The sequence below is a fragment of the Sciurus carolinensis genome, chromosome 13, assembly GCF_902686445.1.
Source record: "Sciurus carolinensis chromosome 13, mSciCar1.2, whole genome shotgun sequence".
Lineage (NCBI taxonomy): Eukaryota > Metazoa > Chordata > Mammalia > Rodentia > Sciuridae > Sciurus > Sciurus carolinensis.
The window spans coordinates 62728643-62800731 of record NC_062225.1 but is presented as its reverse complement, the minus strand read 5'-3'; the positions used below and the strand labels follow the sequence as shown (position 1 = coordinate 62800731).

Here is a 72089-nt window from a genome sequence, read left to right as displayed (position 1 = left end):
GGCTGTATCTCTGTAACATGCTGATTTTAAGTCCTTTGGGTATAGGCCAAGGAGTGGGATAGCTGGGTCAAATGGTGGTTTCATTCCAAGTTTTCTAAGGAGTCTCCACACTGCTTTCCAGAGTGGCTGCACTAATTTGCAGCCCCACCAGCAATGTATGAGTGTACCTTTCTCCCCACATCCTCACCAACACCTGTTGTTGCTTGTATTCTTGATAATCGCCATTCTAATTGGGGTGAGATGGAATCTTAGGGTGGTTTTGATTTGCATTTCTCTTATTACTAGAGATGTTGAACATTTTTCCATATGTTTGTTGATTGCTTGTAGATCTTCTTCTGTGAAGTGTCTATTCATTTCCTTAGCCCATTTGTCGATTGGATTATTTGCATTCTTGGTGTAGAGTTTTTTGAGTTCTTTATAGATTCTGGAGATTAGTGCTCTATCTGAAGTATAATTGGCAAAGATTTTCTCCCACTCTGTAGGCTCTTTCTTTGCATTGCTGATAGTTTCCTTTGCTGAGAGAAAGCTTTTTAGTTTGAATCTATCCCAGTTATTGATTCTTGCTTTTATTTCTTGTGCTATGGGAGTCCTGTTGAGGAAGTCTGGTCCTAAGCTGACATGTTGAAGCTCTGGACCTACTTTTTCTTCTATAAGATGCAAGGTCTCTGGTCTGATTCCGAGGTCCTTAATCCATTTTGAGTTTAGTTTCGTGCATGGTGAGAGATATGGGTTTAGTTTCATTCTGTTGCATATGGATTTCCAATTCTCCCAGCACCATTTGTTGAAGAGACTATCTTTTCTCCATTGCATATTTTTGGAACCTTTGTCTAGTATGAGAAAATTGTATTTATTTGGGTTTGTGTCCGTGTCCTCTATTCTGTACCATTGATCTACCTTTCTATTTTGGTACCAATACCATGCCGTTTTTGTTACTATTGCTTTGTAGTAGAGTTGAAGATCTGGTATTGCGATACCCCCTGCTTCACTCTTGCTACTGAGGATTGCTTTAGCTATTCTGGGTTTTTAATTCTTCCAGATGAATTTCATAATTTCTTGCTCTATTTCTGTAAGGTACATCATTGGGATTTTAATTGGAATTGCACTGAATCTGTATAGCACATTTGGTAGTATGGCCATTTTGACAATATTAATTCTTCCTATCCAAGAACATGGGAGATCTTTCCATCTTCTGAGGTTTTCTTTAATTTCTTTCTTTAGTGTTCTGTAGTTCTCACTGTAGAAGTCTTTCACCTCTTTTGTGAGATTGATTCCCAAGTATTTTATTTTTTTTGAGGCTATTGTGAATGGGGTAGTTTTCCTAATTTCTCTTTCTGAAGATTCATCACTTATGTATAAAAATGCCTTAGATTTATGTGCATTGATCTTATATCCCGCTACTTTACTGAATTCACTTATGAGATCTAAAAGTTTTCTGGTGGAATTTCCTGGTTCCTCTAAGTATATAATCATATCATCAGCAAACAGGGGTAGTTTGAGTTCTTCTTTTCCTATTTGTATCCCTTTAATTTCTTTGGTTTGTCTAATTGCTCTGGCTAGAGTTTCAAGGACGATATTGAAAAGAAGTGGTGAAAGAGGGCATCCCTGCCTTGTTCCAGTTTTAAGGGGGAATGCTTTCAGCTTTTCACCATTTAGAATGATATTAGCCATGGGCTTAGCATAGATGGCCTTTACAATGTTAAGGAATGTTCCCACTATCCCTATTTTTTCTAGTGTTTTGAGCATGAAGGGGTGCTGTATTTTATCAAATGTTTTTTTCTGCATCTATCGAAATAATCATGTGATTCTTGACTTTAAGTCTATTGATATGGTGAATTACATTTATTGATTTCCTGATGTTGAACCAACCTTGCATCCCTGGAATGAAACCCACTTGATCATGGTGCACTATCTTTTTAATATGCTTTTGTATGCGATTTGCTAAAATTTTGTTGAGAATTTTTGCGTTGATGTTCATTAAGGATATTGGTCTGAAATTTTCTTTCCTCGATGTGTCTCTGTCTGGTTTAGGTATCAGGGTGATATTGGCTTCATAGAATGAGTTTGGGAGAGTTCCCTCCTCTTCTATTTTATGGAACACTTTGAGAAGTATTGGAATGAGCTCTTCTTTAAAGGTTTTGTAGAACTCGGCTGAAAACCCATCTGGTCCTGGACTTTTCTTTGTTGGTAGGCTTTTGATAACTTCTTCTATTTCATTACTTGAAATTGGTCTATTTAAATTGTGTATGTCCTCCTTGTTCAATTTAGGCAATTCATATGTCTCTAGAAACCTGTTGATATCTTCGAAATTTTCTATTTTGTTGGAGTATAGATTTTCAAAATAGCTTCTAATTATGTTTTGTATTTCAGTCATGTATGTTGTGATATTTCCTTGTTCATTCCGAATTTTAGTGATTTGGGTTTTCTCTTATCTTCTCTGTTAGTGTGGTTAAAGGTTTATCAATTTTGTTTATTTTTTCGAAGAACCAACTATTTATTTTGTCAATTTTTTGTATTGTTTCTTTTGTTTCAATTTCATTGATTTCAGCTCTGAGTTTAACTATTTCCTGTCTTCTACTACTTTTGGTGTTGGTCTGTTCTTCTTTTTCTAGGGCTTTGAGCTGTAGTGTTAGGTCATTTATTTTTTGAGTTTTACTTCTTTTATTAAATGCACTCCATGAAATGAATTTTCCTCTAAGTACTGCTTTCATAGTGTCCAGAGATTTTGATATGATGTTTCTTTGTTCTCATTTACCTCTAAGAATTTTTTAATTTCCTTCCTAATATCTTCTGTTATCCATTCATCATATAATAGCATATTGTTTAATCTCCAGGTGTTGGAGTAGTTTCCGTTTTTTACTCTTTCATTTATTTCTAACTTCAATCCATTATGATCTGATAGAATACAAGGTAGTGTCTCTATCTTCTTGTATTTGCTAACATTAGCTTTATGGCATAATATATGGTCTATTTTAGAGAAGGATCCATATGCTGCTGAGAAGAAAGTGTATTCACTCTTGGTTGGATGGTATATTCTATAAATGTCTGTTAAGTCTAAATTATTGATTGTGTTATTCTTTGTTCAATTTTTGTTTGGAAGATCTGTCCAGTGGTGAGAGAGGCATGTTAAAATCACTTAGTACTATTGTGTTATGGTCTATTTGGTTTCTAAAATTGAGAAGGATTTGTTTGACATACATGGATGAGCCACTGTTTGGGGCATAGATGTTTATGATTGTTATATCTTGCTGATTTATGCTTCCCTTAAGCAGTATAAAATGTCCTTCTTTATCCCTTCTGACTAACTTTGGCTTGAAGTCCACATTATCTGAAATGAGGATGGATACTCCAGCTTTTTTGCTGAGTCCATGTGCATGATATGTTTTTCCCCATCCTTTCACCTTTAGTCTATGGGTATCTCTTTCTATGAGGTGAGTCTCTTGCAGGCAACATATTGTTGGATCTTTCTTTATAATCCAATCTGCCAGTCTATGTCTTTTGATTGATGAATTCAGGCCATTAACATTCAGGGTTATTATTGAGATATGATTTGTATTCCTGGTCATTTTTAAAATTTTATTTATTTATTTATTTTTTTGACACAACTTGGTTCCTCCTTTATTTGACAGTTCCTTTAGGATAATTCCTCCCTTTGCTGATTTGCTTCTTTGTGTTTTATCTCTTCCTCATGGAATATTTTGCTGAGAATGTTCTGTAATGCTGGCTTTTTTTTTGTAAATTCTTTTAGCTTTTGTTTATCATGGAATGATTTTATTTCATCATCAAATTTGAAGGTAAGTTTTGCTGGGTATAAGATTCTTGGTTGGCATCCATTTTCTTTCAGAGCTTGAAAAATGTTGTTCCAGGCCCTTTAGCTTTTAGGGTCTGGATTGAAAAATTTGCTGATATCCGTATTGGTTTCCCCCTGAATGTAATTTGGTTCTTTTCTCTCAAAGCCTTTAAAATTCTGTCTTTATTTTGTATGTTCAGTATTTTCATTATAATGTGCCTTGGTGTGGGTCTGTTGTAATTTTGTGTATTTGGAGTCCTATAAGCCTCTTGAACTTGATTTTCCATTTCATTCTTCAGATTTGGGAAATTTTCTGATATTATTTCATTGAATAGATTGTTCATTCCTTTGGTTTGTTTCTCTAAGCCTTCCTCAATCCCAATAATTCTCAAATTTGGCCTTTTCATGATATCCTATAGTTCTTGGAGATTCTGTTCATGATTTCTTACCATCTTCTCTGTTTGTTCAACTTTGTTTTCAAGGTTAAATATTTTGTCTTCAATATCTGAGGTTCTGTCTTCCAGGTGTTCTATCCTATTGGTTATGCTTTCTATGGAGTTCTTAATTTGGTTTATTGTTTCCTTCATTTCAAGGATTTGTTTGGTTTTTTTTCAATATCTCTAACTCTTTATTGAAATGATCTTTTGCTTCCTGTATTTGCTCTTTTAACTGTCGATTGGTGCTATCATTCAATGCCTGCATTTGCTCTTTCATCTCATCATTCAATGCCTGCATTTGCTCTTTCATCTCATCGTTTGCTTCCCTGATCATTTTAATTATGTACATTCTGAACTCCCTTTCTGTCATTTCTTCTGCCATGCTGTCGTTGGATTTTATTGATGTAACATCTAGATTTGTTTGGGGCATTTTCTTCCCTTGTTTTCTCATATTGTTCAGGAATCAGTGGGTCATTAAGATATTGCAGATTTCCTCTATTGACTTATAATGTCCCTGAAGATTGCTAGTATATCCCCTCTTATCCTTCAGTAGCCTGCAGTCTTGGAGGAAGTTGATAATGTGGTGCTCCACAAGGAAGCTGCCTCTCTAGGGATGGTGACCCTCAGGTGGGGTATATTCCCTGCTAGTGGGCAGAGGTGCCTCTACTTGTTGACCAATGGTCATCCAAAGGGGAACTAGGCTGCGGGCTGAGGCATGGCCTGTTTGTTCCTGTGTCTCTGGTTTTACCATCCTTGTGGGAAAACCTCACCCAGCGGGGAAGACTCACCCAGAGGGGAGGTCTCGCTGGTCAGTTCCCCTCCTAGAGGTTCCCCTCAATCTACAACTACTGCCTGGGCTGGGCTGTCTTCCTCTGCAACGTTCCCAGGGGCCTGGACCTACCTCCTGGGCCTGGGAGCCTCACCCTTTGCAGGCGAGTCTCCTTAGGCTGCCCCTCCTCAGAGAAGCTGCCCGCAGTCCTGGAAACTTCGCTCTGCCCCTAGGCATGTCTCTGTGCGGCTCTTCCACCAAGATGCCGGTCCTGGGACCCTGCTCTGCACCTAATCGCCTGGCTATGCGGCCCCTCCTCTGAGCCGCCACCTGGAGCCCCGTACAATAGCTCTGAGACCCAGAGACCCGCCACACACCTCCTCCTCCGGATAGCGGCCGGGTTTCTGACGCAGTCACTAGGAGTTCAAGCAACTCATTTCGTGTCTCCTCCTCCCGCCAACCGCCCGTAGCCCTAGGCAGTCACTCTGAGTCCAAGTGACCCGCCCTGTTCCTCCTCCTCGGGGTAGCACCCGGGGTGTTCAGGAGTGGTCGCTTTGAGTCCAAACAACTCACCACTCGCCTCCTCCTCTGGCAACCGCCTGTGGCTCTGATGCAGTCACTCCTAGACCAAGCGACCCACCACACTTCTCCTCCTCCTCCGGGCAGCCCCCCAGTGTTCAGAAGCGGTCGTTCTGAGTCCAAACAGCTTGCCACGCGGCTCCTCCTCAGGCAGCCAGCCGCCCGGAGCCCCAGTGGTTGCTCCGAGTCCAAGCGCTGTGCTGAGCCGCCTCCTCTACGATGATCCCAGTTTTCCGTGTTTACCGCTCCAATGGGGGGAGGGGCGTCTCGTCGAGCAACTCTACTTCACAAATTCCCTGTGTTCCGGGGCTACCGCCCCATCCGGGACGCCTCCCCAACGGGAGAGACTCACCTGGCGGCTTTGAGTTGGTCCCAAGTCTCTCACTATCTCCTCTTTTGAATCCTGCGTCCTGGAGCAACGTGAAATGCAGCCGCCCTCTAGTCTGCCATCTTGAAACCTCTCTCTAGAGCCTTTAGGCCAGGTTCCCTGGCAGACCTGGTGCAGCCAGCCACACATGGAGTCTCTGGCTAGGACTCGCCTGTCCTCAGTCCGTTCCAGAGGAACTAGTGTCGCTGGGAATTATCCCAGTCTCAATATCTAGCCTCTGAGGCACCCCTCCCACAGCCGCCCTCGGCCTAGCTCTGCCTTCTCCCCAGCCATTTTAAAAAATATTTTGCTTAGAAATAGAGTCGTGCTAAGTTGCTCAGGACCTTACTAATTTGCTGAGGCTGGCTTTGAACTCGTGATCCTCCTGCCTCAGCCTCCTGAGCATGGGCCACTGCTCCCAGCTGTACTTGGTGATCTTAACATGTTTTTCTTTTTCATGCTGAGGTCAACCCAGGGATGCCTGCTAATAATGAGAAGCATATCAGAAGCTGACTAATATCAGAATCTCAGCTATGTCACATATCAGCTATTTTACTGAGGGCCAATATTGAAGGATTTTTAGTCCAGAAACCATAGAACCAACCTGGTAGAAAAACTAGTTGTGAGTCCCAGAATCCGGCCCTTGAGATCATTCTGCTTTGTCCCATCTGAGCTCTGCCTTTTTGCATTGTTGGCTGGACATTGGGAAGTGAGGACCAGGAGAGGGACGACTAGTTCAGGCCCTGATACTCTGAAAAGCCTACCACAGCTGGGACCTATCTCTGCCATGCACAAGTTCATGTTGAAACAATCATCTTTAAAAAAAAAAATTAGCATTTGCCAGGCAAGGTGGCACATGCCTGTAGTCCCAGCAGCTTGGGAGGTTGAAGCAGGAGGATCAAGAGTTCAAAGCCAGTGTCAGCAACTTAGTGAGACCCTAAGCAACTTGGGGAGACCCTGTCTCAAATAAAAAAATAAAATGGGCTGGAGATGTGGCTCAATGGTTAAGTGCTCCTGGGTTCAATCCCTGGTACCTTAAAAAAAAAAAAAAAGGTATTTTATTTTGGAATAATTAGGTAGGTATAACTATAAATTTACAGAAAAGTTGCAGGGAGGGGCTGGAGTTGTGGCTCAGTGGTAGAGCGCTTGCCTGGCATGTGTGAGGCCCTGGGCTCAATACTCAGTACTACATATACATAAAATAAAAGATCCATTGACAATTAAAAAAGTATTTTAAAATAGTTGCAGAGATAATAGTGATAATTCCTGTATATCCCTCAAGTAGCTTTGCCTAATGGTAATATGTTATGTTACCACAGCACTGAAATGAACATTGTATATTACTGTCAACTCCAGATTTTATTTAGATTTCACCAATCTTTCCACAAATGTGCTATTTCTGTTCTAGTGTCCAGTCTGAGGTCCCACATTTCAATTCCCCATCATGTCAACTTAGCCCCCTTCTTATCTGGGATAGTTTCTTGCTCTTTCTTTTCATAACCTGACAGTTTTGAAGAGTATTGCTCTAGTATTTTGTAGACTGTCCCTCAATTTGGGTTGGTGTTGGGGGCTATGCTGGTGCGGACGCCCGGATGGTGCTTGGCAGCCAGCCAGAGGTTGCTTTGATCACATCGGAGGTGAGGAGGTTGATTAGCATAAGCACACCCAGGTGATTTGTCATTGGCCGTATCCAATTAAGTCCACGCACACAATGTGTGCACAGGTGCTCTTGCTGGGTGCCTGCTCCTTTTGACCTTTACCATGATTGGGCAGCTAGCTCTTGCCTAATCTTTGCATAATTGGCATCAGCCCTATCCTTCGCCTCCTGGAGGGGATATAAGCCAGTTCTCCTCGAGGCGGTTTTTTTTTTTTTTTTTTTTTTTAAAGAGGTTCGAGGTTCGAGGTTGGAGGTTCCAGGTTCGAGGTTCAAGGTTCAAGGTTCCAGTTCCCGGGTTTCCTGATTCATCAATAAACTGTCCGAATTCAAGAGCCTCGCTACTCTTTTGTCCCCCGTGCCAAATTGACTCCGCCAGCAGTGTCAGGTTGGTTTGATGGTCTTTCTTTCTCATGATTATACTTGGGTAAGGAGTTGTGGGAAGAATACCAGAGGTGATGTGCCCCTCTCATCACACCAGATCAGGAACACGTCATCAGCATGACTTATCACCGGTGATATTAGCCTGGATCACATAGCTCAGGTGGGATCTGCTCATTCTGAAGTCACCATGCTTTCCCCTTTCCCCGCTCTGGTTCTCTGGGGAGAGCCACTAAGTCCAACCCATTTGCAAAAGGAAGAGAACTGGGCTTCACTTCTTGGAGAGGACTAGATTTGGAATTTTTCTGTAAGGAGCGTTTGTCCCTTTTTCACTCTCTCCACACAGTTTATTTATTTATCCATTTATATATAAACATCTTTTTAAACAAAAGTAATAAATCCTCCTTTTAAGTAAAAGGGGACAGACCATTACCTATGTTTTTAACAAAGTTGACCATTCTTGTGATACTGAACAGATACCCACTGAGGGGGCTCCTAATGATAGCAAGAACAGGGACTCTAAAAATAGGCAAATCTCAGCCATGCCTCATATCAGCTATACCTGGGGCCACTTTCTTAATTTCTCTACTGAATTTTTCTTTTTTAAAAATGGAGACATTAAAACAAAAAAATGGAGACAGTAAACACTAAGAATACTATTATTATATAGCGGTGTAAAGAGTAAATGAGATAATTTACTTTTAAGCAATATCATAGGATTTATTTAGCATACAGTAATATTAATACATACTATTAGGTGTTGCTTATTACTCATATTAAATTTTAGTAAACTAAATATGTGTACATATGCATATAGTATACAGAGAGAGAAAGAAGGAAAATCAGTGGTAGTATCATTAGTGATTTATGTTTTCTTCGCTTCGCTTACTTGTACATTCTAAGTTTCCCATAATAAGAATTTATAATTTTTGTTTTATCTCCACCCTCTTGGATGACTTGTGGAAGTACCTTCCAGGCATCTTCCTATGAGAGTTTCCTCAGATTTGAATAAAGAATTAGAAAGGACAGAGTCTAGATAATGTCATAAGTGTACATAATTTCTATTCATGGGAAACTCAATCAAACTCACAAGGGAGGCTAAGAAATGTGGATGCCCATAGATTTTATTTTTTATTTTTATTTTTTGCACTGCTGAGGATTGAACCAGGGCCTTGTGCTTGCAAGGCAAGCACTCTACCAACTGAATTATATACCCAACCCTTATAATTTTTTTTTTTTTCTTTTGCAGTGCTGGGGATTGAACCCAGGGCCCTCTGCTTGCAAGGCAAGCACTCTACCAACTGAGCTGTATCCCCAGTCCCCTTAAAATTTTTTAATAAGAGAAAAGCAGTAAAAGTTAGTTGCCAGATTAATAACATCTGGCACTGTTAAAAGTGTGGAAAATGACCAGTACCTCATGCCACTGCTCAGAAGAAAGCTTGCTAAATCCTTTCTATAGAGTGTGTTTGGCAATAAGTATCATAAGCATTAACATGTTGCAGGCTGACTCAGCAATTCCATTTTTAGCTATTTATTCAGATGAATATCTTATATAGTGTACATGCACAAATATTTATCATACAGATGTGCAGTCCAATTATAAAAGCAAAAATTGGTAATGAGTGAACGTCTATACATGAATTATGGTCCTGCAGAGCTGAAAGATCATTTTATAGAAAATTAATGTAATTTTTAAAAATGTTCACAATGCATTTAAGTGACAAAGGGCCGTTAAAAAATATGGTCAGTATAATTTTATTTCTGTAAAAAATAAACACACATGCACACACAGAAAAAGATTGTTAAAAATATATATGTTTTATCTAAACAGCAACAGTTATTACCTCAAGATAGTGAGGTCACTAGTGACCAGAAAATTTTATTTTGGTTTATCTGCATTTTTCAGATTGCCTACCAAAAAACCCTATATTATTTTTGGAACTAAAAAGCCAATATTATTTTTAACATATTCATCACAGAGAATTTGGGAAGTACAAAAGCAAGCTACAAAACACTATTATAGGATGGTTATATAAAATATTTATCAAGCACTTAACTTTGCTTATCTCTTAAGATAGGAGATTCTGGGGAAATATCTGAAAATTTGTTACAAAGTGTATATTGTTATTATCTCTGCAATATGAACAATTATGCAGATTTAAAAATAAATAAAACCCCTACTTTTAAAAGGGCTGCACAGTATTTAAATATTCCTTCAAATCCTCTTATTTTTGGACATTTAGGTTATTTCTATCTTTTCATTAATATGAACAATGACAATGTTATAATGTATATTTATTCTCAAAACTTTCTTGAGTTCATTATGTTCTATGATAAATCTGAAGAAGGGGGATTTCTAGATCAATTTGTGTATACCAATTTTAAAGCATTTTGCATGAATTTTATTTTATACAAACAAAGAATAATAGATTTAACTTTCTATTTCTTAATAGAAGTCAACATTCCCTTTAGTTTATGGTTTCTAATTTACTCAGAGAATTTCTCATGGGAAAAATGTATTCTCTTTGGAAATCCATCCCAGAGTCTTATTGGAAACCAATTTCTGAACTCCAATGGAAGCTTCTAAATCAGGCCTAATACTCCACGATAGAGAAATGGAGGCAATTGATCAATGTTCTTGATTCATTAAGCTGGTCTGATGGAGCCAATTCACTAGTGATTGTCTAAAGTATAAATTTCAGAATAGAAAAGTCATCATTCTTTGTCTTTATCATCTATTCTATTAAAAATAAATATAGAGGTACATTTTAAAAAATAACAGCTTTATTGAGATTTAATTCACGTACCATAAAATTCACTCTTAAGGTACACAATTCAAAAAAAAAGGCTTCTCTCTTTTTAGTATATTCACCAATTATATAACCACCACTGCTATCTACTTCTGAACATATTCATCATCCTTGCTTTTCAATATTATTTTTCTATTTTATTTTATAATTATTATACGTAAAATTGGCATCAAATCCACTATCAAATAAGGCAATGAGGGGACATAAACAGTTAAATAAGCAAACATGTTTTTTTCCACTTACTTAATCTGTTTTAACATTTCTTTGAGTTTTAAACTTTTTCAAGGTCTTGACTTATTTATAAAATCAAAAAATTTGGCATGATCTCACGAAGGACTCTCTGATTTTCTTTTTTTGTAGGTGCTGGAAGTTGAACCAGGGATTTATGCATGCTAAGTCACAAGCTCTACATGGAAGTATACTCCTAGACCCAGGGATCCCTAATTTCAATTCTCTTTTTATTTAAATTTTTTTGTGGCGTTGAGGGATTGAATCCAGAACCTTGCACATACTAGACAAATAGTGAGTGAACCACTGATCCACACTCCCAGCCCCACATTGTCTTTTATATAGCATTCATATGACCGTTCATATTTCATGATAATTTTAACACCATCACTTTGGTTAGGGTCAAGCCCTGCGTATACAGAAGAAGATGCAGATGACTTCATTTACAAATTGAGATGTTTACAAAAAACACCAAACACTTGAGGCTAGGATGTAGTTTTTTTTTTTTTTTTTTTTTTTTTTTTTTTTTTTTTGTGCTAGGGATTGAACACAGGGCCTTGTGCTTACAAGGCAAGCACTCTACCAATTGAGTTATCTCCCCAGCCCCAGGATGCAGTATTTTTAATTAAGATTACCCTTAGAGGGTTGGAGTTGTGGCTCTGTGGTAGAGCACTTGCCTAGCATGTGTGAGGCACTGGGTTTGGTTCTCAGCACCACATAAAAATAAATGAACAAAATAAAGGTCTGTCAATATCTAAAAATATTTTTTTAAAAAAGATTACCATTACAAAAATCATAAATAACAGGATGGTCAAAAATTAAAAATGCCCCAGAGAAAGGGGTTTGACTTTAGATAGTTAATGCTTACCATGCAATGCTTTACATGCAAATATAAGGGATAAATTTGGTGGAAGTTTTCTGAAAGTTTTAAAGCTAGCTCTATTTTGCTTTCTGCTACCTGTCTGAACCTGAGAATATTCATTCGTAAAATGTGGATACTTTCTCTGTTGTCTGAGAGAGTACAGGAGAGAGTACATAGAATGCATCCCATATATTATCTGGCATTTAATCAGGGCTTCATATCATTTAGTTTATTAGTCTATCAATAACTTACAGGCCATCAGAAAAGAGGTAATGGAACATACATGTTGGGAGGTGTTGGTCATGGAATACAATGTTTCAGTTGGACAAGAGGAAGAAGTTCCAGAGATCTACTGTACAGCATGGTGATTAGAGTTAATAACAAAGTACCAAATCCTTGGAAATTGCTGAGAGTAGATTATAAGTGTTCTCCCCACATGCGCAAAAGATAGTATGTGAGGTAATGCATATGTGAAATAGCTTGATTTTACCATTCCACAATATATATATGTATTTCAAAACAACATAACATATATTTGTTCATCAATTAAAATGGTAATAGTTCATATATGTAAATATATAATACTTGCACAGATTGATGAAATTAAAATGAATTGGAAAAAGTATTTGCCTTCATAATGCATTAATAATTTGTATTTCAACTTGACATCTACTTTATATTTAGCATATTGATTTAAATATTTCTTTCCCTTTTACTGCATAAGGTTTGAGATTTCTATAATTATTTAATGCTTCTTCCTAGCCTTGATTCTGTTAAATTCCCTAAAATATTATACTAAATTGGTCATTCTTGTCTCCTTATGGGTAGAGAAATTTTGAAAATGAAAGAAAGCCAACAATAACATCAGCAACAACAAAAACCACTTTTTTTTTTTTTTTTTTTTTTTTTTTTGAGTTTGTGCAGATAAGGGAACTGGTAGTCAGCAAGTTAAGATAAAAATCCAAAATACTGTAAATAATGTCCTGGAATTTTTTACATACTGAGAGTATGTGGGAAAATCTCCTGGCAATGTCGCTAGATGGAGCCTTCTTGGGATCCTAGCCAAGGATTTACTTTAATCCTTAGGAATTGTGCACTCTGAAAACTGAACTTTCAATTTCACTCATATTTAATAGCTATTCTTTCCACATGTGTGTTTTTGTCAATTTTACTGATCAAAGGGCCCGTTGTGCATTTATTGGGCAAAAACGGCATTCTTTCTCTTCAGAGTGGTGTCCAGATTGCCTGTTTATGGTGTGCCATCCTCTGTGGTAACTAGAGTGCTTACTAAGGTTAAACAAACAACAGCAACAATGAAACAAAAGCCCCGCCCAGGACTGAATAACAGAAAACATTTTACAGCTCTTTGGTTTGCTTAAAAAAAAAAAAAAAAAAAAAAAAGCTGAGCTTTTTCTTGCAAAGTGACCACACCCCCTAGATTTTGCACTTGCCACTATGGAGATAGCTCTCTGCTGCAAACAGGAAGGAGAATGGAGATCTCAGAGTAGATTAGAAAGGTAGAGGATGCAGGACTTGTGCATCTTCCTTGTGAAGCTGGCAAATATGCATCCTATATAGACCTTCTCTGTATCCTTACCTCTCCATTCAGTCTGCAACAAACCTGAGGAAAAGATGGTAGAAAAGGACACAGGAATAGGACAATAGATAATGACAGCTGTTTGTTAATGTCATTTCACACAAAATATCTTAACTGGGAGGATCCTTAAAATCATCTAGCTTGATTATTCCTTATGACTCCTTTATGGGAGGCCAATGAGAAGAGATCATGCCCAACTCTGTGCAGTTAGTAGCAGAATTGGCTCTAAATCCACATGGTGTTGATGGGTTTCTTTGGAACAAGGATGGCCAAGGCTGGCATTGGTAAATTATCAAAAGCAGACAAGGTTTGCTGTAGGCATATTTTCACCTCAATTTCTCATTTTTTGTGGTGCCCCTATTCCCATTTCCCTAAAGAAACACCCTCTGGTGCTATCTACCCTCTGGTCACCTAATAGTTTCACCCACCCCAGTTCACATCTCCATTTTTTTTTTTTTTCTTTACAAAATAAGGGTTTTTGTTTGTTTTGTTTGTACCAGGGATTGAACCTAGGGGTGCTTTACCCCTGAGCTATATCCCCAGCCCTCTTTAATTTTTGAGAGGGTCTCCTTAAATTGCTGAGGCTGGCCTTGAATTTGTCATCCTCTGTCTCAGTCTCCTGAGTTGCAGGGATTACTGGCTTGTGCCACTGTGCCCAGAAAACAAGGCAATTTATTGAAACAAAAGTAAACTGCCTAAGGGAGGGGCAGTGGGCTCACCCAGTGAGGCTAGGAAGTCCACATCTCCATTTTCTCAGCATACTGATGACAAACAGCTCTTGGTTGTTATTTCTTTAAACAAATTCATGTAAATATTCTGACTGGTACTTAAGCTCCTTAATCTTCTTTCTTGGTGGGCTTACTTTGGAACCCAGATGAATTTAAATATTTAAGGCAGAATGCAGAAGGGATTTTTATCTCTTCTAGACCAGTCAGCTAGGAGGCAGGATTATGGCTTTGCTCATTTTCAAGTCACAAAGAACTCAACACAAGGGAAAAGCAAGCTAGGGATTGGCAGGGTCAGGCGCAGAAATCTTCAATTCTAGGTTGGAAGTAGTCTAAACTGTTAATGAGGGAACGCAGCAGAGCTCTCTGTAGGACAGTAGCAGTTGTGGGATACATTTGAAAACTGGATTTGAAAATGGAAAAGAAACTTCCAATAGATCCATTTGAAGCTGATTTATTACTTGGAACTTATAATTTAGAGGGAATATTTGATGAAATTGATTTTTATAAGGTTTTTTTTTTTTCTAAATGGGACTACATTTAAGTATTAAGAGGGTGTATTACATCCAGAGAAATGTTGATCTTTAAAATATATTGTGGGGAGTTATTTGAATTTAATTCAGGATTATTTGCAAATTTAGTTTATATCGGGTAGTTCTGGTATTATACTGGGAGTTCTTATATCAGGCAAGATTAAATACAAGATGAATTCCTCTGATCTGAAAATTGTAGGTCATAGATGGAGGAGATTGAAAAATCCAGAAAGAAACTGGATAACGGAGCAGATCTTTGTCACAGCAGAGAGTGGAGTGATAAGTGTTTGGTAAAGGATGAAAACTAATGACATAGAATTGGGATTCAAATCCAAGAAAAGTGGATGTTGGCAAGAGAGGATGGTACTTAGAGAAGAGGAGAGAAGAACAGTGGAAAGGAGATCTGGAGAGGAAGATTTCTTCAGGACAAGTAATACTCCATGGGTTCCAACCATGATGTGTGACTTTGCCCCAGGACCATGCACTGAGCCAAAATAAACCTTTTCTCTTTATAAGCTGATTTGTCTGAATTATTTATTATAGTGACAGAAAGTTGACTAATACACAAATCACCCAAAACTTAGTGGCTTAAAACAATGACTGGGCAATTATCTATTCTACTTCATGCTGACTAGGGACACTCATTTGGCTATATTGGCTGGTAGCTGCAAAGAGTTGGAAGGTCCAACAGGGACCTTTCTCTCCAGCTGGTGTCTTAGTAATCAGCCTTCGCTCCTTTGCAGCATGGTGGCTGTCTCCCCAGAGAAAGGAAGCAGAAGCTGCCATGCCTTTAAGGGTTCAGCCCAGAAACAGCACAGCATCCACCTCTGCCACAAAGCCACCCTGGATTCAAAGTGAGGAGGGATGAGGAAACTTCATCTCTTGATAAAAGGAGTGGCAAAATGTCATTGCAAAAGGCATGTGGGATGGGAGAAATGGTTGCAGTCATCACTGGAAAAACCTTCTACTGTATTCTTTTAAACATAGAAACCATTAAAAATAATGAAAGCAGATACATTAGTTCAAGAGAAAATAAATGAAGCATATTTGAATAGTGACCTCATTAGTAGTTTTACCAATTGTTTTCCTCTCTTTTTATCACTTGGTCTGAGTCTGGTCTTGAGTCCTTTTCACATTTTAAAACCCATTTTTAAAACTACTGTGAAAGACTGGAAATGAAGGTGCAAGAAAATTTCACATCCCGTAGCTTAAGTATTGTAAAGGGTCAGAGAAATATTTTGATGAATTGAAATAAAAAGAATCGTACAGCCTCAAAGTAAAGTTGTAAAGATATTCCCAGGGATAAGCATTTGGCTAATCAGACTGGAGAACATTTTGTGAGTTTTCCCATTTGCAAAATTCCCAGCCCAAGGCACAAAGAATAGCTTGCATGTCAGCTCTTCAGCTGTTCCAACCAGTAGGAAATAAAATAACAAGTTGTGGAATTTACATATGAAGATGGTAGTTTTTCTCACTTAAGTACAAAGAATTAGACAATAGACTAAGAGTTGACTTGAAGAGAAATTAGGAAACAAACATTTTTAGCTTTTATTAGAATGAGTATAGAACATATTCAGGCTAACATATATAGAGATATACAAGTCATCAAGGTATTCAATCCTATATGTAAGTTGTCTAAATATTTAAATATGCTATTTTCAAAAATAGCATAATTTATGCATATTTAACATAATACAACTAAAACTACTTTGCGGTGAATAGGTTCTAGTAATTTAAATTGCCATTACGCTAATTATCAAATGCTCATTAACCTATAGTTACAATTCCAACTGATTTGCAATATCCCTGCTTCTATACAGTTATGTTCTAAAATCCTAAGTAGACACATGGCATCTTCAAAGTGACAATAATGATATGGTCAATAAGTAGTAGTCACAACAGAAAACTTAAACAATATAAATCATTTATATGCCTGTTGGGTGGGACTACCTACGAGTTTTCAACTTGATTAAATTATAGGTGTAAATAAATTATCGACTCAGCCCAAGTCCCTACTGCTGAATTAAAAATTGTGTACAATTCAGATATATGTATAGCATTCCATTAAGTATTGTCTAAGGAAATTGCTAAAATATTTGCTGAAAATAGAAATTTACTAAACGTTCTTTGCCTGGATGGATATCTTCATATTTCACAGCATATGTGTCATTTCTAACCTAATTGAAGTCAGATTAAAACATCAAAGGATGATCATATATAACCCCACATTTTAAAAGCACACCTATTTTATTTACATTAATTAAAATCTAGTGAAAGCTTCAAAACCCACTTTTGTTTATAAAAGCTACCACATTATATGGTTGTCTATAAATGACTGTTGACTTGATGGAAGTAACAGGGTATAGTGGTGTGAATGTTTATGTGAGTGACAAAAAGCAAGTCAGGGAGAGAGAGAGAGATCTCCTGGCTAGATCGTACACTCCAAAATTTTATCTTGGTATTCTTAATAAAAAATAACCTCTAAAAAGCCTCTTCTAGCAGGAGTCATATCCAGGATACAACACTATTTGCTACAGAGAATCACAGAAGTTTATGCTATAGGACAGCTTAGAAATCATCTACTTTAACTACCCTCTTATTTTATGAATGAGAAAATAAAGTTCCGAAAACTTTACATACTGTCAAGGTTACACAGAGAGTTGCAAGCTACGTCAAGAACGGGGCTGTCCTAATTCCCAAACCCCTGATATATTAGCTCTAACTACCACTTTTTTTTTTTTTTTTTTTTTTTTTTTTTTTTTTTTTTGATACCAGGGATTGAACCCAGGGGTGCTAACCCACTGAGTCACATCCCCAGTCCTATTTTGTATTTTACTTAGAGACAAAATAGGGTCTCACTGAGTTGCTTAGCGCTTTGCTTTTGCTGAGGCTGGCTTTGAACTCTTGATCTTCCTGTCTCAGCCTCCCAAGCCTCTGGGATTACAGGTGTGTGCCACTGTGCCTGGTTCAACTAGCACTTTTAAAGACTTTTAGTCTCCTAGTAAAACAAGAAGCTGTTGAGTTAATAATTTCAATAGAGTACAGACATACACATATCTAAAACTTGTGAGTGGCATTTATCTTCATGTCCCAACTAAATACATAAGAAATATGTGTCTTTACAATTAAACTAATATCTTACTCTAACTCCCCAGTTTTTTAAAAGATATTACTGTTAGTGGAATTTTTGGATCATTCCTCTTCTGGTAGTACATTCTAATTTTAAAAACTTGTGCAGGGGGTGGGGTGGGCAGAATTCTTTGCCACTCAAGTTGTTCCAAAACCAGGATTGGAAATCACTAGTGGTGACAAATAACAAAGAAAGTGCCAACTTCTTGAAAAACTGTAATTCTATGGCAAGTATGCTAAAGAAGCAAAAAACAGCTTCAGAATTAATTTTTTTTCAAAATAACTTATTAATGTCTTCTTGTTTGGGAAATCTGCAGTGACATATCTAACTCAAAAGAAGGGAGATCTGTTTTAATCCTGCATTCTCTATCTGAAAGCTTTATTTTTACTCTTTACCCAATCATTTCCCAATTCCAAGAATTTGAAAGCCTGGGATAACAACTTGTTAGTGATCCAGTCTCCTTAATCTTCAAAGAGTGACCTGCTAAAATGGTTTGGTAGACAGGGCAAGTTAGAATGATTACATTCACATATCCCCAAAACTGAATAATCGACTAAAGACAGAACCACGCACCTCAGCTTCCAGGGCTAAGACAAGTCTAATTAAATGTTCTTTTCTTTCTTTCTTTTTTCTTTTCTTTTTTTTTTTTTTAATGGAGCTCTAAAAGTCAGTAAAAAGTCAGTAAAGTCTGTGTTTTTTTTTTTTTTTTTAAACCAGGAAATGAACCCAGGGGTGCTTAACCACTGAGCTATATCCCAGCCCTTTTTATTTTGAGCCAGGATCTCCCTAAATTGCTGAAGCTGACCTCAAGCTTGTGATCCTCCAGCTTCAGCCTCTTGAGTCACTGGGATTTTAGGCCTGCACCACCTTGACTGGCTCAAAGCCTTTATGGTCAGTAAAGAGCGCTGCAAAAAAGTAGTTTGGAGGCTCCCAGATACACGCGTCATGGAGTCTGAGGAAACCTGCAGAATGAGAAGTTGTCATGCAGAGGTGGCATCCAGAGGGACATTCAGGTGGCATCACTCTCCATGATGGTGCAGGATTGGGACAGCAATAGATTAAAAGGTTTGAAAATTGGCAGAAGATAAGACAAGACCCAGGTAAGCTAGAAACTGTACAATTCTCTAAAGGAAACACATGGTCACAGAATCCAGTGGGCTTCTGGGATGAGCAAGACTGTTTGATGAAGGTAAGTTTTTACAAAAGTCATAACTGAATTTGGGCAACTGTCTTCCATTGGGCTAAAGAAGTACAAAGAAATTTTGTGCAGTTTGGAGGGAGAGATTGGTACTTGAAACAGAAAAGAGCTACAGTTTGAGGACTGTGCTCCAGAGTGATACAGGCTATGCAGCCTGGGCTACTTAGGGATAATCAAACTGGCAAATGTGACCAGATTATTTTTCTTCACAGTAATATAACAATATGACTGTATCAGAACATTTTCTAAGGTTAGATGCTTTCTCTTCTCCCTTCCCCAGGGATACCCAGTGATAGATTGTTCTGAAGGAAAAAGAGACAGAAAGAAGAGAAGAGAAGAGAAGAGAAGAGAAGAGAAGAGAAGAGAGAGAGAGAGAGAGAGAGAGAGAGAGAGAGAGAGAGGATAGTTTGAATTAATTATTTTTTTTAAACAGGATGAAAACATAATGAAATGTATTATATTCCTCAGGCACGGGAATATAGGACTTCTGAATTCTTTTTTATTTTTATTTTTATTTTCTGAATTAATTCTTAATTGAAAGCAAAAATAAGGGAAGACAGTTAGCCTACCAATTCCTACCCAAAACTTCATCATTAGAAGTACATTTGAAAGCAAAATGGATAATGGAGCAACATACTGCCTGCTCATTCTCTCTCTGTATTACATTATAGATGGACATGCATGTTTGGGAGAGGTGGAGCAGATAGGTAGTTTGGTTAAAAAAAAAAAAAAGACAAAAAAAAAAACTATGAAGGCTAAAATGAAAATTGTCAGCAAAGTTGCCTTTTATCTTTTCTTCCCCATTTTCCTTGAACCTGTGATATCATCCTACTTAAAATGCAAGAAACAAATCTGAAGAGGCACATTCTTTGACAACAAAATGAAATAAGAAGCCCCTGACAGCTTATATTTACACTAAAATGTCAATGGCCAAATAAGCTCATGTCAAAGTCCTTCTACCAGGCAAGAAATTATTTTTAGATGCTGTAATTCCTTAGTAAGTGGATGCTTCTATATAACTAAATGAGATTTTCTGGAAGTTTACACTGCCATGTTTATAAGTGCAACAGATCTTCAGAGATGAACATAAGGTGATCTGTTTCCTTAACACTATATGCCTAATTCTTGGAGCCAGATCCAAAGAATTTTTGCAATGTAGTGTATGTGCAAAATTTGACAAAACTTAGGCAAGTGTGCCAGCCTAGGAACAGGGAAGAGTTAATGCAACACTCTTAATTTTTATCGATGGGAACATCACTGTTTTGTGCCTTTTGCCAGACAGTGATAGACAGCCCTGTGCTATTATTTTACACGAGTTCCATATTAGCAAACTAAAAGTTCTTTCAATCATTCTGCTTCATTTTAGATGTCCAAGATAAAGGCATTTACTATAATGCTTCAACACATAAATATGTGTATGCATGTACATATGTGTTGGGGTGTGGGGGATGTATGTCAAGTTCACTTGGGAAAATATTCCAGCTTATTTTCTTTCTTTTCTTTTTTTGGGTAAGAGACAAAATGAAATTAACTGAAAGACAACCTTGCTGTTGTTTTATGCATTTAAAAACCTGACCTGTTTATGATGCCCTCAACAGTTTAGGGCAGTACAAGTTTGTAGAGGCTATGGATGCCAATGTTTGGAACAAAATATTGTCAATGAACCATTCAGATAACACACTCAGGAGGACTGGTTTAGGTACGGAGATGATTTAGTCAGGAAAAAAGAATAGGGCATTATGAGGTACCATTAGAACTAGCAGGCAGTAATTCAAGGGCATTATTGTCAGGAGGATGGTGATTCCTTGTTGTTTGTCCATAATTTGCTATGTTCAGAATGTGTGTGGAATTTTCTCTAGCTAGCTTTAAAAATAGAATTGTCAATGTCTCATGAGGCAGAGGAAATATAGTCTACTCTGGAATCAAGAAATAAACCTAGATAACCTTTCAAGTTTCTCATCCTACACCAATATAAACATGGAATACCAGCTTTGCTCAACAGATATGGTTAAAATGAGAGTGAATTACAATGCAGGAGCATGATGACATTCCTTAAACAACATATAGGCAGGAGATTTGATATCACTTTAAGCTATTATGTGGTCAGATGAAGCAGGATGATAAGTGAAAATCTTTTTCATAAATTGAAGTATAAGTGAACAAATTCTCAATAAAAATTGTCTAGGAGGGACAGCTCTGATGAAATTGAAAATGTCTCCTCCATATGTGCAGTTTCAGGCCTTATAACATTTAAAGAAAATGTTCTAAAAGATAAAGTTGGCATGTAAAAAGCACAGGGAAAGGAATCAGCAATGATCAGAGCAAAACAATTCTAGAAGGCATCTTAATTTTCATATGGCTCATTTGCATTTGAAACACTGAGAATTCCTATCTCGCTTGTACAAAAATATGTACATATTAAATTACTTTGCACTTGAAAGAACATTTTCCTAAATGTTTGGAAGGTGATCAAATTTTAACTGGAGGACTTGTTTTCTTCCATCAGGTGTGGGGGAGATGTGGCTTCCTGGTATGAGAGGCAACAGTTGATTCTAATAGCAGAACAAGACAAAAATAAGAAAGTAAATTGAAAACAATTCCTATAGGTACAGTTTGAGTTAAAGGTGGTAAAAACAAAAAGGATACGTATGGTTCAAAGATGTCAAAAGCATCGATTTTAAAATTATGCTTGGTTACCTTTCCAAAAATGGCAATCCTCTGATACTTGAAAATTAGGTTCTATTAGTTATTCTAGGATTTTCATGGATGCACTATTATTTTATTCCAATAAACTTATTTCTGAGTACCTAGTCAATGTTTAAAAGACAGCTCTCCACCAGATATGAAACAATAATTCCAGGGGTCAATATTCCCCACATCTCACATTTTAAAAATCTAGGATATTGGTTGAACAGCACGGGCTACAAACCTCTTTACAATCACCTTGAGACACTATTTACTCTTAAGGAAATTGCTGATCATTCACTCAGAGATCTAGAAAACAGGATCTAGATAGAAATTTGAATTCATAAATGTAAACACACTGAATGAAAAAGTCTTTCTGTAATTTTTAGTTTCTTTTTTGATATAGTAATTTCTAGGAATGTCCTCAGAAAGAAAACCAGAACCTGAAAGGCATCCTTGTTCACCTCTTGGCCTTGCTCTCTGGGAACTTCCCAGGCAGAGGGCCGAGGAGTGAGGTCTTGTGGTGGGTGTTATAAGGGGCCCACCGTGTGAGGGTGGAGAGTGGATAAGCCGCAATTCACTAAGGGCACAGAACACAATGTAATCTTTTAAATGGGGTTATCTAGTACACGCTGCCTTTGTGTTCCTTTTCCTTCTGTTGTCCCTGAGTCTTTGGAAGGCCTTCTGCAAAGTTTCTGCTTGGCATCGGTTGGACTCAAACTGTGAAGGAAAGGGCAGCATGGCTGTGCACCAGAGCCTTAAAGGGAAAGCAGCATCTCAAGCCTTCAGCCCCTCAAGGCCAGTGTGATGACAATTCCTCAGGAAGAAAATCAAATGCAGGCTGGGGGTCACAGGCACGGTGGGCTGTAACACTGTTGTTCCTCCCAGGTCAGGGGTGCAGAATAGGTGTTTTTAAGGGAGTAATAATCTTTTTTTCACACAATTTACACTGTATTTCAGATTGCTGCCTAAGACTTATTTAAACAGACTCCAATTTTTTTTTTTTTTTTTTGGTTATTTAAGTATAATATGCACTGGGCTTGATCTGCACACGATTTAATAGTGAAAGGGAAATGGTCCATGAAATAAAAAGGTAGATACCCAGATATTCTACATACACAGAATTTAACATTTCATTTTACTGATTAGTTTGATTTTTTTTTTTCTCCCAACAAACTTTTGTTTTAACTACTAAGAGATCAGGGGGTGAAAAAAGACTATCTTTTCCTTTATGGAAGACATGCTAATGAGAGAATAAATGACCAAAAATTAGATCAAGATAGAAGATGGAAGATGAAGCAAGTGCAAAATGTGATAATGATCAGTCTCTGATAAACTGAAAATTATCATCTTAGTTTGTGAATAAACTATACATATTTTTTTTAGTAGTATTTTTTTTTTGTACCAGGGGTTGAACCCTGGGGTGCTTAACCACTGAGCCACAACCCCAGCCCTTTTTTAATATTTTATTTAGAGACAGGGTCTCACTGAGTTGCTAAGTGCCTCACTAAGTTGCTGAGGCTGGCTTTGAACTCATGATTCTCTTGCCTCAGCCTCCCAAGCCGCTGGGATTACAGGCGTGTGCCACTGCGCCCGGCTGTGAGTCGCTTTTATTAAATACCTTCCATGTGTCAGATATTGTTTTAGGTGTTGGGTTTATGAAGTTAGCAAAAAAAAGAAAACTTCTAACCAAAAGAAACCTACTTCCATGAAGTTTCTGTTTTAACTTCAAAGTTTTCTGAAACCAAGTGAAGGACAGTCAGCTATTAAGCTGCAAAATTGTTAGTCATAATAGTCACCATTTTGATTTGCAATATTGGCCCGTTTTAAGATAGGATTTGATTCCCAGATGTCTAGTTTCAACCCTTTGTTTCTGACAGAGCTTGGTTTTGAGAAAAGCCGAGAAAAGGCAGACATAGCTACTTTCATGGGTGAAAGATGGAACGGTCAAATTTCTTTTATTGTGTGTCTGGAGGCAACAGAAAGGGAATCGAATTCTTTGTAATGGTAGCAAAACTCAGTCCTGAGGTAATCAGGGTTTCAAATTGACTTGTATTTTGTGTACACGATCTGGCAGGATGTCCATATAGCAAAAGAGTTGTGTAATTATTAGATCTGAGTGCAAGCTGGCACAGTGGTGTGTACCCATAGTCCCAATTACTTGGAAGGCTGAGGCAGGAGGATCACTTGAGCCCAGGAGAAGGAGACCAGCCTAGGCAACATAGTGAGAGCCTGCCTCAAAGAGAGAAAAAAAAAAAAAAATCAAAGTGTACTTGGAATAAGATTTCACAGCAATCTGAAGATTTTCATAGTTTTAGATTTTATTACATCAATCACCAATATTTATTAAGATAAACAAAGGCAACTTAACCAGAACAGGAAAAGGTGTTGGTGTCTACCTCGTCTCACTTTGAAAGGTAGAAAAAATGGAATCATTTTTAGAGCACATTAACTTTTGAATGGAGGTACCTGCTGACGCCTTCTGTTTCTTCCCTCATTACGTGCTTTTCTTTTCATTTGATCCTCTTGAAAAGAATCAAAATAGGAGCTCTCCAGGAGTTGGGCACAGGTTAACCTGTCGTCTGGATTCATTTTCAAACACCCCTTTGGAAAAACAGAAAAGCAAAGCGAATATTAGAGGGGCTTATTTTGTTACTGCACCCCAAAACCCTGAATGATAACTTGATAGAATAAACATTAGTTTAGAAAACCAAGTGTGTTTATTACATTTGAACTGGTGAATGGAGTTGCTCTTTGGCCTGGTGCAGGGCACACAACTGTAATTCTAGCTACTTGTGAGGCCGAGGCAGCAGAATCACAAGTTCAAGGCCAACCTGGGAAACTCAGTGAAACACTGTCTTGAAATAAAAATAAAGAGAGCTGGAGATGTATCTCAGTGGTAAAAGTGCCCAAGGCTTCGATCCCCAGTACCAAAAACAAAACAAATAAACAACAACAAAAAAATAGAGTTGCTCTTTTTTTTGCTGCTTCAGGGCAGAATGTATGGACACTCAGTGTCTCTGGGAGAGGCCACATATAGAAGACATGTTCCCACCAGTGACAAACCTTTCATCACCAGTGAAAGCAAACAGCAGAAGTCTTTAGAGCGTTGGACTAGCAACATCAGCACGGTCCCAGGAACTGGTTAGAATTGTAAATTCTTGAGTCCTACTTGCTGTAGCAAAAGTGCTGGAGCTGGGGCCCAGGAACCTACACTTAACTAGCCCTCTAGGTAACTCTGATGCCATATGCTAGAGTCTGAGAACCACTGGTATAAAGTGGCTGAGGAAGTGTGAACCTTAGTAATGAGAAAGAACCCAAAACACGGAGAAATGAAATGTATTTTCCTACCAGAGGAACTAGGTATTATGACACTGCCTATTCAAGGCTGTCAGGAGGCTGGGGAGATAGCTCAGCTGGTAGAGTGCTTGCCTCGCAAGCACAAGGCCCTGAGTTCGATCCCCAGTACCACAAAAAAAAAAAAAAAAAAAAAAAAAAAAAGGCTGTCAGGAGCCTCTAGGTCTGCCCTGAGAGCAGGGAGCACTGTGACAACAGAGGGGCCACTGGCAGTCCTGACATGAAGAGGTTTTCTCTGAGAAGCCCGGATATTCTTTGGCTGTCCTGTCATTGTCTGCTTTCCTAACCCCAACTGACCTCAGATCTCTGATCCCTCTGAAGGCTACAGGTCTCTAATCACTGTCACCTGCCCCTTGGAACAGTATCTGATTAGGCTTGTTCTTCAAGAAGTGACCTTGCTCAGCATAAACGGACTTACCTGTCCCTCTACGACTAGGACTTGCTCCAGGCAGGTCACCCCTAAGTCATGATCCACGCATATATTCATTCTAGCTGCTATGGGGAGGTGTCTTCTCAAATCCTAACACTGCCAGGCTATAACCAGACAGAAAGACTATTTTGAATACAAACTATGGTAGTCTCTATTTCTTCATCACTTTCAACTTCTGATTCCATCATTCCATACAAGTGGCTTTTGTTATTAATATCCATGACCTCTATATTTCTATATCCTTATTTTTTTAAAAATATTTTTTGTTGTAGATGGACATAATACCTTTGTTTATTTTGTTTTATGTGGTGCTGAGGATTGAACCCAGTGCCTCACATATGCTAGGCAAGCACTCTACCACTGAGCCACAACCCCAGCCCTTCTATATTCTTGTATCTAATAGTTATTTTGAGTTCTGATCTCAATAGTATTAGAAAATATGGACCAGGTCCTTCTCCTTCCTCCACCCCGTTGGTATTGGGTATCAAACCCAGGGTGCTTAACCACTGAGCATGTCTCCAGTCCTTTTTGTTTTTTATTTTGAGATGGTTGCACTAAATTGCTGAGTTTGGCTTTGAACTTGTGATCCTCCTGCCTTAGTTTCCAGAACTGCTGGGATCACAGGCATGTGCCATGGTGCCCAGCTCAGGTGCTTCTTGAAACTCTCTCTTTGGCTTCACTTTTACCTCCTTTTCCTTCCTCCTATCTTCTGATCACTCTCTTCAAACTAGCCTTTGCTAGTGTACGATCTGAGGTTAGTGAAATTCTTCCCGACTTGGTAATAGCTTCCTCACTTTCTCATCTTTCTTAGTTTCTACTGATCTCATTAATGCCCATGACTTCAGTTATCAAGGTTTACCAGAGTTTTCCACATCTATAATTCTATTCCAGACCTGTCCTCTGAACTCCAGAGCCACATATGCAACTGCCATTTGATATTTCTTCTTAGTCTTGAGGGCACTATTACTGGTTGAATTGTGTCCCCCACAAAAGATATGTTGAATTTCTAACTTGCAGTATCTCAAAATGTGACCTTGAAGACATATTTAGTTTAGATGAGGTCATAATTAGTAGGTAGACCTCCAATCCGGTTATGATTGGTATCCTTATAAGAAAAGGAAAGACAACATAGAGACAGACACACAGAGAATGCACTTCTGTGCAATGACAGAGGTGGAGATAGCAGTTATACCATCACAAGCTAAGGAATGCCCAGGGCTCCCAGAAGCTGCAAGAAGCCATGAAGGATCCTTGCCAAGAGTCTTTAAAAAGAGCATGGACCTGCCAACAGCTGGGAATCAGAGTCAGGCACCTCATCCTTGCCATTCTCTTCTACCTTACTCCCCATGTATAAGTCATAATTAAGTCTTTCAAATATATCTTGAATTCATTTGCATTCTTATATGGGCTTTCAATCTATTGAAATCTAATCCATTCCATCACTAAATAGCTATGAGCTTTTATTTCAAAGAGCATTTTCTGATTCTAAAAGAAGCTTGAACTGGAACAATGTCCTGCTTGATTAATTTTGGAAGCACTGATTTTGACTGGGTGGGAGCTGGGACTTCTAAGTCCTTGTCTGACTGCATTAATAACAGCCTGTACATCAAGAGGATGATGAGGGGCTGAGGTTGTGGCTCAGTGGTGAAGCACTTGCCTGGCATGTGTGAGGCACTGGGTTCGATTCTCAGCACCACATATAAATAAATAAAGGTCCACTGACAACTAAAATAACTATTAAAAAAAGAAGATAATGAGTTTTAGAGGTGCATCCTGATAGATGTGCTTCCAATCTGGAAAAGGTCCTGAAGACGGGATATGAAAAATTGGAACTGCAAAGTCCAAGTCAGGATCCTTTTCTCTCTTTTTTAAAATATATTTTTTAGTCATGGAAGGATGCAATATCTTTATTTTATTTATTTGTTTTTATGTAGTGTTGAGGATCAAACCCAGTGCCTCACACGTGCTAGGCGAGTGCTCTACCACTGAGCCACAATCCCAGTTCCAGTATCCTTTCTTAAAAAAAAAAAAAAAAAAAAAAAAAAAATTGATGGTTTTCAAATTTGGTATTCTAATAAAATTGCTAGTCATTTACAGTCTTCCTGATGATCAGATAACTGAAACAGTGGTAGGACTATGGGGACAAATGAGTAATTAATAATAAAGACGGTGCCCATGGACTTATTTTAAACCTAATAAAGAGAACAAAAGACCTGCCACAGATTGCACAGATTGGCTCCTGTGTGTCCTTGCACTGTCACTGGTCAACACTTCACCCACTTGAGCACCTTCCTGCATAGGTTCTGATCTGGTATCATGGGAAAACTCCCTGTATGGCAAACAGTAGTTATCTGTTGTTAAAGAAATCTTATAATTGCCATTAATTACAGATAATTTTCTTTTATTTAACATGGGTAGGAGTCTAGGAGATAGGGTGTAGCCATGGAATAGCACAATTCTTGACTACATACAGAATTCTTGGGTCTCTAATGAATACTCATGGATGTAAATCAAAGAGTTGAGTAACAAACCTAGCTTCGTCTAGAATCTTGGGCAAGCTGTCAGAGTGCTCCTCCCTTGGAGATGAAGTCCAGGAGCTTGTCCTATACCTTAAAGTTTCTGTGCCCTGGAGTTGCCCCCTAGGGAGTCTTCAGGTTAACTGGAGGAATAACTACAGGCAGACTCTGGCTGCCACCTGAGAATGGGTTGGGCTTGTAGTGTCTGACTGTTTGGAGGTTTTGCTAAATTGCCGGTGGGTCAGAACATCTGCCAAGAACAAGGGCAAGGAATTGTGTTTCTAGGAAAGAACCTGCAGTGTGTGGGGTGGAGGCAGGTCAGTTGGCAGCTGAAGTCAGATGGAGCAGGGGTAAGAGCACTGGTAAGAGCAGGGTAAACACAGAGGTATCAGGCTCTGAGTCTCAGGAGGACTTAGACTGAAGTGTCCAGCACCCTGGATAGCACCACAGCAGACACAAGCACTGAGCAAAAACACTAGTCTAAGAAGTTGACTCTGGGGCTAGGGATATAGCTCAGTTGGTAGAGTGCCTGCCTTGCATGCACAAGGCCCTGGGTTCAATCCCCAAAAAAGGAAATTGACTTTGGACCATCCAAAGGCCCACTGAGTAGACCAGAAGAGTTGCAATCTGAGTTTATCATAATCATCTAAGGGAATGCTTAAAGATCCAAAATCCAAAGTTCTACTCATGGAGATTGTCCTGTGGATTTAAGGCTAGATTCAGAAACTATTTTGACGAAGTTCCCAGGTCATTCTGCTGAGCAGTCACATTTAGAAAGTGCTGCTATAGACAGAACTTAACTGATTGATAAGGATAGATATCATCTCTGGTATCTTTATGCCCATCCCCCAAAGCACTTTCAGCATCCATGATGGATGGGTACCTGCTAGTGTGGTCTCTGTTGGTGAAACACAAACGGCAGACAGGTCATTGGTAAGTTTCTTCTGCTTTGTATTAAAATTTGTCCCTTGTTTGACCATCTCTCTTGGGCCTACTCTATTCGGTCTACTATCTGCATCGTTCTATTTTGCCTGATTTTATCTACTAATCTCAGTGCATATGTTAGAACTGTTACTGTTTAAGCCACTGATGTCCCTTTAGCTAAAATTATTTTATAGTTCCTTATCTTTTTGTGTGTGTGGTGCTGGGGATAGAATCCAGGCCTCATACTTGCTAGGTAAGTGCATTACAACTGAGCTATACCATCATAATGATGCTCCTTATCATTTTAATGACTATATTCTACTTTGGAATTATTTGCCTACTGTCCATACCTCCCAGAATTATTGGCTTTAATCATTACAATTTGCAGTCAATAATAGTTATAATTAATTAATTTCTTAGTCCTGGGGATCAAATCCAGGGCTGCAAGTATGCTAGATATACATGTTACAACTGAGCTATACCTCTAACCCAGTTATAATTAATTCTTAAGTACCTTCATGAAATTCAAAGCCACAGGATAAACATCTGAGAACTTTTCCTCAAGAGTTTCCTGAAAAACAAAGTAAAAATTTCAATGTTATATAACAACAAAATAACATGTATTTTTCATATATACTACAAGTGACAATAAGAACACTTCCCTTAATACGTTAGATAAGTCCTTAGTTTTAAAAAATCATGTTTTTATATAATTTCATACTATACTATTAAGCTCTGAAAGACATTAAACTGGATTATTGTCTTAATTTCACAAAAGTTACGTGTGAATGTCTTCTAACTGGTGTTGGTAATTTTGGGAGAGAAGGGAATGTAAAGCTTCCAATCAGAAGTTGAAAAATATCTACCTCTGAAATTTCTACTGTGGTGCTCTAATATCTGTGACTGATCTACTTAAAAGGATGTTTTAAGCATTCATGAAAATACATTAAACTACATGTATAAACTACATGTATAAAAGAACTATAGAAATCAATAGAAAGATAAACACAAAATTCAGAATAGTAAAGGAAGAAGATGGGGAAGTTTCAAAGACAACAGTAATATTCTATTTCTTTAACTGGGCTGCAGACTCATGTGAGTTTACTGCATCTTATCTATAATACATGTTATATAAATATTCTTTGGTAACTTTTAACCTCATAGTTGAACCCTTAACTCTTATTATATTGTTATTTAATTACAATTATATAACATAATTATATAATATGTGTATATTATATATAATATGTATATAATATGTATATATAATATTATATAATTATATGTTATGTTATATATTATATGTTATAATATATTGTTAAAAGATTTTAAGAAAAACAGTGAAAAAGAAAATCAAGGTACTACACCAAATAATTTAAATGAACACGGTGTCTAGAGATAGTTGGGAATATCTGAACCTCAGATTGCTCACACATTCCATAAATCATGATCTGGCTTCTCAGACTTTCTCAGACGTTTTCCCGGCCCTATGCTGCTCTGATTCCAACACAGCTCGAGTATGGATTCGTGCCTCTCTTGACATTCCTTTCCTTCCCTAGGCAGTTTTTAGACCATATGGAGTTTTAAAGGTCATAGTCTGAACTTGGGTAACAGAGGTAGGATATCAATGTCTACAGAGGGCAAAAGAGTCATGTGGTTATTGATACATTCCCAGAGAAAGGCAGAGACCACAGCAAGAGCACAGAGATGATCAAGGATTTGGAATTTAATGAGTATACATGAGGATTATTTTGTAAAAGGACTTTACATAGAAAAATAAAAATTATGAAAAAAAGGAGTTTTTTTTTTTTTTTTTTTTTGGGCCAAGGACCAAACCCAAGACTTTGCATATGCTAGGTAAATGCTCTGCCACCTAAATGCCCAAATCCCCCCAAAAGGTGTTTTATTTATTTATTTTTATTGATTCGAACTTTGTTTCAGAAGCTAAAAATAATTGAGTATGCATATCTTCAAAATAAGGAAGAAAAGTACTGTTTATGAGGAAATAATTATTTTGGGGAAAATTAACATCAGTGCTTTGACTAAAAAGATCAAGGCATTATGTAAGATACTAAATATACTTCAACTTAAATTTAACGTTGATCTGTGTCAGTATTTTGTACAGAAAATAGAAGCACATGTATGAAAAAAGAAACAACTACCTTTTTATAGAAAGTAGCAATACAAAAAATAAAATATCCAAAATAGAGTAGTTTACCATGTCTTCCGGTTCAGGTATACTGATGCCATGGAAAAACTGGTTACTTTTAAAGATGGATTGATGTCTTGGGATTAGTTTTCCTGTCAAACACAAACCATGTAGATCATGAAAATTTTGGTAAAAAAAAAAAAGTCGTAACACATGTAAATAAAGGTTAGCTTTCCGGGTCCAGGTATGAAGGAAATACGGTGCCTGCTTATTCCCTCCAGACATGGGAGGTATGGGGCCCTGCAAAAGCACATCTGGACACTTAAGGCCAATTCTCCCACACAAAAGCTCTTTGCCACTGTGGTATGGTCTGTCATGCAGCCTGTATCATAATACAAGGTGAGGTGATGGTGCTAAGGGCTTCACACTCCATCTCATTTAATCTCACAACAGTATTGCTAATTTTAATCTTCACTGTATCAGTGAGGAAAATGAGACTTAGAGAGGTTTAATTACTTGTTCAAGGTCACGTGGTAAAGTGAATGACAGACCCAGGATTCAAACTCAGGTCAGTCTTATATCTACCTCATGAATTTAGGAAAAAAAAAAAAAATACACACTTAAGGTATGGCCTGTGGTGAAACTCTGCCCCCAAATTTCAGACTGAATTCTCCAGGAGAATGTGTTGGAAACAAACAGGGAACTGTGTAGCAGCCATGCTTCCAGGATAGCCTAGGGGAATTAATGAATATATCTCATTCGGGTGCAGAAGTATCACTTTCTTTGTATCCAGGCTTCTGGAGCGAGGTTGCAGCTAATGGTTGGGCTATATTCTCTTCCAACCAGGAAGAGGTAGATGAAAACGGCCGAGGATGCTAACACATTTTGAAAACTTGTGGAAAAAACCCCTTCAGTTTTATTCTACACTGGATGTATGACTTTAGGCCAATCATGGAGGCTCCCTGAGCCTTAGTTTCCTCAATTATTAAACAAAATGGGCACAATTAAAAATGGTTTTACTGCCAGGCACAGTGGTGCACACCTGTAATCCCAGCAGCTTGAGAGGCTGAGACAGGAGGATCACGAATTCAAAGACAGCCTTAGCAAAAGCAAGGCGCTAAGAAACTTAGTGAAACTCTGTCTCTAAATAAAATACAAGAAATAGGGCTGAGGATGTGGCTTAGTGGTTGAGTGACTCTGAGTTCAATCCCTGGTACAAAAAAAAAAAAAAAAAAAAGGCTTTACTTCCACAACAAGTTTTAACGCAATATCATGGATGAAGGTAATTTGTAAATTCTTGAGTATTACACATATAAATGAGATATGTTAGTATTATTTTGAACTTTGGCAGCCATTTTAAGCAGGAAATAAAGGACTCTTAAGCTCTACAGCAGGGGTCTACAAACCAAGGACCTCAGGCCAAATCTGGACCAGCACCTTTTTTTGTACAACCTGAGATCTAAGAATGATTTGAAATTTTTAAGTAGATTAGAAAGAAATAAAAAAATAGTATTCTGTGCCATGTGAAAACCATAAAGAATGCAGGGGCATACTGGATATGGCTGCTTTTGTATTACAAGGGCAATTGAGGAGCCGCAACAGAGACTGTATAGCCTACACAGCCCCAAATACTTATCATCTGGCATCTGATAGAAAAAAATTTGCTGACCTCTGTTCTAGCATAAATGGGGAAAACTTTTCTTACAGGGAATAGAAACTGCATTTGACCCAGTATCTCTCTTTTTTTTGGGTGCTGGGGATTGAACTCAGGGCCTTGTGCTTACGAGGGAGGCACTCTACCAACTGAGCTATACCCCCAGCCCCTGATCTCTTAATTAAGCTCTTGTGGCTGACTATATCCTAATTCCTACCTTATCCCACCACAGAAGGAATTGTATAGTTTATTCCATGGCTAGTTGGATTTTCTCGGAAAGACATCTGAAAACTCACTGAGAGGAGCTAGGGCTCCATGTATTGAGAAAAGGGCTGGGCTTTGGCCACAACTCAGAACCCATCACCATGATCCTGGGTAGTACTCTGGAGAAATGACAAAGCTCTTCTTTTCAGTACACTCGCATAATAATACTATAACACTTTAGGGACACTGTGAGTCATACCTAGTGTTCTGATTATCAGATAAAGCTGGTCCACATCTGATTTTCCCGGCCAGAGTGGCTGGCCCGTCAGGAGCTCTGCAAAAACGCAACCAACAGCCCACACGTCGACTGAAGAATCATACTGTGTGTCTCCCACGAGAAGCTCAGGAGCCCTGTACCACCGTGTGGCAACATAATCAGTGTAGGTGTCTCCTGGAACTGCAAGGGCATCAAGCAGATCAGGTGAGTCATATTCTCCCAAGGTGTGAACCTGTGAACTCCTCCTAGAGCAGGTCAGACATTCAGGTAGGTTTTATAATTCTCAGAGGCCCTGATCCTGCCAATGGTTAATGAACTGAGGCACTAAGTACACAGTTGCACTGTGCGCTGAGACAGTGAATTCAACTTTTAAGTGCACCTTCGCTGGTCAGTATCAGCCAATGTGGTGGGGAGGTGGTGTAACTTCAAGTCTAAACCAATTGTTTGCATATTAGTATCAGCATTGTGCTTGTTGATTAAATTGTATCCCCCCAAAGATAGCTTTGAAGTCCCAACTGTGCAGCCATGAATGTGACTGTATTTGGAAATAGGGACTTTGCAGATATCATCAAGTTACAATGAAGTCATATCAGAACACACAGGCATAGAGGGAGAGCCCCCTGTGAGTCAGAGGCAGATACTGGAGTGGTATAGCTTCAAGACCCAGAAGCAGGGTCTTCCTGTGGAGACTTCAGGGGAAGTGGGGACCTGCTGACAACTTGGTTTTGAACTTTGGGCTTCTAGGACTTTGAGAAAATAAACTTCTGTTTTAAGCACATAGGTTATGAATATTTATGGAGGCCAAATTTATGACAAAGACTTCAATTTGACTCCTTGTACTGAGTCACACAGGTAGTGTGTGATGGGCAGATGACAGAGAGTTGGGTGCAATCTCACTGGCCAGTTCTGCCCTTGTGCCCCAGATATGGACTGTCCGGGGCCAAGGCACTTGCCTCCCAAGTGGGTGGAAGCCAATCCCATAATTGCCATAAGACCCTGAAGGACCAGAAACCTGTTTTCTCCTTTGAGGTTGAAGGGAGGTTGGTAAGATGATTCCATGGGCTTTTAACTGGCAAGATCACATATCAATTCATACATGATCTCTACTAATGCATAATGGAGAAAACTGGCAAGCCAGACCAGTTTGCAGAGATGAGGTTATGGGCAATTATCTTAGGAGAGGCCTCAGGCCAGCAAGATTGCCACAAAAGACAGCTCAGAGCACAGGACTACAGGTGTCACTGAAGAACAGCCCTCACAGCACTCACCTATTGCTCTTTCATAAAATTATACAAATTTTTAAATATAATCGATCAAAAAATAGATGAAAAATGTCCAATATCTTCAGCAATTAGAGAAATGCAAATCAAAACTACTCTTAAGATTTTACTCACTCCAGTCAGAATGTCAGTGATCAAGAATACAGGCAACAGTAAGTGCTGGCGAGGATGTGGGGGAGAAGGCACACTCATAAATTGCTGGTGGGACTGCAAATTGTTGCAACCACTATGGAAAACAGTATGGAGATTCCTCAGAAAACTCCTCACCAAAGGACTTAAAATTGGCCTGCTAAAGTAATGTGACCAAGTCAATGTTTATAACAGCTCAATTCACAATAGCTAAACTATAGAAACAACCTAGGTGCCCTTCAATAGATGAATGTGGTATATATATTTGATGGAATATTACTCAGCTTTAAAGAAGAATGAAATTATGGCATTTGCTGGTAAATGGATGGAGCTGAAGAATATCATGCTAAGTGAAATAAGTCAATCCCCCAAAACTAAAAGCCAAATGTTTTCTCTGATATGTGGATGCTAATTCACAATAAGGGAGGGGGAGGACTAGGGAAGAATAGAGTTATTTTAGGTAGAGGGAAGTGAAGGGAAGGGAGGGGAAGGATAGTAGAATGAAAGAGACATTATTAACTAATGTATATATATGACTGTATGACCAATGTGATTCAACATGTACAATCAGAAAAATGAGAAATTATATCCCATTTATGAATGATATAGCAAAGTGCATAAATGCATTCTACTGTCATGTAGAACTAATTACTAATTAGAACAAATAAAAAATAAATTTTAAAAATGAATAAATACGGGCTGAGGATATATCTCAGTTGGTAGAGTGCTTGCCTCGCAAGTACAAGGCCCTGGGTTCAATCCCCAGCACCGCAAAAAAAAAAAAGAAAAACAAAACAAAACAAACAAACAAAAATGAATAAATACTATTTAGGACATCTGGAAATGGAAGATAAAATAACAACCACTGAAAATTCTCATTTTTACAGGTTGTTAGGTATTATACATTTTTGAAACATCTTTCTCTTATAAAAGTCATATAAGAATATGAAAAATATAATAAAATAAAAATAAAAAATAGTTTTATCATACAAAGATACCTTGTGTTAATCTTTTGATGTATCTTATTTTTTTCCTTTATAATAGCATAATTTTTAGTACTTTTGATATATATGTGTGTATATATCTGTATATAATTTTGTGTCCTGCTTTTTCATATTTACTGTTATGATAAACTCTTCCTGAACTTAAGTTTAATGGCTGCCTGATAGTTTACCTAGTGCATATGTCATGATTTACTTCATCTTTCCCAAACTTTCTAATATTTTACCATTATAAATAACACCAGACTGAAAATCTCTACCCCAAGCTTTTTCTATATTTTTAAGATTATTTCTTTTTCTTTTCTCTTTCTTTCTTTTTTTGGTCTTAGGGATTGAACCCAGGGGCACCTAACTACTGAGCCACATCCCCAACCCTTTTTATTTCTTACGTTGAGACAGGGTTTCAACGTTGCTTAGGGCTTGCTAAGTTGCTGAGGCTGGCCTTGAAGTCCTGCCTAAGCCTCCCTAGTCATTTTCATTGGATTACAGGCATGCAATACCATGATTGTTCTTTGAAATTAGTTTCCATAAGTGGAATTACCAGGTTGAGAGGTATTAACATAATTTATAAAATTACAGAAGTAATTCATATTCTTTGTAGAAAACTTGAGAAATATAAAAAAATAAATAAAATCCCTTACCACCCAGAGAAACCATATTATGTTTTGGTACATTTCCTTTCCTTCAGTCTTATCTTAATATCGCACACCCAAAAACACACATGCAATTGGGAGAGTGTGTATGTAGTTTTGTATTCTTCTTCATTTAGTTCCACATCAAAGCTGAAGCATACACTTGTGTCATTAAAATACTGAAAAAATAAATTTTAACGTGTGGTGTTAAGTCAGATCTGTTCTTGTAATGGTTAATTTGCATTTTCAACTTGATTGAATTAAGATATGCTCATTAGTAAGAGGCTTCTGGGTGTGTCAATGAGGGTGTGTCTAGAAATGACTGACATGTGGGATAGTGAACTGAAGTGGAGACCCTCCCTAAGTGTGGGCAGCACCCTCCAATAGGATGGTGGCTCAGATGGAATAAAAGTTGGAAGAACATGGAAGCAGCAACAGATGCAAGCTCCATTCTTCATGATTGCTGCTGCGATCACCTGAGGGTATCATACATACTCTCACTTCTTCAAGCTTCCAAAGCAGACTGCATTCTCCAGGAAGTTTCCGGAAGCCTTGGTCTTGGACTAGGGTAGCACTGTTGATTCCTCTTGTTCTGAGGCTTCAGCCTCTGGGACTGCACAGCTATTGGTTCTTCCAGTTCTCTAGCCTGCAGACAGCCATTGCGGCCTATCCAGCTTCTGGTCGCAGAAGCCAATCTAATACATCCCCTTTTTATAATCATGCTTCTTGTTGATTCCTCTAGAGAACCCTGAGTAATGCAATTCTTTAGCCATTTCCTAATTTCTGAAAAGTCAGGTTCCTTTGAATTTTTTTCTTGGCAATACCTAGTTCTACAGTGAACATTATGATGTCCTTTGGGGTAGTATCCTGGGCCGTGAGAGATTTCTAAAAGTGGAATTAAAAGTACAAAGTGAGGGCTGGGAATATAGCTCAGTTGGTAGAGTGCTTGCCTTGTAAGCATGAGGCCCTGGGTTCAATCCCCAGCACCAAAAAAAAAAAAAAAAAAAAAAAAAAAGTACGAAGTGAAAAGTGTTTGATACATATTAACATATCGCTCTCCCAAGGCTTCGTTCCAACTGTTCCCACTAACAACAATCTTCATAGTTAATGTTTGAAAAACCTCACCAGCTTCATTGGTGAATAGTAGTATTTTAGTATGCATTCCTTTGATATCAGTGTGGAGGAAGATTATTTGTATTTATTAACCTTTTCTTCATTCTATGAACTATTAATATCTTGCTAATTTTTCTTCTCAGAACTTTAGTGGGTTATTTTTCTTGTCAATTTACATAAGCTTTTTATATCAACTTATTAACTATAAATCTGGAAATATTCTTTCTCTTCAGCTAAAAATTTTATCTCTGTATATCCATATTCTTTTATTTATCTAGAGCTTTAATTTGTTTTGTGGTAAAATGTACATAAAATTCACCATTTTAACCATTTTTAAGTGTAGTTTCGTAGCATTAAGAACATTCCCAGTTGTGCAACCATAGCTACTATCCATATGCAGAAACTTCAGCAGCTCAGCCTGAAACTCTGCACCTGTTAAACAATAACTTCCCATTCACCTCTTCACAGTGCCTGATAATCAAGTTTTTTTTTTCTGTTTACATGAATTTGACTATTGTTGGTACACCTTAAAGGGAGTCATACACCATTTGTCCTTTTGTGTCCAGCTTACTTTGTGTAGTATAATGTTTTCAAGGTGTATCCATGTTGTAAGCATCTATCAGAATTTCATTCCTTTTCAGGGCTGAATAACATTCCATTACTTGTATATACTACCTTTTGTCGATCTACTCATCCTAAATGGACATTTGAGTTGTCTTCATCTCTTTACCACTGTAAATAATGCTGCTGGGAACATTGCTGTACAAGTATCTCTTCAAATTCTGTTTTCAATACTTTTGGGTAGATAAGTGGAATTGTTGGATCCTATGGTAATCTTCACCAACACTTAATTTGTTGTGTATGTGTGTGTGTTGTTTTTATAATAGTCATCCTAATGGGTGTTTTTTATTTGCATTTCCCTGATGATTAATGGTAGTGCTTATTAGTTAGTTGTAATCTTCTTTGAAGAAATGTTTATTCAAGTCCTTTGCCCATTCTAAAATAAATTTTTGTTGTTGAGTTACAGGAATTCTACATATATATACTCTAGATATGAATTCCTTGTCAGATATAAATTTACAAATATTTTCTCCCTTTCCATGGTTGCACTGTCACTGTTTACAGCATCCTTTGATGCACAGTTTTTGATTCTGATTAAGTCCAATTTATCTATTTTATTTTTTGCTGCTATATTTCTGGTGTCATGTCCAGGGAATCCCTGTCAGATAATGAGTTCATGAAGTCTTTCCCCTACGTTTTCTGCTAAGAGTTTTATAGTTTTAGCTTTTATATATAGGTGAATGATTCATTTTGAGTGAATTTTTGTATATGGTTTAAGGGAAAGGTCCAATTTCATTCTTTTGCATGTGGATATATCCAGAAAAAGCTTAAAAAAATTTTTTTAGGTACTTGGAGACTGAATCCAGGGATGATTTACCACTGAATTACATCCCTAGTCCATTTTATTTTGAGACAGGGTCTCACTTAAGTTGCTGAGGCTGGCCTTAAACTTGTGATCCTCCTTCCTCAGCCTCCCAAATCTCTGGGATTACAGGTGTGCACCATCAAGTCTGGCAAAAGCTTAACTTTTTCTGTAGTTTAGTCTACTCAGTCAATATTAGTATTTTAGCATACACTATTAAGGACACCCTCCTTCACCTGTCTCATTATAAATGACCAACAATGACCCCAGCGGTGACCCAAACTCTTACTGATAACAGCTTGAGTTGTAACCAGTGCTGAGCTCATATCTTATGGGGATTTTAGCCAATGGGAAAAGTTGGCAGTATACCATACTACCACTTTGTTTATAACAACATACTAGAAGTTATACTTATTGGAATTGTTAATAGTGTGTTCAATATTCAGAGACTTTGGATGTGTTCATGCAATCAAAATTTCTGAGACAAAGGACCCTAATATTACATTCAGTTCTAAGGTTCTTCATTCAGAGAAGAATGTCTGCTACAGGAAGACTCAGAAGGATGGCAAGAATGCACGTTCATGAAAAAATCAAATATGTACCTATTTTCAGCAGAACTGTCCATTTAGAAAGAAAAATTCCCCAAAGAATTCATGAAATGTTTTATGTTTTTAAAGTTTGTAATGGTACATATATGTAGTTTTTTCATATATTTTTATTGTCAAATGGGATATTTTTGTAGTGTAAATGGATTTCCAGGGGAAAAACCAAACAAACCTGACATTGCATTTATGGGAAGTATCAGAAGACTATTATTATTCACTTATTTCCTAAATTGTGGGTCATAAGTATTCCTGTATTTTTTTCTATGCTTCCTGTAGAGTGAAGTAGAGATCGCACTGTATATATCAGGTTAGCTTTTCTTTTTCATTTACTCTGAAAGCATCACTTCTAATGGCTGCCAAATATGTCATGATTCGGATGTACTGTGTACTATGTGCAGAGATCACAGTTCAATAGTTTCCCAGTGTTTGTCTGTTTCTCTTTTTAGCCACATGACATAGGGATCAATTATCCAACTATCATTAGGATCCCATTATTTTATACCACAAGGCACAGCAACCTCAAAATCTTTAACAGTTTTTGTTCTTGCCCAACCCTTCCAAATGCACTGTCAGGTCACCTGTATTTGTGTCCTCTCAGGGTTCTGATTATGTACATACCCATACTGCAAGGGGTGTGCGTGTGTGTGTGTGTGTGTGTGAGCGCGCGTGTGCGTGCGCTGCTACAAAGCTCCAGATTTGGGGAGAAATCATTTTTTGCTCCCCTTTCCTTTTGCTCTCCTTTCCCTTTACTTCCTGCCTGCTTGGGATGATTTCTTTTTTTCTTAGCATTGTCTCTGCATCCTGTGCCTTTAATTTTCAGTTGACTCTTCCAGCCTTACCAGTTACAAGAAATTTTTTTCCAACCACTTTAGCCCACATGAACATCTCCCTCCAGGGAACTGTCTGCACCTTCATTTTAGTACTTTGTTGCCAACCATTTTGCATTATTCTTTTGTTTCTTTTATTGTAGATTATAAGTGCATGAAGAGCAGAAATGCACTTATAATTCTTTCTACTCCTGTGGGGCAAAGCACATGAAGAAGACATCCAATAAATTCTAGCCGAATGGAGGAGAGCTCAAGTGCCAAATAATGTACTGACTAAAAGGCTAAAGTGAGATTTTTCTTTTTGAAAAACAACCCAACACTTAGCATAATCCAATACCTCAAGCAAGAACTTAAACTCTTATCAGTTTACAATCATCTGAATTGGATAAATTAGGTAAAAAAAAAAAAATGCTACTTACTTAGAATTCGTGCAAACCCAAAGTCACAGATCTTGATTATTCCTTGCTTTGTTATGAGAATGTTTTCAGGTTTTACGTCTCTGTGAATACACTGGAAGACAATATTTGATTATTTTTCTGAGCCATCATAATGACCAAGAATAAACATTAACTACTAGTATAATGATGAATAAGTAACCTGTGATATAAAAACAAAGATTTCCTTCATTTTTTCTAAAAGAACTGAAATTGGTAGTATTTATTTAAAATCTTATCATATAAAAGAAAAAGTATATCCAAATGTTGCTATATTATTGAAGAAATTTAAATTCCAGTTGTATATGAAAACTGTGTCAGATTCTTTTTTTTTTTTTTTTTTTGGAAGAAGTGAATACCACTTCTTTCACTTTTTATTGGGCCTCTTGAAACGGTACCAGGTAAGACCCTAGATGAAAGGAGACTAAGGACCTCCAGTAAGAACCACAAAGAGGTTGAATAATTATTGTGAATTTGAAAAACTGGAAAAGCATTTAAATTAGTTTTTAAAAAAGCCAAAGTTCACTTTTAATTCGAGGGACAATATTATTTTTTCTCCATATCAGGACACTTTCAAGTGTAAAAGGGGGCTCTGTAAATAACTGTGCCAGGAAGACAGGTGCAGACCAGAACTGCCCTGCGTGAACTGTGATGTACAGTTGCCCACTTAGATCAGCGATCCCTAATCCTGTGCAATGGGCTGACCTGGAATGACAGGCAGCCCTCCTGAGGTGCTGGCACAGTGCAGCTGGAGTCCCTCCCAGCGGGACAGGACCCCTCTATGATGAGCTCTCACTTTGGGACTCTATTGTTCTTTTTTAATAAGTACTGACCTTACAATTTGCTGTATCACCAGGACCCTTCCTGATGAACATGACAAGGCTAAGTTGGGGGCTTGGAGGAAGGCAAGCAAGTGGGTACACACATTGTGATCCCAGGAGAGGTTTCCCACATTGTGGAGGTGCTAAGGGGCAGCAGCTCTGGCACACGCCAGTGACTTGGGAGGCTGAGGCAGGAGGATCACAAATTCGAGGCCAGCCTCAGCAACTTAACAAGACCCTGTCTCAAAATTAAAAGATAAAAAAGGGCAGGGGATGTGGCTCAGTGGTTAAGCACCCGTGAGTTCAATCCCCAGTAACAAAACAAAACAAAACAAAACAAAACAAAACAAAACAAAACCAGCTCTGGTCCTATTCTTCAGAACTTCTATCTTTTCAGATCATTTATTCCCCCCAAAGAAAATGGTAAAAATGACAGCTTCTACCACTCGGCCCTCTCTAAAGCTCTGTACTTTTTAAAGTATTTTCACATGAATTATTTCATCCTTGCAATAATCCTGTGATTGCAGGTGGCCACTGACAATCCACTGATTAAATGTCACAATCAACTGTGTCTGCCTCACTTCTCTGCCACACTGCCAGTCTCTTTAGGCATTTGTGTCAAACTGACAATTCTGAAATCATTTTGCTTCAATAACCACTATCTAAAAGAGAAAAAGCTAACCCTTAAATTCATCGTAGGTCACAAAAATGGCACTGGTAACAAAAGCTTGCTCCTTTGTAATCTCAATTATTGTCAACTGTTTCATAATGTGTACTGCCAGCAAGAAACATTTTAGGTCTCTTAAAAGTCCTAAGGCCTTAGGTAATAATCTTAAAAAATACATTATTGTACAATAGGAACAAAATAATTTTGATAGGCTACTTTTTTTGGTGGTGGTGGTACTGGGTATTGAACCTGTGGTGCTCTATCCCAGTCCTTTTTAATTTTATTTTGAGGTGGGGTCTCAATAAATTGCTGATGCTAGCCTCTAATTTGTGATCATCCTGCCTCAGTCTCCTAAATTGCTGGGATTACAGGCATGTACTATCACACCCAGTCATTATACCCCCTTTTAAATAATGCATTTATGGAACTTAGACTAACTGCCTGAGTCAGCAATACTTCCAGTAGTTGGTGATTTAATTAGAATAGGTATGTCCCTCAAATGAGTTTGTATCAAACTCTAGATTTTCTAGACTATGGGTGGCATTACAAATTAAATGGACTTACATTGATATTTGTTTGTTGGCCTATTTTGGTTTCTTTTTTTTTTTTTTTTTTGCCGTGCTGGGGATCAAACCCAGGGCCTTGTGCTTGCAAGGCAAACACTCTACCAACTGAGCTATCTTCCCAGCCCTGTTGGCCTATTTTGGATCTAAGGCAGACCACGTTGAAATTTACAGCAAGTATTTTTCAATTCAAAAATATAAAAGGAAAACGAAATATTAGGGTGTCCCAAAGAAACAGAAAAATTTATTGGTGTAGCCATAGGTAAGAAGAGCTACTGATAAAGAGATAGGATATTGAATAAAGAAAAAAAATAAAAATGATTGAAACAGAAAGAAACAGAGCCTAGAGCACAGAAACACTCATACAGCATGCATCTTCTCCACTGCAAAGCCACACTCGTGCAAGCTCTCTGCAGTCAGCTCTTGTGCAGTATCTCTTGCAATCAGCTTATTTTCCACCAAAGAAGAAGAAACATGCAAGTGTCTTTAACAGAAGAATTTTAATAAACTTGGGTTTCATATGTAGCTTTTAGCATACATTGCTCAGGTTGAGTTATTGTTGGCACAAAGAGGAGTACCGTGTTATTTTAAACCTGACATTCAACTTAAAGAATCATTTCTGAAAGCAGTCATTCCAGTAACTGCTTCTCATATGTCTGACTGAGCAATAAATAGTTTCCTATGAACTGAGAAGGTGGTTCTCTCTGACCAAATTTTGGGGATGGATACTTTACTAGCCATGAGAGGAAAAACAGATGTCTGCTGGCCAACCCACCAAGGGTTATCAGCAAGATGCTGATGGATGCTGTAGCTGGGCACATCCATGTCTCAGATATCACTGTGATTTTACTATCATGAGATAAAGTTCTTCTCTAACCAATGAATCAGATAGAAGATCTATGGATTCATAATGAAGTTAAATGGATCACTTCAGCTATCTCATACTAGCAGTATTATAAAGTAAAACAGAACATAAGTATGTATTTTCTCAAATCCAGTGATTCTCAAAATTTAGTATGTACACCAATCATCTGGAGCTCTTGTTAAAATGTAGATTCTGAGTCAGCAGATACAGCGTGGCCTGAGATTCTGCATTTCTAACAAGCTCTCAAGTGATCTCTATGAGCCATGCTTTGAGTGGAAAGGTCTCAATCCCTTACTACTTTAACCTCCATTATCTTGCTTAGACTCACGACTCTGGAGATAAGAAGGTGCACATGGGTAGCTGGGTGTCTTCAGCAACACTATTGGGTCAAATTGCCTTTTCTGTTCTTTTGAGAGCATTATTAGAGTTCCTCTAAAAATAAGGAGAGTATAAAGGTTTTAAGTGTATTATGGTAACAGCAATAATATATGACTATGATGACTTAAAAGTTTTTTCTTTCATATGCACTTTAGTTAACATAAAATGAAAAGAGATACACAAGAATTATCATTGCATAAGAAAATTGGTTAAGTTCAGAAGTAATTTTCATCTTGGAGGAGGAAAATTTGTCTAAAAACTATCCATTTTTAATAGAGGTCATGGATTATCAATGGGAAGTTTTCAATATTTTAAAGCTTAAGATATAGAATGTATTGTTCCAAGCAGAGAAATGATGGCAGTTTCATTGAGCTACAATAATGTTTGGGTACTCTGGAAATAGTGAGTTACAACCAGGTAGGCAGACTTGACTGAGTGACTAATTCATCCATCCATCCATCCACCCATCCATTCATTCAACAAGTATTTATTGAGTACCTTTTATATAAAAGGTGCATGGTAAGCACTAAAGAAACACAGATAAATCAGCCTTGCATGTTGTATTACTCTAGGACGTGGGAAAATGTCAAGTTATACAGGGACACAGCACAACATTTATAGTGAAAAGTATTTAAAAGAAAAACATTTTAGGGCTGGGGAGATAGCTCAGTTCGGTAGAGTGCTTGCCTTGCAAGCACAAGGCCTTGGGTTTGATCCCCAGCACCACAAAACAAAACAAAACAAAACAAAACAAAACAAAACAAAATTTAGCTACCCATAAAGTTCTTGCTGCAACCTCAGGTGAACTTGACATCTCCTACAGCACGGTAGAAAGCAACAAAAATATGGATTCAATTCAGCATTTTATTTTATTTTTGGACTGAGGATTAAACCTAGGGATGCTTTACAACTGAGTCACATCCCTAGCCCTTTTTAAATTTTTTTATTTTGAGACAGGATCTCACTAAGTTGTTGAGGTCTCTCTAAATTGCTGGGGCTGGCTCTGAACTTGTGATCCTCCTCCCTCAGCCTCCTGAGTTGCTGGGATTACAGGTGTGCCCTGCTGCATATTCAGCATCATCTTTATGAAAAATTTGAAGGCACAATTTGCATCATGAAAAACAGGTTTCTGTATGTTGTGAACATATCCCTCTATACCAATAGACTTTTGATTGATTCTAATGAAAAACTTCACTTTCTTAAAACTAAAGAAAGCTTCCTTAAGTATTGACATTTAGTTCCATGATCTTGTATTTTCTTTTTCAGCAAGCCTAGTCTATGGTAAGACATTCTGCTGGCATCAAAACTGACCATATGGTGCCTTAGCACTCTCTTTGTCTAGGCATCAACTCAAAAGGTCTAGAGATATCTTCTAAAAGCTATCATTCTAGCACAGGATCCAATGTGAGTAAGCACCCACTGGCCTGAGACAGGAAAATTGAGCATTTAAGAGAACAATGACTACAAAGGATTGGAAACATCAAATTTATAAAAATCCATGTTTATAATGATGCCTACAACCTCTCCCTGGAAGCCTGTCATTGTCCATAGTTGGAGCTTGCTAAGGCACTTATTCATCACTTTAAATATTGACACAGAAAGGAAATCATCACATATCCATTTTGCTGTATTTTACAACAGCAAGAGTACATGAGGGTAAGTTATTTTTCATAAATTCCAATGATAATGCAGAAGGAACAGTAGAATTGGAAAATTAACATCTCTTAATCTTAATGAAATACTGGATATGGGCAACAATCATCACTGGATGCTAAAACCATCAGGTAAAATGGTTGGCAGGGAAAGTGTCAGGGGAGTGGATCAAACTCATGCCTCCTGAGCCTATTAATCAGTATCACATTATCAGGGGCAGACAATAGCCACTACAGGCCTCCTGACCATGCAATAAGAAGTGTACCATGCCACAAGTGTAATATTCTTGTCTAAAAATACAGAACCCAAACATGACAAGGCTCTAGATAAAAATACCAAGACAGGGTGGAAGAACAAATTAAATTATATGTAGAAGACAGGTGGTCAAAATTATTTCTATAACATAGCAGTAACTAAAGTGTGGTTCCTGTACCCGCTGGTTTGGTATCATCTGGGAAAATGTTAGAAGTGCGCATTCTTAGGCCCTACCACAGCTCTCTAGGTGATTCTGATGCCTGCTCAAGTTTGAGAACTATGGTTTTAAAAAATTAATGGCCTGGAAAATTAAATTTACAACAAAGGTAGGGGAAGGGGAACAGCTGATAGAAGACTTAAGAGACATAAAAAAAGCAAAATTGAGTGCCATGGTGGATGACGCTGCTGACACCCTGAAAAATTATTTTAACCTAATTTAAAAACAATCATGGGAATAATCAGTATTGTAGTAAAATGAAACATGAAGTTTATACAAACTTTTAATTTATGAGAAATTAGTAAGATGATTCTTAGAGAAATTGGAAAAGGGCTATGAATAATGAATCTCTTTTCCTCATATCTGTAACTTTCATTTGTTTTGCTTTTCTGGTTCTTTCCCTCCATCTTTAGATTTTCAAATAGATCCCTGAGCTGTTTAGAAGAAAAGAGTCATCATGAAGATATTAACCGATATATTAGAAAATGTTACTTACATTATGTTTATGACAGAAATTCAGAGCTTGAAGTGTTTGCCATAAGACACTTTTGATGACTCCATCAGCAACACTGGGGGAAAGAATTAAAAAGGAAATGAGAATGTCAGGCAAGTGGTTCCAGGAGCAAGGGCTGGGAACAAAAGCAGAACGGATAATTTTCTTTTCTAGTTTGAAATTTTTGCATCTGTCAAATGATACATGCTTATCATGAAAACGTGTAATTCTAATCTTGCTACCTCAAAATAGTCACTGTAACTTAGGGTGTCTGACTTTCGCTGGGCTTACTTTTTTTTGGTACTGGGAATTGAACCCAGGGGTGCTTTAACCACTGAGCCACATCCCCAGCCCCTCCTTTTTAAGAATTTTTATTTGTTGATGGACCTTTATTTTATTCATTTATTTATATGTGGTGCTGAAAATCGAACCCAGTGACTCACACGTGTGAGGCATGTGCTCTACCACTGAGCCACAACCCCAGCACTTCCTTGTCATTTTTTATCTTCAGACAGGTTCTTGCTAAGTTGTTTAGGGCCTTGCTAAATTGCTGAGGCTGGCCTCAAATATGTGATCCTCCTGCCTCAGTCTCCTGAGTGGCTGGGATTACAGGTGTGTGCCACTACACTCGGCCTCCATTTACTTTTTTTTTTTTTAATTTTTTTCCTTTTTTTTTTTTTCCATTTACTTTTTAAGTAAATGCATTCAAATGGTTCAAAAACTTTAAAGTATATCCATGAAGTCTCCTCTCTGACATCTGCCTAATTATCCATTTATCCTCTGCAATTCCATTGCCTGGCTTCTTTCAGAAATGAGGTACAAATACTACAAATACTGACATGCACACCCATTTTATTGGCTGAAGAGGACTCATTTTATGTATAATAATATACTTATTCCCCATTGATGAGCAGTTAGGTTGAGCCAATTTTTATTTCTAGAAGCACTTCAATAAGCATCTGTAATCATCCATTTTGTTGCAGTTGTACAATTATCTTCTGAAAGTAAAGTCTAAAAACTGGATTTCTAGAACCAATTGTAGGCACATGAGAACTTCAGGCAGACCTGACACCTGGCTTTGCAGGGAAAAAAGTAAACTTGGAAGAGGGACTTTTAATTCACTCATTTGGTGATACACACTCAAGCACATGCTGAATTCACTGTGTAATGGCTGAGCATCTGGTAAGCAGGGTGGTTTACAGTCAGAGAGGCCAGAGAGTGGAGATCCCAGAAGAATGGGAGGCTGCAGCTTCTTGTCCCTGGCAGAGTCATCAAAGCTCTGTGTAGAAAACACTGGAATATATCATGGGCAGGCATAATTTCCATGGGGGGCCTGGGAATCTGGGAATCTGTATTCTGTCTGGGAGCATTCAACTTCATGTAACCATCTCTACAAATTATAGCAATTGCATTCACTTTAACTTTTCTGTTGGTGTCTTTCCATGACTCACATCACTGTCCTGTGATGATGCCTTCACATTTATACACTGCCAAGCTACCCTCTCTAAGGAAGGTTATACCCATTTAAACTCCCACCAAACATCTGTGCACACAAGTCCCCACTGCCTCCTTGTCTTGCCAACATTGGATTTTGCCAATGTTATGTTTGCCAATCTGTGGTTAAAATAAAGATATTTCATTATGGTTTTATTTTGCCTTTCATTAATTTTTAGTGATGAATAATTTTCATATTATTGGATACTATAGTTCTTCTTTTGTGTACTTCCATTTCATGGCCTTCATTGCTTTTTGGACTGGTCTGTTTACTCTTTTCTTATTCATTTACAAAGACTCAGTGTATATCAGTCTGTTATATATGCAGCACATATTTTTCTCAGTGTGTTATTTGTCTTTAAACCTTGTTGATGTAGATGGGGTTGTTGTTTGCATATTTAAAAAAATCTGAAACACAAGGGTTTCAAAAGAAAATGGTCTACTGTAAGGATTTTTCTAAATTAAAAAAATTCATAATTATATAATACTTCAAACACCTCTATCACTCAGACTTAATATTTCATCATATTTGGATATTTAAATAATACATTTAGGTCACTTTTTAAAAGCTGAATTTATGCAGCTGTAGCTGTTTTTATAAGATCGAGACAGCCTATGTGTACCTCAGTTCCAGCACTAATGACAAGATGCCTTCACATGAGCCTGAAGTATGTTCAGAGAAACCTATGTGGGAAGGTGTTTTTCTCAGAACAGTTTCCTTATCTTGGATCATAATTATGGTGGCATGCCCTTGACTCCAGTTCTCCTAATTGTTATTCTGAAAGGACTGAATTCTCAGTATTAAATCCTTTGCCACTTGAAAAGGCTACTGCCATTTCCTTCAGCAAATTCTGATATAACTTTACCCTTCTCCTCACTTGACCTATGGCTAAACCTGAAGCAATATTATTTAAATATTTTACAGGAGGTAGAAAGAAGAGCATAGCCATTTTGAGTCCTATGAGAGCCTGCCAGAGTTCAAATCCCAGCTGTGCACCTCCTAGCTTTAGAACCTTGGGCAAATTATATAAGCTTCCATGTTCTTCCTATGTAAAAGCGAAGTAACATTCCGTAAGTGAAGTGAGAAATCTGTCTTCTAAATGTCTGGGCTTAAACACTCACATGGGCTCAGGAGATGAGGATCTGAGAAAAGATGAGGCCAATAAGTGAGACTAAGATTCCTGCATGAAGACAAAGGAGGTCCCAGAGTACAGAAGAGGTGGTGAGGTGAGGAAGCACTGGGAGGCAGGCCAGGCAAGAGGCCAGCTTGGCTGGCACGTGAGTGAAGATGCTGCAAGGCCTCTAGAGTTTGGTAAGGAAGTTGGATTTTACTCTAAATTCAAAGCCACTGAAAGGAATCAAGCAAGAAAGAAGTACAGTATGGCGAATGGATTTCCAGGGGTGAAGTGGATGCAGGGAGATTAATCAGGAGGCTAATTCAGTAACCCAGGTGAGATCTGGTGACTTACATTAACAGTGGTAGAGAGGAAGACAAATGGATTTCCATTTGGGGGGAGGGACTGGTAAAGGTAACACATGGCCTTATCCATGTAGGAATGGAATGCTAGGTAGGATCTAAGAGAATACACATGCAGGGAACCTGGGAAATAAGGCAGGAAGCTGTTACAACCCTGATTTCTAGAGTCAATAATGTGGAATCAAGCATGAAGTGATGTGATAGGGAAGTCCTGAGCTGTTGCCATGGCAGGATGTTTATAGGCTTCTCCCTGGAAGTGCCACAGTGTTCAGTTAGCTCAGATTCCAAGGTAGACCCCATCACTGGCAAAGCAACATCTCTAGGAAATAACAACTATGTGCAAATGCCACTGTTCTTTCAGAGAAGACAGGTATCAAAGAGAGTTCAAGTTCACAGAGCTCAGCTCAGAAAGGGCACTGCAATACTATTCAGCATGCACAGCAGGTTTATTTTTTGTTTTTTTGTTTTTTGTTTTTGGTACTGGGGATTGAATTCAGGGGTACTCGACTACAGAGCCATATCCCAGCCTCTCTATCTTGTATTTTATTTAGAGACAGGGTCTCACTGAGTTGCCTAGAGCCTGGCTTTGAACTCTCAACCCTCCTTCCTCAGTCTCCCAAGCCGCTGGGATTATAGGCGTACACCACCATGCCCGGCTGCTACACAGTGTTTTTCAATGTTTTGGAGTGAAATAAAACCTTCAGTAGAAATCAGTGGATTCAATGTTTAAAAATTATACTTTGGGTGAGTGTGAAAACAAATACTAAAAGCAATAGTGAAGGCCTTCAAGAGAAAACGAGACCTCACAGTTCAAGACCAAGTGAGTATATGAAGACATTGGGAATTCAGCCTGCACAGCCCAGAGACCGCTCACTCAGCCACTTGGTGGAGATCTAATGCCCACCTCAGAACTCACTGCATTTGTTTTAGTTTGTTATAAAATTTTTTAAACTTGGCTTCATTATCATTACCGCAGATGAACTGGGTTCTCAGTAAACTCTGGCTCTCCTGGAACAAATGCCAGTCTTGTTATTAGGGGCCCACCAGGCTTTTAATAATTTCACTTTTATTAACCTCCCCAACTTTATCTCCTACCACATCCCCACAAATATTGCAGTTCAGCCCTGTTAATTTCTGCTATTCCCTGAACATGCCAGGCTTGTTACCAGCTCCAACAAAAGTGAACTGTGAATGAACTCATCATTTTAACTGTTTTATAATTTTATTTCAAAGAATATACAGGCATTCATTAGAATATTGAGAAAATTCAAAATGAATTTCAATTATACTTAACATTCTACTCTGTTAACTCATTTTTTTTTTTCTTTTTTGTGGTGCTGGGGATTGAACCCAGGGTCTAGTGCTTGCAAGGCAAGCACTCTACCAACTGAGCTATATGCCCAGCCCTAAAATAGTTTGGGATTTGACCTAACTTCTTTAAGTTTCAAAAAAAATCCCATTGGAATTCTGATTAGTATTTGTTTAGTAAACAGATGAATTGGGGAGGCGATACTTTTAAAATAATATTTTTATCTAGAAACTTATGTTCATTTAAATAAAATTCCTTATGTACCTTAAAGGATTTTGTAGTTTCCTCTATGTAGAGTTTAAGCAAATCTTTTTATCTTTATTCCTAAGCTTTCTGTCACTGCTAACATTTGAATGGGATTCTTCTCCACCAGATTTTCTAAAGTGGTGATTAATATGAAACTGTTAATTTTTGAGTGTGGAATCTGTAGTGGTAGAGGGATTCTATAATGAATTCCATTAGTTTTAATAACTCTTTCGGTGACTCTCTTAGATTCTCTAACAATAATAGTATGTCAATAGTGAAAGTCTTATCTCATTTCTAAAAGTAATATTTAGTTGTCTTATTGCATCTCATTGACTACAGTTCTCATAATGTTACATTATAGTCATAACAACCAACCTTCTTGTTTGGTTTCTCAATTTAATGGACATTCCTTTGGTGTTTTTTTTTTTTTTTTTCTTCTTTTTTAAAAATATTTTTTAGTTGTTGATGGACCTTTTATTTTATTTATTTATTTATATGTGATGATGAGACTCAAACCCACACAGTCTAGGCAAGCACTCTACCACTGAGCCACAACCCCAGTCCTCTTTGGTATTTTGCTATTGAATGTAAAATCTGCTGTTTGAAGAGCATTTTTTTTTGTATGTGTGTGTGTAAAAAAAGCATTTTTAATCCTAGTTGCTAAGGTTTTAATTTTTTTTAATAGTCGAAAGTGTTGAATTTGTCAACATTTCACATTTTTGAATTTTATCAGTCACATGTATTTTTATTCTTTAACTTACTAGTGAATTATATGAATAGATTTCATAATATTGATCCATGGTTCACTTGCTAAATGTCTCAAAATGCATTGCGATTTATATTTACAGATTGTCTTCCTACTTTTATTTCCTCTAGGTTGCTATCTGATTGCCCTTTGAGCATATCCTAACTGAGATTGGACAGGGGTAGCCAGGTGCATTTGTGTAGATGGGGTAATAGTGGCTGGGATTTGAAATTGCCATAATTAATTCCATATAGAATGAAACATGCCCATATTCAGTTTCTAGAGTACTTACCCATTTGGGTTTCTTTCCAGCTCATTTAAAAGTGTATGATCACAGTATTCAAAAACTAAATGCATTTTCCTTTTTCTCCTGAACACCTCAATGAGGTTCACAAGGTTTGGGTGTTTTAATTGCTGCAAAAGAATTGAAATACAAAGTTTAGTTTCTCTCCAGGCCCCTTTCAAATTTAAGAACACAAAGCCTTTCTTATTATTTTTGCATGCATCTCTTGTGCAAAATTTTATTATAGATTCTCACAAGAGAAACTGCTCTTAGAATAACATAAACTCAAAGTAGGAAGAAATTCAGAATTTGTCTAATGTACCTGTAATTGATGGTAAATAAATTATTTGAGTCCTTCTAGTGATAGCAAATAAAGTATATAAGTTAAAATATAAGCACTAAAATAAAAAATACTTTGTGCATTTTATGGAAACTCTAAATGTCTAAGTTATAAAATAACCTGAACAAACAATTGAGGAAATGGAATTACTGAGTAAAAGACTATAAAAATCACCAGTGTTACTTAGTTTACACTTTGCCATGGGTTTAATGTAAATGTCAGCTGGATTTAAACTCTGTCTGGATTCTAGTGTTGGCTCTCAGCAATACTGGATCCCCAATATTAAATCTGATTAAATTGCCTGTTTTAGGAGTTTCCAACTAGTCTATGTTTTAAATTCATGAAATTTCCAGCAATTCCTTGATTCTGTTCTTCACTCTTATGCTTAGAAGTTTTGTGTTAATTTTATTCCCAGACTGAACCATTTCACAAGGCAATCTATGTTTAGTATTGTACATCAAAGGAAAAAGGATGATGAAGTTAGAAAATCCATCACTAGAGTGACTATAAAACTTATCCACTCCAATGCAACAAGGAGAAGCCAGCACTGTCCCAGGTAAACCAGCACATATAATCACCTGCCCATAACTAGGATGACCATATAATTTAGCATTCATACTAGGACATTTTTGAAAGGAGACATTAATGGGACAGGACGTTGGGACAAAAACCATAAACCAGGACTGTCCTATATAAACCAGGATATACAATCTCTTCTATTTATAATTTATCTTCCTTGTCATTTTCCCAGTATAGTAGACAAAACAACTTTCCAAACCCTATAGCATTTACCCAGAAAGAAATATAAAGAGAACAAGATATTTTGCTTATAGTAGAAGCTAAGTTAATATTTTGCAGGCCTAGTAGAGAGTCCTAGGTACACCTTACATACATGCCTCTGTGTCAGTGTCTATAAGCACGGCTTCACTGCCTAAAAGAGCAAAAGGTCAGAGTGGTGGAGGCAGGCCTTGCAGATAAGCTAGCTGATTTGTGTTGCAGTAAAACCATGGTACAGAAGTGAAGCAGTTTCCCTGACAGGCAAGCAAGGGGTTCCCAGATGACATAGCTTGATGCAATGTTCAAGTTTAACCTGGTCAAATCTTTTGTCTCTGGGTAGGTCAGCAATTTATAGATCCTTTGCAAAGGAAGTTAATGACCCTGACAAACAGTGATTTGCCCAAAGTAAAACAGATAGAAATGAGGACAAGGAAAATAAAATTTAAATACCAGAAGTAAGGGATGAAAGTAAGGTCCATTTACCACAGAAGGAATGTGTTCAAAGTACGCCTGGGTGCAACATACTAGAAGCAGGAAAATGTACATTCTGAGAGCCAACACTAGAGACCAAGCTGAGATGAAATCTGGCTACCTTTTGCCTTAATGCACATACTCAAACTGGGGCACTTGTGACTCAGAAGGTACCAGCTGAGCATTAACCTTATTTGAAGACTTGAGAGGAGGAGGGAGTAAAGTATTATTTTTATTAGAAAACAACACTGCCTGGTTCAGACCCACCCTGCAGACTGGCCCAGAACTGGGTGCCAGACCTGACTGGCTCACCACTGCCCTCTGCTGGCTAAGAGGTAAGAGTGACCCTTTTTTTTTGTCATGGTCACATTGAAAACTGTGTATCAATTATGTTTTAAACAAACACTGGAAATATTTGTTGGGGAAACCTGCTGCAAATGATATTTGGAAGAATGGATAATGTAATTATTATCTCCCCTTTACAAACTGGTTTCTGTTTTTGTTTTTCTAAAAACAAAGACACACTTGAAAAGTTAAGGCTAGCTGTTCTTGAAATCACAGGGTCTTGTTATTTAATGTATAACCACTGGTCTTGTTACAAATGCCCACCAGCCAGCAGCCTCTCCGCTGTCCGGCAGCTCATTAGAAAGGCAATCTCAGGCCCCCTCCTGGATCTCTGTCCCCCATTTCAACAAGATCCTTAAGGGATTCTTCCTACATAACAGAAGCACCGCTCCAGGACTTCTAGTTCCCAAGATGGAAGATTTTTAGGATAGAAAAAATATTTGCACTGAAAACTTGTGAATCTTACATGTCAAATTCTATCAAGAGTAAAAATGATGTAAAGTGCGTGTACTGCTGGGGGTGACATTCAGTACACCTAAGAACCTGGGCAATGCTGATGCCTAAGGGGCACTAGTGCAGTCCTGCAGGTCCCTCTGCACCAGGAGGTGCTCTTTTAGTGCCTGGTTTGTTGGGAAAGTATTTGGGGTGAGGGGCAGGAGTAATACTAGGATGGGGAGTCTCAGGCAGTGTCGTTATTTACCCACTAGAATGGAAATACTTCAATATTTTAATCATCTACAGCTGTGTTAATCTGTATCGGATAAACACCAGAGGGGTTAAAGTTCAAAGTGATGATCTAGTTATTTCCTAAAGTTGCTGATACAAAGGAATTTGAGTCCAATGGAAAATAAATATTATTAAATTTTTAGCATACATATTTCGCCTAATGCCATGATAGTATGACAGAGTTAACCTACCTTCAACATGCGAATTTCTCTTAGTGCTATTTTTTTAACCACAGGATCATCTTCAGATTCCACAAATTTTTTAATAGCTACTACTTGTCCAGAGGATTTGTTTCTGCATTTGAAGACAACTCCATAAGACCCTTCTCCAATCTTAGCTAATTTTTCATACTTTTCCATTATAGTCAAAGTGACTTATTGTATTGATGGAATTGCAGTAAAATGTTGCACCTGGAAAATAAGATTGACTCACCTTAATTAGGCTATAAAGGACAACATTCCTACAGTGACAAAAACAAAGGATGCCAAAGATTTCCACTGATCAATTTTAAATCCTTTTAAAAATACTTGAAGGTTGTTTTGTATATGTGCAGGTAAAGAGTACCTGGATGTTGCTTTATTAGTTAGTTTAGTTCTGCACAATTCTTCCAGTGATCACAAAGATTTCATGAATTATTTCTGATAATGGGTCAGTTAAATTACACAAATTTGTGGGAAGGAAACTTGTTCAGCTTATTGTTTTTATTATCTTCAAGAAAATGATTAAGATATAATGCTGTAAAATCCAGCTGAAGGAACATTTCATACTCTTGAATATGGTGTTTACCTTTTCCCTCCTAACTTACATCAATGCCTTAATTACTAGGAAGAGACATGGTACAAAGTGCTAGACTTCCCCCTGGTGGAGAGAAAGAAAGAGACAACATGGGCTGCTGAGCAAAGCAGCTTTAGAAAAGAACAAAATCTTTCCAGGGCATCCATCATTTATTGCTCTCAGCTTTTACATGAATGGGGGACTAATTCTTAGTCCCCAAAGAAAATAATGATATCACACAAAAAAGGAGGTAGATTAATTCTTTCTGAGCGCTTTTGTATCCACAGTGATTTCTAGAGAAAAACTGTGCTTAATTTTTCTATCCTACATCACCCATTCGTGATTGTTTGTGACAGAATTAAACATTAAATGACAAATAAAGCCAGCATCATTAAATAAATTAGCCCAGGAATGAAAAATATAAAAAGTTTAATGAATCTGAAAAATCTCACCCATTTATCTTGCCATATCTTCTTAATACAATCTAATAGTAATTATTAGTATAATAGCACTTAAAAAGCATTGTTTTATTTACATATAATTTGCACAAACATTCTGCAAAGTGGCTGTTATTTTATCCATCTGTGCAGATGAGAAAATGAAGCAGAGAAAAGAGTACAGAATTAGAGCCCAGTCAGGCTTTAAAGATCACAATTTGAATCACAACATACACTGCCTCTCAGTTCCTTCACCAAAATGTAGAATTTGAAGAACCATCTTACCTAGGACTTGGTATTACTGTCATGTACAAGAACTAAACACCTGTAAAATTTCTCATGTTTCAAATAAATATGTATTTTAAAAAAATTCACTGATAACTGTCTTTTCCATCCACAGATTATCTCAATGGGGAAAAAAATCAATCATCTATTCTCAATTGCTACCATGAAAATAAACAATAGGGAAAAGTGTTTAGGTAAATGATTACTAACATAGGTTTTTTTTGAAAAGTGAATTCTAGTCCCTTATGAAAGGAGAAAATTCAAGTGAATACGCACAGAAGAAACTAAGGGGAAATCTATCACAAATTAGGTTCTGAAAACTTATACTGTATTTTTACTTAGGTATTATTATATTAAAGGTATTTAGTTAAAAATATGCATGCATTTGCCTTTGTTTGCTCTAGTAATAGGTGGTTGGAAAGAGAAGAGGAGAAACTACAAATTTGCTTTAGAAAGTTACTGGTTATTGATACAGAACTTCATAAATTTATGACTTTAACCTATTTGATAAGCACAATACTTGCTCATGGAATATGAGCAAACTGTGAATATGACATGAAGTTTAATTATGTAGCTTGAGTGTAGCAATCTTCTCTTTCTCTCCCCCTTTCTCTTTCTTTCTTTTTAAAATTTGTGGTAATGGGCTACACTGAGCTACATCCTAAGTCCTCTTAATTTTTTATTTTAAAACAGGGTCTTCCTGAGTTGCTGAAGTTGGTTTTGAATTGATGATTATTCCTGGGTAGCTGGGATTATAGGTATGCCAGCTGCTTGGCTTATTTATTTTCTTATTTTCTTATTTCCCTCTCAGTAGCTATTTGATCTATTTATCTATTCTTCTCCTTTTTTTCCCAACAGGTGTGATAATGACTGATTCCTCAGTCTAATTAGATCTTTGGTCATATTAACGAAACTGCTATTTACAATAAAATAAAGATGCAGAAAATAATACGTCACCTGGTAACCTCTCAATATTATCTACTTTATAAAGCCTTTACATATTTATGGAAGATGAGTTTAATATGTAAGCAAGAGTTAGACATTAGTTAGGCAGGAATTCCACAAAGTAATTTATGGTTCTAATTCCAGCTTACCAGGACTCTGAGGTTTTATTTTAAAAATTTTTTTATTTACTGGTTTTTTTTTTTTTTTTTTTTTGGGGGGGGGGGGGCAGAGGGGAAGAAGTACCAGGAATTGAACTCAGGGCACTCGACCACTGAGCCACATCCCCAGCCCTATTTTGTATTTTATTTAGAGACAGGGTCTCACTGAGTTGCTTAGCGCCTCCCTGTTGCTGAGTCTGGTTTTGAACTCGAGATCCTACTGCCCTAGCCTCCTGAGCTACTGGGATTACAGGCATGTGCCTGAATAGAAGGACATGCAACTCGTTCCCTCATGTCTAATATATTAGCTCCAATGTTCAGTCTTTCGGTTTTTCAAATGACCAAATCAAAGAGAGAAGAGACTGAAGATGATCAGAGGCTCAGAGACCTGTGGGACAAAAATCAATAGTGCCAGTATCTATGTAGTAAGAGTCCCAGAGAGAGAGATATTTAGGGGCTAACAAAAAAAAAAAAAAAAAAAAAAAATTCAAAGAAACAACTTAACTTTGTTAAGTCAAAACTTAACAAATGTAATGATACTATTAATCTACATATTTGAAAAGTCAATAAATTCCAAATAGAATAAAAACAAAAAGATTCATACCCTGACACAACATAGACAAACTGCTGAAACCAGAGAATATCTTGAAAACAGCAAAATTGAATCATTCACATATAAAGGAACAACAATATGCTTAATAACTGACCCTCATCAAAAAAAATAGGAAAAAAGTAAATAAAAATTGGTTCTTTGAAAAGATCAATAAATTGATGAATCTTTAGATAGGCTGAGCCAAAAAAAAAAGTTCGTCAAAATTAGGAAAATTAGGATCCCTTAGAGAATTTAAAAAAATTAAGAGTATATTATGAACAACTTTATGCAGCTAAATTAGTCAAGATGGTTGGACAAATGCCTAGAAAGACACAAAATACCAAGCTGGACTCAAGAAAAAAACAGAAAATCTGAGAAACCTATAGCAAGTAAAAAAAACTAAATAAGTAATTAAAAAAACCTATCCACAAAAAAAGCCCAGAATCAGATGGTTTTACAGATGAATCCTATCTATATAGCTGAAATCACCCTGATACGAAGTCAGAAAAAAACCCCACAATATTGCAGATCATCATTCTCATGAATATAAACTCAACAAAATAATTATCAAACCACATTCAGAAACATATAAAAAGAATTTTATATGATGGTTATATGGAATTTATCTCAAAAATGCAAGGTTGGTTTAATATCTGAAAATCAATGTAAAACATCATGCGAGTAGAATAAAAAGCAAAATTACATGATCATCTCAGTAGACAAAAAGAATAGTGTTTGAAAAAACCCAACACTCAGTCACAATAAATATTTCAACAAAGTAGGAGTACAAGGGAACTTCTTCAAGGGCATTAATAAAAAGCTTACAGTTAACATCAAGTTTAATGGGGCAAGACTAAATGTTTTACTCCTAAGATTGAGAAAAAGATGATTGCTTTCATCATTCTATCCAGCTCTGTATTTTAAGTTCTTACCTGTACAATAAGGCAATAACAGAAATTAAAAACATACAGATTGGAAATGAAAATTTGTAAATGTCATGATACTGTAGGTAGAAAATACTAATTAATCTACAAAAAATTATAACTAATGAGCAAGTTCACAACATGACAGGATGCAAAATCAGTATATAACAATAAACTATTTCTATCTACTGGCAACAATTAAGAAGACAATTCTGTCCATGATAACATAAAAAAAACTTTAGAAACAAATTTAACAAGTGATGTGTAAGACTTGTACACCAAAAATATTAAAACATTACTGAGAGAAATTAAAGCTCCAAATAAAAAGAGAAACATGCCATGTTCATGGATTAGAAAATTCAACTGAATGTGAGTTCTCTATAAAGAACATTCAATCTTTATGAAAATCCCCATAGGGCTGGGGTTGTACCTCAGTGGTACAGCACCACATAAAAATAAATAAATAAGTTATAAAAATATAAAAACTTAAAAAAATAGGCTCTTTTAAAAATGGAAATTGACAAATGAATCTAAATTTATATGGGAATGCACAGGATCCTGAAGAGTCAAAATAACTTTGGAAAGAAAAATAATTTGGAAGAGCTATATTACCTGACTTCAAACTTTTTAAAGTTATGATAAATCAAGAGATGTGATATAGGCTTAAAAGCAGAAATATATGTCAGTGGAAAATAACAGTGAGTCAAGCAATGAACTCTTTTATTTATTGTTGCTTTAGACCACTTTATGCTGCTATAATAGAATACCCAAGACTGGGTAATTTACCAATGAACAGAAATTTGTTGGCTTACAATTTTGGATGGTGGGAAGTCCAAGATCAAGGCACCAGCATCTGGTGAGGGCCTGGATGCTGTGTCAAATACATGGCAGGAGGTGAGAAGGTGAGAGCAAGAGGGGCTGAACTCACCCTTTTATAATGGCATCAATCCATTGGCACCTTCGTGACATAATTACTTCCTAAAGGTCTTACCTCAATAGCACCACAATAGTAATTTTATTTCAACATGAGTTTGGAGGGGACAAAATACTCAGATCATAGCAATGGTCAGTTGTCATTGCTGTCACCTTCTTGTCCTTCTCCTCCTCCTCCTCTTTTTTTTTTTTTTTTTTTTTTTTTTTTTTACTGTACCAGGGATTGAATCCAGGACCTCATGGGTGCTGGCAAGTACTCTATCACTAGGCTAAATTACCAGCTTCGATATGCCAAAAATAACAAGTAGATAACAGACAAAAGGTAAAAGCTAAAATTATATAACTTCTACAAAAAAATGGAAGAAAAATCTTTGTGACCTTCATTTAGGCTAAGATTTCTTAGATTAGTCATCAAAAACATAATCAAAAAGAAAAAAAAATTGATAAAATGGAATTAGTCAAATTTAAAATCTTTCACTTCTCAGAAATTGCTCCATTAAGAAAATGAAAATATAAGCCATAGATGGAAGAAAAATGTTAGCAAATCATATATATGATAAAGATTTTTATCCAGATTTTATAAGGCACACTTAGGAAGTCAAACAACCCAATTTAGAAATGGACAAAATGTATGAACAGACATTTTACCAAAGTAGATACATAAATATCTAATAAGCACACAAAAGGATTCTATTAGTCATTACGGTAATACCAACTGAAATCAGATACCACTATAATCCACTAGAAAGGCTAAAATCAAAAGAATAATAAATTCAAGTGTTGATAAGATATGTAGAAATCAGAGCATCACACATTATTGGTGGGAATGTAAAGTGGCACAGTTTCACTGTAAAAAAGAGTCTGGGTGTATTACAAGTTTAACAAATATAAACAGTAATTCCACTTCTATATATCCAAGGAAAATTACAATCTTGTCTACACAAAGAAACATGTTCATAGTACTATTATTCACATGAACATCACACTGAAAACAATCTATCATTTGATGAATGCATAAACAAATGTGGACAATCCATGCAATTAAATACTCTTCAGTAATATAAAGGAATAAACTGTTCATTCTATAATGTGGACAATTTTTTTTTTAAAAAAAGGGAAAACAAAAATAAAATTCTAGAACATAATGCTAAGCAAAAGAAACCAAACACAAAAAAGTACATATTGTATGATTCCATGTCAAGAAAAGGCAAATGTGTCACTGAGAAGATTGTAACCTCTTTCTGTTATTTCTTTATTTCTTAATTTATTTTGGTACTAAGGATTGAACCTAGGGGTGCTTTTAACCACTGCACCACCCAGCCCTTTTTTATATTTTATTTAGAGTTGCTAAGTGACTTGCTAAGTTGCTGAGGCTGGCTTTGAACTTAAATCCTCCTGCCTCAGGCTCCCAAACCACTGGGATTACAGGTGTCTCCCACTGCACCTGGCTCTTTGTGTTATTTTTGACAAAAAATGCAAAACCTGAATCAAATTATGATAAAGGATTTATATCCAGATTTATAGAGCACTTACAACTCAACAGGATGTCAAACAACCCAATTTAGAAATGGATAATGTCTGTTTAGTAGACATAGAGAGATTGAAGGACATTCTACATATAAGTGGCCTGTCCTCTTAAAAAAAAGGTCAAAGTCATGAAGACAAAGATTTTTCTAAATTAAACAAAAAAAGAGAGACTAAAATGGAAAGAACTGTGAGATCATTTATTATTGGATTCTGGAATAGGGGAAATAATTATAAAGAATAATACTTCTTTATCATTGGTCTGCCTGTCTATTTTGGTGCCAATACTTGATAAGTGGAGAATGATATATAATGGGAGTGGGGATGTGGGGAGTGAGAGAATCAATGGGGTAGAAGAAAATGGGGGGGGATGAAAAATGGTTGAATGAGACAGACAACATTACCCATGTACATGTATGATTACATGAATGGTGTAATATAAAGCTGCTCCCCCCACCCTTTCCACTGCAGTCATTTCCCCACCTCCCAACCTCTTCTTGTCAGTCTGTGAACATCCTAGCTAGCTATTGGTTCATCAGTCAGCTTGCAAGTATCCTTCTCCGTTATTGGTCCCATTAGCCCAGTGGAATTCGACTGCTTAAGGATAGCTCCCCACCATTTTCCCTCTCACATTCATGCTTTCTCTTTCCTCCTGGCTTTTCACTCTCTCTTGCACCTGCTCTCTCTCTTTTCCTCTCATTTTCTCTCCTACCCTGCAGGGAGACACTCTGCTTAATAAACCCTCTTACATGAGTTCCTGTGAATGGAGTGGTTTCTGGGTTCTTACAAATGGTATGAATCTATATCATCTACAACCACAGAAACGAAATAATGTACCCCATTTGTGTACAATGAGTCAAAAATGCAGTCTGTAAAAAAAAAATTTAAAAAAATAATTAAAAAAAGAATAACACTTCTTCAAAAGACTGAGAGATGAATTTCAATGAAACTAAAAAAAATAATACAGGGATAATTGGCAGAAGTACTATCTGTAGATTAGATGTTAAATTTCTTGATTTTTGGTAATTTGTACTGTGATTATGTAAAAAAAAAAGTCCTAATTCTTAGGAAATAAATGCTAAAGTACTTAATAGTAAAGAGACATGACATCTGCAACTTAGTCTCAAATGGTACAGAAAAATTAATGTACACATATATTCAGAAGGAAGAAAGTGAATGAGAGAGAGAAAGGAAATAAAACAAATGAAGCAAAAAAAGTAAACAATTAATGAGCTTAGATATATGGGAGTTCACGTACTATTTTTTTGTTAAGTTTGAAACTATTATATCACAAAGCCTATTTTAAACTATCCAACATCTTTACAGCTACTTCTATTACAACAAAAACATCTTTCCCCACATCAATATGCTCCAGCATCAACCCTCCTCAAAAATGTCTTCTGGCCTCTAAGGTCACAGAATAAAGTTCAAATTGTGGTATGATATTTACAGTCCTTTCCACCCTGGCCCCAATTTACCTTTCCAGCAATGCCTCCCAGATTCTTCCTCAAACACTTTCAGGTCTCTAAGTCTCTTCTTATATCACTGCCTGGAATGTGTGACCCTGAAATCCTGTTCATCTTATACAGTCTAACTTTCCTGCGTAGCCTTCTGCCAAAGTCAGGCTCTTTCTCTGCACATCTTACTTCCCCTACTCGGTTTTAAAACTTTATGTACCACCTTGTTCTTGCGCTGTCAGCCCATTGGCACATGGTAGTCTTCTCTTAAAGTCCCAGCATTGTTTTATTTGCTAATCTTCCCACTGAATATACAAAATGACTTTCTGTTTTAAGCAAAGGCAGTAAGTGCATTCTGATTATTAATACAATACTTGAGCAGGAAATCAAGATTAAATGGTGACACAGATATTAGCAGGATATAGATACAACTGGTAGAAAACATTTTTCATAGTTACCAGTGACCTTCAACTGAAGCTGTACAGAGCCTCCTGACTTCAACATTTACCAAGTAATGAAGTTCTCTGTACCAAGGCAAAGACAGGTATGGACATGGAACCACTAGTGATTATAAAGATAAACAGAGCTACAAGCAGGTAGATAAACAGACACTTGAATGGATCATTAAATTCTTTAGAAATTTCCCTTAAAGATCTGCAAAACGAAGTACACACACACAAAAAAAGAAAACACTTGGAGGTCCATTTATTCCCACGATTGTATAAAAGACCAAGCCCTGAGGACTTAAATAAGCCTAAAGTAAACTCCAAGAGAAGTGGAGTAGGAAAAGAGTGGGGGAAAAATATTAATCTCCCAATTTAAAAGATTCCAGGAAATTCAACAGAGGCTTTAAGAGTGATAGGGGAAAGGAGAGCTTTTAAAGGTCAGGCGAGACCAGTTAGGGATTCTACAAGCTGAAGTCACAACCTGCTATGTTGTTTCCAATGAAACCAAAGTGTATTTATATTTAAGATGCTTATTAGGAAAATGGGTTATCGAATCATTCTTGTCTGTCTTAAAAACATAATACCAAAAGCCAGTTGTGATGGCAGACGCCTGTAATCCCAGCGGTTTAGGAGGCTGAAGAAGGAGGATCTCGAGGCCCTAAGCAACGTGGTGAGATACTGTCTCTAAAGAAAAAAAAAAAAAAAAAAAAGAAAAGAAAAGAAAAGAAAAGAAAAACTTAAAGAGGGTTGGGGATGTGGCTGAGCGGTTGAGCACTCTTGTGTTCAATTCACAGTATAAAAAAATAATTCAGTAAACAACACCGAGTCACTGCATTTCAAAAGAACCCAAACACGCAGGTATAAAGTTGTCTTGGTGACAATACAATGGGACTAATTACAATCATCCTCAGAAAACTAGCGGACCACAGAACTGACACAATTGAGGTAAGAGTTTGAGCGCGCCGGGGTCGGTCTCGGCCTTCCTCGAGGGACGCCTCTCCGTGGGGGCGGCCGCCGGGCCTCCGCCACCCGGCCCTTCGCGCGCGTTCCCGCAGCCCCGGCCCGCCGGCCACACGTCCCCGGCCCAGGGATCCGCACCGAGCCGGTCGTGCGACGGCCGGGAGTCACCTGTCGCTTCCGCCCCTTCGCTGGTCTTTCTGGGGCCGGGAGGGGAAGGCAGCCCGCTCCTCTTCCCGGTTCCCTCACCCGGGAGCCTCCACCCAGACCCCACCTCTTTCTCCGTCCACCCGGGTCCCCCCAGACGCCCGAATTGGCACTTACGGCGCCGTCTGGGCGCCGGCCACGCAGTCGCCGGGGCAGCCGGGGCCAGGGCAGGTCGCTCGGAGCAGGCCGCCGGCGGCGCAGCAATTCCCAGCGAGCCGAGCCGCGGCGGCGTCGCCCGGGCAACCGCGACGCTCAGGCCGCGCGGGGCGGACGGCTTCCGGTCCGGGTCCCCCGGCGCCCGCGGCCGGGCCACCCTCTCCGAGTCGCGGTGGGTAACCTCGGGGCCCGCGCCGTCATGGCGAGGGCGCAGCGACCGATAGGGAGCAGCTCCGCAAACGTTTCAGAACTTCTAACACCGCGATCGTGCTCAGTCCTGTCCCTTCCCAAAGCATCAAGAGCCCCCAGATTAGGCACGTCGGTGAATGTTGACTATCCCGCTTTCCTGCGGGGCAGACCCCGGGTTTGCAAGTCTCTGCCAGGAGTCTTTACTCTTTGGTCTTACCTTATTGTGGAAAGAGCTTTCCAGCAAACTTCCCAAGGCTTTCGAGACAAGCAGCTGTTCATTAGCTGTGGTTCATTAATGGCATTTTCATAATTCAGCGAGCACAGTTCTAGTATCTGACTCTGGGGCCGAATCAGAGTAGGGCACCGGTTTGTCACCCAGAGAGGAAAGAAGTCAAGCAAACAAATAACATGACGACGAATGCTATGTGGGGACAAACGCATTAACCTTGGGAAAGAGAATTGTCAAAGCTTACCCATTTGTTTAAAAACTACCTTAAAAAAGAAACTATGTTAATGAGCTCACGTGTACTTTAAACATCAGTAAAATGCTTCTCCTCCCCCATCACGGCCAGATTTAGGATGTCAAACTTCCCTTCTATACTCAAATCTCTATTTTTAGGAACTGTAACCCAGAAACAATAGTGTATCTTCTTCCTTCAGGACCTTCCACTAAATTCAAGTCTAGTCCCATCCACTCATTTCTGCATGGCTCCTACCCTCATCATATTATAAAAGAATTTCTCATCCTGAGGTACCATGTCTATAATCCCAGCGATTTAGGAAGCTGAGACAGGAGGATTCCAAGTTTGAGGTTAGCCTCAACAATTCAGGTCCTCAGCAACTTCTCAAGATCCTGTCTCAAAGTAAAAAACTAAAAAGGGCTGGGGATGTAACTCATAGGTAAAGTGCCCCTGGTCCAATCCCAGGACAAAACCAAAAACGAACAAAAACAACAACAAAACACCACCTTATGTAGGTGATTAATCATACTATATACAAACCCATTGGTACTTGTTCTCTACAAGTTTTGAAATGCTTGACTCCTCTTTACTTTGGTAATAAACTCTTCATTATCAGCTTTTTTGTTCTCCAGCTTCCTGCCTGAAACTCGAATCCAGGTGTCCCAAGCTCTGTTGCATTTAATGTCACTCTTCCCTAAACACGCAGTGTTTTTCCATGTCTAGGTTACAGCTTCCTACCTTCCCCACCCCCGCCCAGTACATGATAAACACTTCATCTATCCTCTACTGCTCTATACATCTTTCTGCAGAAAGGCTTTCCTTTTCCAAAACCAGAATTAGGCACAGCCTTTTGTTCCTCTGGTTTACTTCTATTTATTGCCATTAACCTTGATTTTCCAAGTGTGTCCTTGGATGAATTAATACTGGCTGGGAATTATGTCCTTTCCATCTTTTCTCCAGTGCTAGTCAACTGTAAATTATCATGTATTGTCTCACAAAAGTAAAAAGAAGTCTAGACCCCTGGCAATTTCTGTGCTTCAGTTTCTTATCTATAGCATGAATTCAATGGCTGGGGTTGTAGCTCAGTGGTATAGCGCTGGCCTAGCACGTGTGAAGCACTGGGTTTGATCCTCAGCACCACATTAAGTAAAATAAAGGTTTTGTGTCAATCTACAACTAAAAAAAATAGAAATTGAAAAAAAATGAATTCAACACCTGTAGTATTTACCTATTAGTTTTCTAAGCACATACTCTGACCTCTTCATCATTCACAGTGGAAACTGATATAACCCATCTGTCCTTTATTTTCTGATCTCTGCTAAAACCAGAGACACACAAGTTGAATGATGCCAATAAGCCCATAAATAATTGATCTATTTCTTCTCAAGATCAATATCTATACAAGTACCAAATGAGATGGGCAGTTTGAACTTCAATTGAAGAAATGTTTCCAAACATTTAAGTGAGTAGCTTTCTTTTATTTGAGTGTACTCTTAGGTGGAACCTAGACATTTGCATTTTTAACTGTCATTAAAGATAATTCTCTCTGATCAGTCAGAAATGCTAATTTCCACAAATGGTTCTCATGCTGGAGTATTAGGATAATTTGTATAACTTTTTAAAAGTTAAGGTTACTGGGCCTCACCCTCAAAGATAATCATTTCAGCAGTTATTTTTTAAAAGCTTGAGTAATTCACAGTTGTATACTTTTATCTTCTGAAAGTACTTTTAATTGACGTCAAGTTAAATGTGATGATTAACCTTTTTTGAGATATGACGACCTTTTATAGAAGTTATTATAGGTCTTGGAAACTAGAAAAAGATGGTCCAAAGGACCGACAACCTTGTCAATAAATACTAAGAACAGAATCTTCATTTCTTGAACATTTTCCCATGAACTTGATGTTACTCTAGTAAAAATGTTTTAAAATAGTCATTAATGCTAAGATTATTCATGTGCTTGGGGAAAGCAAGGCAATGTATGAATACAATTGTTACGATTATTACTACCTGTACAATTTTAGACATGGAAACTATTCTAAAGTAAATAATTCAAGGTCACAGTGATGGGTAGTGGTTTATGCAATAGAAACTGCTCCTCCTGACCACCCAATCCAGGGCTTCCCACTTCACCTCACCACCTCCCTTACCTCCAGAGTTGTATTTCTCAATACTCTCCCTTCCTCTCTAACCCAGCTTCAGCCAATTATTTTCTGTAAAGGGTCAGAGGGTAAAAATTTCAGGTTTTGTGGGTCACAAAGTTTCTTTGAAACCACTCAGCTCTAAAAAATGTAGCCAAATAGGTCAATGAATATGAGGTACTGTATTCCAACAAAGCTTTATTTACGAAACAGGTGAGGTGGCCGGATTGGGCTGAGGTCTGTTGTTTGCCTATCCCTGTATTCACCAAAACACTATGAATGTTTAATTGGCTTTTCGGATCAGAACTTTACAATTCTACAAAAGATGCCCTGTTTTCAAAATGGGATTATTATTGCTTTATAAAATTGGGATCACAGGTTAAATAAAAATCATGATTTGAGTGATCAGATTGGATATTTAAGAATTTAAGTGTAAAATGAAGTTCTTTCCCTTTAACATATTTTAGTGTTATTATCTATAAAGCCAGATGACAAGCTACTATACAACAGCATGTTAAAAAACATGTTTATTTTACACTATGTACAATCAGGAACATATTTAAAACCATTATCAATTAAAATAAATGAAGACCATAAATCACAATTTAGTTTGTTCTTAGTGTATATCCACAGTAAAATATAAAGAAAATATACCAAAAGAGCCAAAAATGTGCATTTTGCTAAAACTTGGTATATACATATTTCATTGGAAAAAAGCAATCAAAATGACTTTAACCAAAACTAAGTTCCTTTGATGTGTAGTAACCATTATATTGTTTGTATGAGGTAGTAACTAAATTATTTTGGCCATGTGGTAATACTCTAAATCAAAAGAAATATGAAAGTAATCATAAAATAAGGCCAACAAAAACAAAAATTTCACTAGAAATTTGAACATCATTACTCTATGGAATGTTATAGTTCTTCAGTGTGATTATATGAAATGCTTAGTGTGAACTCTTTAATAATGCTAATTTATTCTTTGTGCATACTGTAGTTCAGACAACAATTGCAGTGTTACACTGTGATACCGTTATTCTGTGATTTAAAATTTTTTCAAAGGTATTTTGAAGCACAGACAAGCAATCTTACCAGATTCTGCTTAAATATAAAAAGATCAGTTACTACAACAGGTGGTTAATTGGTTTGTTTCACATAGAAAACAATCCAAATACATTTAAAAAAGATGTTGTGGAGCCAAATGCATATTGACAATGTCACAGCTTACTTTTGTGACTTAATACATCACATATCAATACTTTGTGCAAATATAAACACCAGTGTACTTGCATTAAAATTAAAAACAAGATTATAAAATGATTACAGCCTCCATTACAATTTTAAAAGTTACAAGATTTATATTCATATTACTAAATTACATATAATAAAAATACAATAGTGTTAAATGTACTGTTTCATTGCCAGCATCCCATTTTGTAATATAACCACACCCAAGAATATACTAAAGAATTTTAAAATATTAACCCCAACTGCATTTTCAACATTTACATCTGTACAGATAAGACACTTACTTGTACATCTCATAAAAGTACATATCTACATATGTTCTTAGTGTATGTCTTCAGCAATATGAAGTTTCACAGAAAAATACTGCCTATATGTACAAAGATTACATAACAATGAATTAAGCACTTGTGTGGTTCAATATGCTAAATATATCCATACCACTTAAAACAAAAAATTTCCCCATCTCGTCTCATGCCACAATAAATTACGAGTAACTGAAGCCAGGTTACTGCAGCTTTTGTACAGCTTCAAGCATCCATTAATGTTGCAGCGGTAGTGTTCGTTCTTTCTATAGTTTAACTGTCAAAGCACAACACTTCTCAGTAACTGTTTTCATGACCCGCCAGGATGTATAAATTGCTATTTGCTGTGGGGTTATCAGTTGGCCTACTTTCCAAAACCACGACCCTAAAAGTAATGAACAAACAAACAACATATAACAAAACAAAGTTATTCTTGAAAACTAATGTTAACAGAAAAATTTTCCATTGCTTCTCCACTATATGCCTCTATAAATGCTGCTCATTTGATTTGTGGACAGAAATCATTTACTATTGCTATGATTACAGGGCCAGTTCCAAATCTGGGAAGTAATTTTGCTGCCCCCAACCCTCCTACCTCTAAGCCACTGTTCTTTCAAGAGCTGGGGAGTGAAGGGTGGCAGGGTGGGAGAAACCTATAATCTAGGAATAATTTAGAGAAACTTAATCCTTCTTATAAATTCTAAAATATTTTGCAGTTGAAGAATCAGAACTCCAAAATCTTATTTTGCATTAAAAACGAAAAGTTCTGTTTGTTAACTTATAGTATTTCCTCTTTCTTCTGCTGTAAATCAGACCAGGTATTATGTTTAATGCAAAATAATACTGATAGATCTATTAGTTCCTATTACTTTTAAGGTCAGGTTTTTAAATGAAGTTTGAAAAATACATCATTGAACATACTACTGAGAAAGTTTGATTCTCTTGAAAAAGAATCATGCTGGATTTAGAAACATGTTTAATACTATGCACTTAATACAAACCATTTTCATACCTGTCAGATCCAAGCAGCCTGAAAATTCTTGTACTATCTGAAATTTCTTGCGTTACCTGTTCAATTAAAATATAAATTTAATTTCTGAAATTAAGGGTACAAAATATTATATGGGCATTTCATTTTAATACAACAGAAAAGAAACATAATTCTTAGGATCAAAAAATATTCCTGCATGACTTTTTCTTTATTATCAGCTTGTGAGGCAATGTGAGTCCAGGAAAAACGTGGCTAATTTGGAATTAATCATAAACATAAGTCAAGGAAAACTACTTTTATAGACATCCAGAAAAACATTTTAAACAAAAATCACTTTTTTATTAACCTGAAACTTTTCAATCTTTATGTTAATGCTAATAGCAAAGTTACCAGCGGCAGTAAGCCACTTAGATCTGGTTCTTTTATCTACCAGGCCACTGTGTAGTATAACAAGAAGTATTTTAAAGCCAGATGACTTGAGTTTGAATCTTAGTTCTACCACTTACTAGCTGTGACACAACACAAGGCATATAGTTACTGGGAAGGCATGCCTTCTGCAAACTGGGATAGAAAAGAAATCCACCTTGCAGGAGTACCTTGCAGTGTTCTGATAAGGAGGAGGTATAAGCCTATCTAAGGAAGTGCTGGATACAAAATAATTTTCTTTCCCTTCTTTTGGGGTGCTTTACCACTGAGCCACGTTCTTGGCTCTTTTTATTTTTTATATTATATTTTGAGACAGGGCCTTGCTAAGTTCCCCAGGATGGCCTCAAACTTGTGACCTTCCAGCCTTAGCCTTCTAAGCTGCTGGGGTTACAGATGTGCACCTCCTCACCTGGCTCCCATTCTCTTGAGATAATATTTTCTGATAAAATATACTCTCTCATTCTGCCCCCTTTATTGGACACAGGAATGGTTTTTATTGGACATTGCAGAAATAGCCCTATGTGGTGGTTCAAGGTGTGGCACACAGAATACTGAATTAAGAAAAGGGAACTGAGAAAGGAAAGGAGAGTTAAACTTTTGAGGTCCAAAGTTGCCAACAAAAAATGATGAAAGATTCCTCATGCAAGAGAGATTTTTGCAAATACCATGGAAAACAGGCAGCTACTGTGGTGATGAAATACACCCTTCAACAAGTCCTCAGTGTGACCAAGTACCAATTGGGGAGAAAGAATAAGACTCAGAAGAAATCCAATGTTCACAGCATATTAAACACAAAATATCCCAAATATAATGGCAGTAACTCCTGCTCCCAAATTAGCAGGTTAAAAAAATTGATTTCAAAACTAAATTTGTCCCATCAGAACCCCTACAATTAGTGGTTTGGGAAATACTCCTGATTCTTCAGTTCTGGCACCACCCACACATGCTCACTTTGGTGACAGTGGCTCATTCCAGTATACCTGGATGTTGGCCTACTAGAAGGAAATGATGTTTTTAGAGGCATTGAATTGAAGCAGTCTCTCAGGTGATTACTTTTGGACAAAATTCTCTTTTTTAAACCACTCCATCCTGCCAGGTGGATACCTTTCTTTCTTTAACTAGTGTTTAGCGGCTCTGGACTGTTCTTCATGCTCCATTCTCTCAGGTGATTCCTGAGAAGTAAGCCTGCTCAGGGGAATTACTGCTAGAAACTTCAGCAGTGTCCTTTCTTCAATGCTTACACAGGCAGGTACCATGCCAGGCACATGATACGCTCTATGTCATTTTATCTAAACAACTCTCAATTCACAGATGAAAAAATAGAGTAGAGAGAAGTTAAGAGATACGTCCTGGCTATCCAGCTACTAACTTGCAGGGGTGAAACTTGAACCTGGGTGTCTCAAGTCTGGAATGCATGTTCATGACCACTAAGCTGCTTCTTACTTTGCTAGAGAAGGGCTCTGCATTTAATGCATGACAGGGCACAAATGAGCTACTTTCTTGCTCAGGGCATATGAAGTTTTTGTTTTCCCTTCCAATGGTCAAGTACTATTAGTTGATCAGATAATGATCAAGTGATCTATTGAGATTGGATTGAAGGCAGTGGAAGAATTTTTGGTGATTTTACTTGCCTATAATTTTATAGTGGGCAAGTACTATGTCTTGTTCATAATCCTGGCACATTCCAACATAAATGTCGAGTGGAATTAAATATG

At 37.5% G+C, this 72089-nt stretch overlaps 2 protein-coding genes across 10 annotated transcripts in view; both read right to left on the bottom strand.

The window, feature by feature from the left end:
* Positions 1-13297: 13297 nt before the first annotated feature.
* On the bottom strand, positions 13298-65161 carry Cdkl4 (cyclin dependent kinase like 4). Of its 5 annotated transcripts, none has more exons than XM_047523595.1 (10): positions 64578-64694; positions 55014-55232; positions 52173-52294; positions 46613-46685; positions 40683-40773; positions 33236-33433; positions 31188-31270; positions 29484-29540; positions 24212-24346; positions 13298-13495 (listed from the first exon to the last, which is right to left on the bottom strand). In XM_047523595.1, exons 2-10 carry the CDS (start codon positions 55179-55181, stop codon positions 13445-13447), a joined length of 978 nt encoding a protein of 325 aa, XP_047379551.1. In that variant the 5' UTR covers positions 55182-55232; positions 64578-64694; the 3' UTR covers positions 13298-13444. The 5 variants fall into 5 exon arrangements, with proteins under 5 accessions (XP_047379551.1, XP_047379548.1, XP_047379547.1 ...); XM_047523592.1 differs by lacking the exons at positions 13298-13495; positions 64578-64694 and adding exons at positions 17585-18821; positions 65023-65161; XM_047523591.1 differs by lacking the exon at positions 13298-13495 and adding an exon at positions 17585-18821.
* Positions 65162-67916: 2755 nt separating this feature from the next.
* Positions 67917-72089, bottom strand: part of Map4k3 (mitogen-activated protein kinase kinase kinase kinase 3) — a 189389-nt gene continuing 185216 nt past the window's right edge. For 4 of the 5 annotated variants that reach the window (XM_047523474.1, XM_047523475.1, XM_047523476.1 and 1 more), the window contains 2 exons: positions 69970-70025; positions 67917-69342 (listed from right to left, as the gene is read on the bottom strand). In XM_047523474.1, coding sequence (XP_047379430.1) covers positions 69255-69342; positions 69970-70025 — 144 coding nt within the window. In that variant the 3' untranslated portion in view covers positions 67917-69254. The remainder of the gene's footprint in view (positions 69343-69969; positions 70026-72089) is intronic. The other variant, XR_007104767.1, reaches the window with a different exon arrangement.

Excerpts from the sequence above, each read along its gene's own strand:
- Cdkl4 (XM_047523592.1), bottom strand. The coding sequence starts at position 55,181 with ATGGAAAAGTATGAAAAATTAGCTAAGATTGGAGAAGGGTCTTATGGA. Across the intron at positions 33,434-40,682 it reads TGGGTTTGCACGAATTCTAA|TTCCAGGAGACACCTACACT; the intron begins GTAAGTAGCATT and ends ATGCCCTTGCAG. Across the intron at positions 29,541-31,187 it reads TACCTGAACCGGAAGACATG|GAAACTCTTGAGGAAAAGTT; the intron begins GTAAACTACTCT and ends TTTGTTTTTCAG.